The sequence below is a fragment of the Netta rufina genome (genome assembly GCF_964035555.1).
Source record: "Netta rufina genome assembly, chromosome: 2".
Lineage (NCBI taxonomy): Eukaryota > Metazoa > Chordata > Aves > Anseriformes > Anatidae > Netta > Netta rufina.
In genome coordinates, this window is record NC_140124.1 from 135958822 (window position 1) to 136022693 (window position 63872).

At 39.2% G+C, this 63872-nt stretch overlaps 1 protein-coding gene across 1 annotated transcript; it reads left to right on the forward strand.

Moving 5' to 3' along the window:
* The first annotated feature begins 20513 nt into the window (after positions 1–20513).
* On the forward strand, positions 20514–51706 carry MTDH (metadherin). The gene is made up of 13 exons (XM_084282122.1): positions 20514–21204; positions 27041–27145; positions 31658–31739; positions 32185–32364; positions 33902–33970; positions 36430–36681; positions 39002–39088; positions 41054–41152; positions 43503–43630; positions 44161–44280; positions 46105–46224; positions 49356–49512; positions 50439–51706. Exons 1-13 carry the CDS (start codon positions 20794–20796, stop codon positions 50507–50509), a joined length of 1881 nt encoding a protein of 626 aa, XP_084138248.1. The 5' UTR covers positions 20514–20793; the 3' UTR covers positions 50510–51706.
* The last annotated feature ends 12166 nt before the right edge of the window (positions 51707–63872 follow it).

Genomic DNA, 63872 nt, shown 5'->3' on the forward strand with positions numbered 1-63872 from the left:
TGGAGAACTATGAAAAGTGTAAGTGCTTGCAGATCGAATAAGTGAATTTAGAAATGAGATGAAAGATAAAAAGCTAGGGATTACAAAATGGAAATACAAAGATGAGTTGCTTTGGAGCATGACGCGTTTTTGTGCTCATCCTGCTGGTGTTGGCTTCTCGTTGTTTACATTACAAACTCTGTGTACCAGAACACAGTTCCACCCCCGTACATGTATCCCAAATGAAGGTGGATTCAATGTTAGGCACTGAAACATTTTAAAATGTTTAGCAGTTTACGGTACTAAAGATCTTCTTGCACTAAAGCAATGAGTATTATCTTTTAAAATAAAGTTTGGATAAAGGCAAATACTTTCATTTCATTGCTTTGTTCTTCATTGCATACAGAGAAGATGGAGAACTGGAATCAGGAAAGTGAAGGGGACACAGCAGTTGTTGCAGGAAGATCTTGGAAATGAATGAAAGAATGAGTACCATCAGTAGGTTAGGATCAGTAGTGGTATGGTTGTATGGATGGTGGTCTTTTAGGCAACTTAGTTAACCATGTCAGGGCACCAGCACCAGCTCCAGAGAGCTGAGAGGTTGAAAGCTCCTCCAGATGCTGGTGGCACAGAAGTGGAGATGATCCTTGTACTCTGAGTGGCTCTGTATCCATTGGAAGAAGTCCAAGCTGGGGACCAGCAAATGTGTTTTCAGTGGACTTTGGGTTCATTCTGTTTTCTCTGTGTTGTGATACTTCAGGCACAATTTTATTTCTCTCTTTTCAGCTCACTTCAGGGAGCCTGGACTTGCCACTGTGGATTTCTGGAACTGTCTGTTTCCATCATGTTTATTGTTCAAAGGTTAAAGATGTAGCCACAATTACTACTGTTTCAGCCACAAAAGATAGTCGTAACTTCAAGTATTAGCCACCACCACCCACCAGCTACAGGAATGATCTCACATTTTTTTCCTTCTAGGAAGAGTGTTCAGATGCCAGTTTTATCTGACTCCAACCCTGTGACAAGCATAAATAACAAGAGTTGTTGATTCTTAGATCCACGTACAGCAGAGGCAAAGGAATGCAGTTTGTGTCTATTCGTGTCAAGATGTGTTGCATCAGAGGTAAAAGCTACGTGCTGTCTGTACAGCACAGACTGGACAAGAGTTCCTGCTGTCCAGTTTGAGGGGAAGGCTGGGGAGGACAGGGAGTTAAAATCAAGACAAACAGGGTCCACTGCAGGTTGCTTTAGCTGCTGCACAGGCTCAGTATCTGTGCAGCACATCTGGCCAGCTGCTGCTGAAGAGGGCAAGAAAAACTTCTCGTCTCCCCCAAATTTCTGGAGCTGCTTTTTTTCATACCTTCTCTTGCACTGATTCTCTCTGTTACCCTGTTATAATGAACCATGCCAGGGAGCTAAACCAGCAGCCAACTATTTGTGTTTCTGCTAAGTTGGGATCCAGCTGATCCAGCTCCCTGTGAGAGGTCAAGGGATGTCCCACTGCAGTGGTGGTGAGCCTCTGCACATCCTGGGGAGACCCTGGGCCACCAAGCTATGCAGAACCCTAAAGAGCTTTCCAACTGGTTTTCCAACCTCTCAATCTGCAAACAGAGACTGGTTTTCATAAGCACATCTCAGACCAGAAGCTGCTCCTGCCCAGGAAGCCCTTGAAGGATCCCCAGTCCGCACCAGAAATCCCCATCAGCATGCTACAGAGTCACAGATTTTGGTCATATGCAAATGCCAAGTCCTTCTGCAGGATTTTCATGAAGTTCAGGATTTTCATCTCAGTTCTCAACATGGATATGGATATGGATATGGAAGTAGGAAGAGGCTGTAGCTTTCTCCTAGGTTATCTGGCAGGGTCAGGAAGGATTTCCCAGCAGTAGTGTCAGTACCGATTTTCTGCTGTGACAGGAATGCAGAGCCTTGGTGGGTCAAGTGAAGATGAAAGCCACCTCTCTGAAGGCCCAGAACCTTCTGACTGACCCATCTGACTGGCTCACTACACAAGCATTTCCATACGATGATAAACTGTCACATCATCAGCTAAGCAGTGTTGCTGTTGTGCTTCTGACTCAGGGCTCTTCTGAAGGACTTCTCTCGTCACTGTGCAGGGTGCTGAGATGACTCTTCATTATAAGGTCTTTCAGAGAAAAAGTGTGATGGCAGCAACCGGCCCACACACCAAGATACTTAAGAGGTCTTGAGTCATGTACACACAGCTATAGAAACCTATCAATCTGCTAGTAACAGGCCCTGCAGAAACACAGGGCTGGATGCTGCCCCTGCCCTAAGAGACTTGCAATCTAATTTGGGAGAAGACCAAATGGAAAAGGAGAAGGAAAAACATTAAATAATAAGAGCAAATGTTTATATAGCTGCTTGCACAACATAGTAACTACAAGCAGCTAAAGTCTTAGAGATTCAAACAAGATTAAACACTAAGAAGAAACACTTTACAACTGCACAGAGAATCTGGGGAAGGTTGCTTGGAGAGATTGCTTGGGCAGAAAGATTGTTTCTTGCAATTCCATGATTCTGCTGATTTGTATCGTGCTCAGTTGTCCCACAGGTTTCATATCTGAGATCTTCCTTCAAAGAGAAGAGTCATCCTCAGAAATCCAGTTAGAAAAGATATCCCAGCCCTAAGGTGCAGATGGTAAACAGGCAACCACGACAGACTGGATGGCTTAAGGAAGAGTAGTGTTACGCTCACAAGAGACTCAGAATTATGAAATGTCTTCATGGGAAATTTGCATGCAATGAAATTCAACAAGAACAAGTTTTACAAATCTGCTTTCATGCTCTGCATTTACATTTAGGGCAGATTTAAGCATGTATTTCAATTATAGCAGTTGCAGTACAAATTCATTCACACAGCTTGGTTCCAACTGCTTTATTTTGATTTATAAAAACAACATCGTAAAGAATTAGGACTATCTTTCTAGGTCCTTTAAATAGCTTTCTGTATTGTAAACTGAGTGCCTCAGAGTTATCCTCACAGTCTTATTAATTAAGAAAATGCTGTTACCCTCAGAACCGTGAGAAACCAAGGTGATGATACAGAAGACACAGACCTTTAAAGTTTTCAGGTACCCATCTCCTATGGGAGCTCCCAATGAAAGGGAATGTGAGTGTTTGATGATCAAAGTGCTTTGCAGCATGGCCAAGAAAATCAAGCCTGCCTCTTTGCAAACTCAGGGACCCTAACAAGAGTGTCATCTTTCCTGCACACAGCATTGTTCACACTATATGCTTGGTCATAAGAGGGTTTAGACTTCCCTTTCCCCACCCTTCCTTGCTTTTATGTACATCTACCTGAGAAATATTGTACATAAAGTGCCAACAATGCAGGGATAGAGGAACCTTGTGCTTAGGAGATCCTATGTTTAAATAAAGAGTCCAGGACACAACCAAATTCCAAATCACTTTTATAAATCAGATAGTGTAAGCAAATTTATGTAAAGTAATGCTGATTGTAATCCCACAGAGTGGAACTGCCACAGCAGTGCTAAATCATAGTTAAACCTCAATAGTTTCTCTTTCTTACTGCTATTTTTCTGCTGTATTCTTTCATGCCATGGTCTGTATAGATGAATAGAGGTGAAATGATACATGTGCTACATACAGTTTTATTTATGTCATACCAGGCTTATGCATTTTGATTCTAGAATAAAGAAAAATTACTTCTCCTAAGGTCGAGATTCTAAGGAGAGGATTGTTATTTCACTTGATGCATGAAAACATTTATGTTTCAGACTGCCAATACCTACAGCAATGAAGAGGGAAAAAGGTAAGATAAGAAGTGTTTAGTCAGGCTTTATCTTTTCCCCACTTTTGTCTTTCTCTCCTTCCAGATACATGAAAGGGGAGCACACAATTAGCTCTTAACAAACCAGACTAAAACCCAAACAAGTCTCCCAATTCTTATCAGAGCAGTGACACAGCAACAGTGTTGAGAAGAATGAATGAAAATATTTTGCAAATAAGTATACTTTCTCGTGGGACACCTGCTTATGACCAATTGTCATTTGCTTCCAATTCTTGACAGAAATTTTATCGTACAAGAAATTGTATCATACAAGAAATTATATCATGCAAGAAGACCAACACTGCATTCACTGCCACTTGAGTCACCCATCTGACTGCACAGATAATTTGGAAATACTGTTTGTCTTCTTATCCATCTCTGAAGTCTAGCAGTCCAATGTTACATTCTGATGTAAGTGCTACTAAACACTTCATGCCATATTTCGCATTGGCCTGGAAGCTAACCTTTGCAAAGTGTTAGATTTTCTCCTGGATATACTTATCCCTTCTAGTTACAAAAGAGGAGACAACAGGACTTGCTAAGGGACAATTTCAACACCTAGCCCTTGGCATACACCTTGTAGGAAATACCTTTAAACCAGAAACAAATTCTGAAAGTTTCATTTAGATTAAATTGCCTTCAATGTGAATAGCTGGTGTGTCACCAAGGGTTATGCTGGATAACCAATGGAAAAAATGGTCTTATATTTGCTTTATGGTGTATGGAATGGCTTCACAATTAATTGTGGGTAGAACTTCTATCCACTTGGTACTAACATCAATAATAGTAATAGTAAAAATACAAATAAAACATCATCTATTATTATCTAGTTTTGCCAAGAGACTAGTTATGAGAATTAAGAACTTCCAGATCTCTTTATTTCCAGGTGTTCATTGAGCACTTGAATATATAGTCACAGAACCACGTCAAACAGCAATGCAACATTTCTGATTAGGAGTGAAGATGCTGCCTAAGAATGATCCCCGCCCTGTCAGAAGCTGATCATTCTCTGAGGAGTGTTTCTTGGAAGAGAAGATCAGAAACAGTAATGAATAAATTTTAAAATGAAATACTGGAAAGAAATGACCTCCTCAATCACCATGCAATCAAGAGAACCCAGCCAGTAAAGAAAAAAGAAATCCAACTCCCTATCAATAAAGCCACAAAATGTATATAGTTTCCTTAGCATAACATCTTTAGGGTACCAAACAAGAATAGTTTTAGTCTTCTCAGCTGAACAGCTCTTCAGTGAAAGCCTAGGTGCTGCAGCATCTCCCACATGGGAGTTTAGCAGTTTTGAGTTAGAAAATGCCAAGAAAAAATTAGTATGAAAAGATAATTTGATATAATTCCTACAGAAGATGGTCTTTGATACTACTGCTCAGATATGGAGAATAATTTGGAGTCTGCAAGAAAAGCCACAGGCTTTTGACTGCAGATACCTATCTGTCTCCTGCTATTTCTTTTGTTTTTTCTTTCCCTGGTTGGAACTTTTTTTTTTTTTCCTTAAGAAATAGGCAAGTAATAATAGAATGAAGCACATGGCACTGAAATTAGAGCTCTCTATCAGCTTCTTATATCATGAGGTGAACTTTACTGTAACTCCTCTGACTATCTGGACTTACAAAAAGGAGAGAGGGAACTAATGAGTACAGTAGGAAGAATGGCAGTAAAAATAGACTCGATTTCAACATTTACTGTGAAGCAAGTCAGGATTTGAAATTCGCTGTATGTTGGCCAGACTCGTATGAAGTGCTTCTGTTACAAAATGCCCAGCTGAATTCTGGTCTGAAAGAATTCAGACACAGATTTGCATTATAGGTAGCAATTCACGTGATTCAGTAACAGGAAATGTTAGTATTCAGATGCCATAAACACATGCCAAATGAGAAAAGTTGGTTTTGAACAGCTAAATCACTTATAGTTGTTTCAGTTAATATTGTTTTATTATTATTATTTTTATTTTTTTTCCTGAAAAGGCTTTAGGAAAGTAATCATAAAGAAAGAGAAGTATACATCTAGGAATTGACCTAACACATAAGAAATATGGGAACCTTTAATCAAGCTACTTAATATATTTTTGAAACACATGTATCTTGAGGATGTGTAATTCAGGCTTTAGCTCCTGCTTTTATCGATGTTCCAGATCCCATAGCTGACATCCTGAACTGGATGTCAGGGTTACATTGGATAAGCAATATCTGCCATCTGCTGGAAGGACGTTTTCTAGCAGTGATGAGGCTGACACGATTTGGTCAGGTGGCCAAACACAAGAAAACTGAACGAATAAGATTCTGGAAGAATCTGTAAAATTAAAACTTAATCTGTGGCACAACAGAGACCTTTAGATGTTATTTACCAGAGCGTAAATGAGCCACAGAAAAGAAGAAACAATTTACAGTGCAATCCGTGAAAGAGGACTGGAGACTCAGTCTAAGCCCTGGCCCATTGCTCTGTGCAGGATCCCACACTGCACTCGTTTTAGCTCATAAACCCCACTAAAAACATGTTTGTATTCATAGTATTTTGACGAAACAATCCTCCTCTATCCATTCTGCAAGTATTTGCCAGAAATAATGTTAACAGCATACACCAATACTGTACATTCAAAGAGAAAAGGGCCTCAGTCTTCTCTCTCTCTTTTTTTTTTTTTTAGAAAAAAAAAAAAAAAAAAAAAAAAAAAAAACATGAGAAGCAAGGTATTTAATTTAACCTTGGTGATAAAACATTTTAAAAAGGGAATCATGTTATTAATAATACAGATGGCTGCTGTTACATCTATATTGCACATAGATAGACTTTTGCATTAAATTTCTCGGGGCTTTTGACAGAACACCATTGTTTGGCTGTGCTTCGTAGTGCATTTGAAACTGTTCCAGTTAGACCTCGAATTCATATTTCCATGATGTGAATGGATGGAGAGAAAGGGCATAACCACCTCTGAGCTAAAAGAAATAGCACGTTGCCTTTGCTGCTCTTTGGTGAGCAGTGGTATACTACCTGGTTAATACACGAGTGGGTTTTATTGAACTGGTAGCACTGACTGCTAGGACAATTACCCAAAATTTCCCAACCCACAGGCTTGTTATCAGTTGCACACACTTTTGCTACGCATTAATTGCTCAGTCTGGAATTTTCCATGCTGGATGGTTGCCTCGGGACAATCTTCTGGAAAACTTCAGTGAAAAGCTTTCAGCTGTTTCTGAAAACACAACTGAGAAAAAAAAAAATACATTGTTTTGACCATGTTAAAAAATTCTGGCAGACTTTTCTCTGAATAGCTGCAGTGCAGTGATCCTTTGGTACAGGGACTTCCTGTTTGCAAGCTGGGTGGCCTATTTATTGGAGATTAACTTCCTGCTATCCTCACGAAATTTTACCAAAATTTGGCCACATTATAGAACTTGGAGCCTGTGCATAGCAGATGTTTTCAGTAGAGACCCCAGTTTTGAATTAAACTCTCCAAGACCCCATCCACCACAGCAGGCTCCAGTCTCCAGCTGCACACCGGACTTTCCCTGTGTTTCTGTTTCTGAGCTGTTGTTGTTGCTGGATGAAGTCTGGGCATGTGATCTGAGAGCTAGGATGTACTCTTGTAGTCCCTCAGTCAGTCCTGTAGTCTCTCAGCAGTCAGTACTGGGTCTTGATGGTGATGGGAAAGATAAAGGGGAGCTGCTGAGGCCGTGGTATAGGTGGCATGACATGGCATGGCAGTTGCAGCATGAGAAAGGAAAGCTGGAAAAGCTGCCAAGGTGCCATATTCATGGAAGATAAAAGCCTGAAGTGGGCAATTTAAGATCTAGTTTGAGAGAGGATTCAGATAAAAGTCTGGAGGAGTCTGAGATTGAACAATATGTTGTCAGGAAGGAGGTATGAAAAATAGGTGGTTTTTATTAATGGTCAGATACGGTGGAAATAGTGAAAAATATCTAGGAAAAGAGGCACGAACCAGAAGCTAAGATTGCATGAAGAATCTAAAGAAAGAGATTGGAAATCGTTGTGAATGGGGAAGCCGAGGAAGAAAAACTAGATGAGGAGCTAGAAGAGAAGAAACAGAGATTAATGCTGGCTTGAGAAATCTGTCAGACTGAATGTTCTCAGCCATCACTTATTTCAAGACTCCTTGAGCAATATGGAATGGCCTTCTCAGTGGACTATGTATGAGGCATGGGCAGAAGGCTAGATATCTCCACATTACTTGAACACATTTTATCTTTTCTTCCCGTTTCATTCACTGATCTGCTCTTTGATGCATTTACTTCTAGTGTAGTAAAGGAAACTTTGTTGTTTGCTGGACAAGGTGTGCTGTGAAGTGGTGGCTGTGGCATTTCATTTCATTTCATTTCATGTCATTGCATGTTTTGCCCACTTCCCTCAGGAAGGCTGTGCATTCTCTCTTTTCTTCACAGACTAGGAGGGGAGGTGTGATGGGGAAGACACAGTGCTTGTTTCATTCTTACAGGCTGCCTTAAAAATAAATCTCAAGTCTTTTCATGCTTCTTCTGGTAAGAAGAGAGCTGAAAAGCACAAGCACATGCCCAGAGTGTCAGCGCATGGGGAACCACCAGCTGGAAAGGCCAAGATGTGCAGGCAGAGCTGCGAGCAGCTGGCAGCGAACACCAACAGGACTTGAAGTTGCTGCAATTCTTATACTGGGTCTTGAGAATATCCCGCAACATCCTTGGCTGTGTGCTAATTTTTCTGAGACATCTAGTCACAGGAATTCCCCACCCGTTTGCTCATAATTTTGACGAACACCACATCGGTCTCAGGAGCACTCCACTGATAGGCAGTTTGCAATCTATTATTTTTGGATTTTCACAGTCATGGTTAGAATACGAATTATTTTGTGACTTCAGCAATAAACAGGGTGTCATCTTTTAATGCAGCTGAAGGGGGAGAAGTACCACAGAGACAAACAGAAGCTGTGTCCCTACCCACTGAAGACTATAGTGGAAAAGCCAATTTCCATGAGAGCAAGTAAAAATATAAAATACATGTCAGAATAGGAAAAACTTAGTCATGTGTATAACACTATGGATGAGTGGATTTAGAATATTTACTGACTCACTGGTCCCTGAAAAACTGCACATAAAATCTGTAACATCCTGTAAAAATGTGTGTTTTGCTAGCTAGCTAAAAAGGATTCAAGTATTTAAAATATTTCATGTATATCTGGGTTACAGTTTTTTGAGAGCCTGACTAAGGCTACCACAACTGATCTTCAGTCTCTTTAGACTGGATTTAGAACAAATATGAAAGAACAGCCCATGTTATTCAGTGATAGACAAGGAAGTCTTTTAAACTAAGTGGGTGATGTGTGTACTTAAAGGCTTCCATTGCTCTCTGGTGGCAAAGGTTCCCAGGCACCAAACCTTTCCTGAGTGGTCAAAAACAGAGGTTTTTTTTTCAGCCTCCTCTAAATTCTAAGCTGTTTTCTTTCATCTTTTTTTCAATCCACCCTTGCTTGTTCCCGTCTTGGGTTCATGCGAGTGCAAAGACAGTTCTGTGGTATTGCTGCCTGGTGCCCAGAAAAAGTAGAGCTGTGCAATAGCTGCTCTGTCTTACGTGCTGCAGCTAATTAGTGTCAGGAGGAACAAAATCAGAAAGAAAACAAAAAATGCATATTAAAATATACCTTTTTTTTTTTTTTTTTTTTTTTTTTTTTAAGGATCAGAAATTGATTTTACTGCCCTGGACTGGTGTCAGGAAGACATAACCCAAACCATGCAAATATACTTCAAATGTGGGGTGATGTTTTTATTCCTCGTGTACAACATTGATCCCTCCCCCTCTCAGCTGGCAACTCAGAGGCAGAACTAAAAAAAAATCTTTTGAGACTCACTTGGAACTTGCTCCTGCCTCTCTGTAGCCCAGTTTCTGGATGTCTGAGCTTCAATTCACAGGCACATGCCAATACAAAGCCCCATATTGAGCTCAATGGGATCATTTGTGACACTTTTCTTCGTGACATGATTTCATGGTTTTGGCAAGTCCTTAAGCTTCTCCGCTAAAGGAGCATTTCAATCCCCTGGTCTCTGGGTAGTTTGTCTTTGTTTAAAATTCCTTCCACTTGCTATCACATAGCCAAGTTTCCAAAGCTGCAGAGGTGCCGAAGTTGGGAGAGAGGCACAAAAGGGCCAAGGGCATGGCAAACATTTCTGAAAGAAAGCACTGAGCACCTGGGGGAGAGGACTGACTGTGTGTGCAAAGGGTCCCAGCTCTCTGCACATTGTGCCTACAAACCCAGAACCCTTGGATACTGACCAAGAATTACATGGTCAATAAACACTTTCAAACCCTGTAGGTGGGATAGGAGATATCTAACAAGACTTATCATAAAGTAAGTTTTCAGTGGCAGGAACTGTCTTGTTGTACACTATTTATCTGAGTGGGTTCCCATGATGGAAACTCACTGCACAATGCAATTAATAAGCAGGTGAAGAACTTGGACTATCCGAGGATTCTCTAAGCAGTCGAATTCTAGACCAGTTAAATTCCCCTTGCAGTTCTGCACCTTCAGAAAGCAGAAAAGTAGTCTGAAGTCCTATTCTTTTGGTGGCTTCTGGCTGAGAATATTAGTGCACAGCATGGAGAGCTATGCTTGTCCAGCCTCAGCGTATTTCTCCAGGTGCTGCTCGCCTGTTTTTTCTACTTGGCACTATGGTGAAGAGCTTTCTGGCTGATCTGCATCATTCATCAGTGCTAGATAAAGCTGTTGACATTCTTACAGCAGACAAAATGAAAGGGATGCAAGCTTGGGAATCCTGTTTTCTAACACTTTACTGCGGTGTCTTAACAACCACATGCAGTGCTCCTAGTCAGTGGCTTTTCGTTAAAATGTCACATAACTAATCAGAATTACAGATAAAACAAGGAAATCAGCCATTTTTAGTGTCATCATTACTATCAATGTAGCTCTCACTTTTCCCTTGTGCCCTAGTGGATTGCAAGTAGTTGCTATCATGGTTGAGGATAATGAAGGGAGCACAGGGACCAAATGAAGGTGTTTGTTTGTTTGTTTGTTTGTTTGTTTGTTTAAGTAATCCCAGACAATTTCCTGACACTGTAAGTCCCTGACTATCCTTTTCTCTCCATATCTGCCCTTCTCCAGCACCACAGCATCTTTTCCTCTTTTCTGAGCATTACATACTCCAGTTCTCACCTTCTTCAGGAGAAGACGGTTCCAGAAGATCATTCAACTTCTGCTGTAATGTCTTTGATGCTTGGAGAGTTATCAGCTTACACAGACATTTCAACCAGGTTGGAAATGGGCCAGGTGCTTCTTAGCAGCCAAGACAGATACAAGATCTCTAAGGAAGAGCCAAAACCAGAGTACATTAAGTCAAATGTTCCTTCTTTATCACAGGATGCTGTTCTTCGCTAACAAGTGGAGCAGATGGAGCTTCTTTCATGCTTTTCCCAGACTGATCCATTCAGGTATTTGGGTCGTTACAGCAGTAACTAAAAGCAACAACGTGCCCCATAGCACATCATCAACAGGACTCCAGCGTACCAGACCCCACAAACAAATAATAATGATACAGTAAAAAAGTAAAAAACATGCATATTTTGCCCTGAAGAGTTTGCACTGCAACACAGTCGAGATAAAGCAGATGCAACACATATATACAGTATCTGTAGTAAAGGACAGCAAACCTTTTAACTGTATTAAATGTTAGTTTTTGTTTCATGTTCAGTTATCTAATGTACTGGGATATGTTTAATGAAAAATAATTAGTGAGTGATTTATATGGAGTATGGAATTAGTAAAGGGCAAGAGTTCAGGCATAACTTGGGAATGAAAAACAGGGCAGGATGCAGGGAAACAGGATGGGATAGAGGGCAGATAGATGAGGTCATGGAAAAGACAGTAGAAGGAACAGGTCCATAAAGTTGGGGGAAAAAAAAACTAGTGTCCTGTGTAGAGCGCACAGTATATTATGTGTGCCCTGTCGAATAAATGTACCATCTACTGGCCTATTAAAAAATCCCTTCTCTTCATTGCTCTGAGTGTTACTGCAAGAAATGCAGTGTTTCAGAAGGATCTGTCCCACAGAACTTTGAGAAAAAAAATACTCCCCATAAACAGAAATACTTTAAAAGATTATCCAGACATCAGCATTAGGAATTGCATGTAACTATTAGAGGCACTTTGGCATCCACGTAATTGTATCACCTTGGATTTTAATAGGGATCCATTGTCTTGTAAAGATTTTTAAGCATCTGTTAGTTCTTCCCTAATGCACTCAGACTGCTGATATCCTGAGAATATGTTCTTATTATTGTTCAGTATAATTCCCCAAAGAATACCCCACACTTCATGAGAGGATTTGAGTCTGATTTTAATACAGGAAATAGAGTATCTATTTTAGACACAGTAAAAATGGGGCAGCAATTGTTGAACAGTCTCCATAAATGACATGTAATAAAACTAAGTATCATAAAAGCTAGCCTTTAGGCTAGGCGATTGAATATTTTGTATAATTTCAAAGGGACTTTTAAAATAAAACAGAAGAAAAGAAGACACGAGGACATGCAGAAGTTTGTTAAAGTCAGAGGCCAGAGGCTGCCAAGACGTGGTGATAGCACAAAGTCAGCACAGCTGCAGGTAGAAAGCTAGGATGGTGCTCGCAAATTTGGTGTGCATCCTGCAGCAGCTCTATCATAGCAGTTCATGATCATGGGGAAGCTAAACACCTGTGACTTCTTAGGTTTTCCTTTTTTTTTTTTTTTTTAAATGAAACACTGAGGCCAGTTCACCTTTTTGAAGCTATAAAATGCTTCTTAAAGTTTTCAATATATAGAAGAATGAATTAATAGTGAATTTGGTAAAAATAGAACTAAAGGAAAGTGTTCATGAATTTGAATCAAAGTGCTGACTAGCAGTTTTAGCTAGCAGACAGGGTGGAAAATCCATACAGGTTGAAACAGTTCAACTTCTCTGCAATAAAATGTTTTTGTTCAGGAATGCCAAAAACTTTAAAATATGAATTTTTGTTTCAAAAGAATATTTTCTCACATTTTAAAAATAGCCTAAGCTAAATTGAGAAGAAGACTAAGCAAAAGTCGAAGACTAAGCAAAAAAACAAAAGTGCTGATCTCTGCTCTCTGGGGACGGTGACAGGACCTGAGGGGACAGCATGGAGCTGGGACAGGGGAGGGTCAGGCTGGGGGTTAGGGAAAGGGTCTGCACCCAGAGGGTGGTTGTGCACTGGGACAGGCTCCCCAGGGAAGTGGTCATGGCACCGAGCCTGCTGGAGTTCCAAAAGCTTTTGGACAACACTCTCAGACATATGGTCTGTTTTTTTTTGGTGGTCCTTTGGAGACCCAGAAGTTGGACCTGATGTTCTTTGTGGGTCCCTTCCAACTTGGGATATTCTATGGTTCTATGAAAAGAGGTAACTCTAAATGGAACAGGAAAAAAGTCACCTTTCACATTTTGGCCAGTATTGTTTCTACCTTTTCTGAACAGAATTTTTGCCATTGTCTCCATTGTTCTGGTTTAGCTTTCATCCCCAAATACCTATCTAATTACCAGCTTTTGTTTTATTTACAACACTGATTATTTACTGATTTTCAGGCTCTATAAGTCTATTTTCTCAGTGTAAAATTCACAATTTTCTCAGTACTTAAAAGACTGGAGTGTACGACATGGAAGGAGAGTTGGTTTTGGTAGGCTTAGTCTGTAGAAGAGATGACTAAGGGGGAATTAAATGATGCCTTCAGCTAACTAAAGAAGAGTTATAAAGAAAACAGAGCCAGACGCTTATCAAATGTGTGCAGCAGAAGGACAGGAGGTAATGGTTGCAAGCTGCATCACAGGAAATTCCAGTGCAATATAAAGATCACATCCACAATGAGTGCGGCCAAGCACTGAAATCCAAAACCAGGGATCCCAAAAAATCTCCATTCTTGGAGATTTTCAAAGCCTGATAGGGCAAGGCTGAGGAACCTGGTCAAACTTCATAATTAGACCTGCTTTGAGCAGGGAATGGGAATAGATGGGCTCAGCCAATCTAACTCACTCTGTAACACTAAATGTGAAGGTTCTGCATAGTACCGCTCTGGTTTAGATCCAAACCACACATGGAATGATTAAGTAACAACCACATGGTTCCCAAAAAGTCCCAGTAAGGCTAGAAATCACACTGGGAATCAGGTCTGCATGAAACTTCATAGAAATCTAGATGGCCTCTTTCATGCCCTTCTTCAGACTTCCAGGTTGAGCTTGCCTAATGTCTAAGAGGAAATTTTCAAAAGCAAACACTTCTTCTCATTGTCTATGTAAGACATATGAATAGGTTGAGTCCAATAAAAAGAGTAAACATGAATAATTTACTCTGAGTATTCACAGTCCTTAACTATTAGTTTGTGTTGGACTACCGGGTTTGTGTTGGACCACTCCAATCAAATTTCCAATGACAAAAAATTGCTGTAGGTTGCAGCCAGCTCCAGGTTGCCCCACTTCAGCAGTCGAGTTGGACCAGATGACCTCCACAAGTTTCCTTTCCTCTGCCCTACAGTCTTCATGATCTAAATGTCTTCACAGAACCTTATGGTGCACAGCAACACACCTCTCAACTTCATTCTATAAAAAATCAGTCTGGAAAGCTGCAACACAGCCTTTGCATTGTTTTTAGAGTTTGACCTTAAAAAAAAAACATAATAAAAAAATTTAGTAGTTATGTCTTAACATCACATTGTTCCCAAATGAAACAGAAGCATGCCCTAGTCAGTATGGCCACAGCCCACCAGCTATAGGAGAGTAGTGAGCAGTGTGGGTACAAGTCAACTCATGCCACCCTAAGGCCAGGAGCTGAATCTATCCCTGGGATTATTTTATTGAGCACTGTAGATATAACCTTTAGAGTGATCTTTCAGGAAGCCAAGCTCCAGGGAATTTTAAATGAGGCTGAGTTTTTTAGTAAGGCCCCTCCATAAGAATATATTCAATCTGAAGTAGATTTTAGGATCAGTTAGATATTTTTTTTCCTATTTGATTTTCTAAAAAGTCTAATTGGTATGTAAATTCTCACATTAAGAACAACTAAGAATGCCAAATCAAGTACCCAAAAGTTAGGAAATGCCAGACTTAGCATTGACAGTGCAGATTGAATCCACATATGCTCCATGTATTATTCATAGTTTTATGGCTGCTTTTTCTCCTCCCAAGGGCCTATGCAGCTTTCACCTACGAGAAAAGGGACTGAAAACCCATGATATCCTAGCGCAAGGAAAGGTTTTCAAGAGTACAGCTCCCCAGAACAGGTCTCCTCTGTGGCAGTCCTTCCTCACAGCCAAGGGTGTTCAGGATTCACAGCACCCTGACCCGGACCTGGCTTCCTATGGGAGCCCCAGGTGTGCTACATCAAAAGCTCCCTGAAACGGAAACATTTCCCTTAGTGACTGTCATTTCCTTGAACAGGAGCTTTCTGATAACATATTTTGGAATATTCCCAATGACCTCTAGGTCAGAACTGCAGAAACTAGCCCGTGCCTATAACATAGTTATTTGGGGTAGAACCCAGAGGAACAACTAAAAGAGCTTGAAGAGGTCTACAACACACTGATGTCCCTGCCTCCTGTTCCTAGCTGCCTCAGGTACTGACAGCATAGGAGACTCCACTTTGCGGACTGTAGTGCGAAAGGTTAAATGCATAAATGAGCCTGCACACTTTGCTTCTGTAATTGCATTGCTAAAAAAATGAACCAGGCAGTTTCAAGCCAACTTGGTTCCATCTGTGTAAACAGCAACCACCTCTTGATTGAAAGGCTGTATTAGGAAAACTGTCTTGCCTATGAAATGAAGCTGTGAAAACTCTCCAAAGATAAATGTTAGAAGACCTATTACGTGGGATATTTAATGTACACTTCACAAAATACAGAAAACAATTTTGTATTACCACAGATATGAGTTAATAGGCCTATAATTCTGTGTTTGCATTTTGTTAATTCAAACTTTTTTGTTCCCAGCTGGGTAGCAAGTCTTTGCATATTTATTTTTCTCAGCGCTTAAGGCTGATAGAAATTTGAATGCGAACAGGCTGCCAAAGTGTTCTTCACCTCCCAAGACACTCATGAGCTCCATCAGTCATAACGACAATTTAGCTTTGATGGCTAAGCACTATTTATGTCAAAAGTTTAATGAGAACAGACTTGCCCTTCATACAGGGAATTAAGATCATGATTTTTATGAGAATGTTTCTACATTTGCATGATATGGTTATACACAAGAATGTGAGCAATAATAAAAAAAAAATAATGTAAAATGAATAAATACTTTGAAGACAGTATTCCTTAGCAGTGAATTTTGATTTAGGATTCTGTGTCAGCTCAAGAAGATGAACATATCAATGGGAAAAATAAATAAGGTGAACTTACAAAGTAAAAGCAAAGCATGGATTACTCATCTTTTAACTGAAATGTCCTCTTCCTCTCCCCTTAAGTGGGAGAGAAATCTTTCCTGAGGCTTTGCAGTAGAAAAACTTAAATTGTCCCAAGACTTGCTGAAATCATTCACTACTGTGAGAAGAGGAGGTCACTGAGTTAGCCAAGGACAGCCAACCACAGCCCAAATGAACAAGTCCTCAGGGCACTATTCTCTTTTTTTTTCACCCTATACCTTCCTTCAACAGACCCTCTCTCCAAACGAAATCCTGTGCTTGGTCTCTCTCCCAACCCTAAACCTATATGCTGATTGAGACATAGCCTAAAATACCCCAGCTATGGCCCAGATCAATACATCCTCAGGGGAGAATTCTGTTTGTATGTCCCTCTTCCCTCTAACAGCCCTTTTCCTCTACCAGTCCCTGCCTCCTTCCTTTACAAGTAACTCTCTTACCCTAAAACTGTGCCACAGCTGACTACAGCTGAAGCTTAGCACACCACCCCTAGGCTTTGCCTGTTGGAGCACAGTCTCAGGCATTATATTTTATGCCACCCAATCCTTACCTTCACAGCCCTTTTTGAAGTGTATTCCAGCAGGAGCTCAGGCTTTGTCTCTCTACCGATCCTAACCCTAACCTAAACCTTAACCTCATTTAGTTGAGTGAGATCTAGCCCAAAATATCCTAGCTTTAGCCCAGATAAATATGTCTGCATGCCAACTGAGGCTCAGCATAAGATCTCAGCCACAGCCCAGGTAAAAAAGATCTCAGAGGAGAATCCTTTTGACAACCCACTCTTCCCCTTGGCAGCCCCTTTGCCAGACAACTACAGCTGGAAATCCCACTCCTTGTATTTCTTCTAATCCCACTCCTTGTATTTCTTGTCAGCCGAGCCCTAGCCCAACAGACCCAGACAGAGCCCAGATGAACATGTCTTCAGCAAACAATTCTTTCGACCCCTGTTGTCCTTCAACAGTCTCTTTTCAAACCCTAAACAAACAGATCTTTAGACTTTCTTCCTTCTCTGAAACCAAAACATAACCAAGTCCCTAAGCACAGTTGTGGACTGAGATTTAGCCCAAGGCCCCTAACCACCACCACATGAGAAACTTCTCAGAAAGTAATTCTTTCTGCAGCCCCTTTCCTTCCCTAGTCCAAAAAGAGATACAAACTTTGTCTGTTCCCTGTCCCTAAACCTAATTTTAGCCTGAACTCTAAAACCCATGACCAAGTTCTCAGAAGAGGAATTCTTCAGCAATCCTTTTTCAAGTTGACTCCAGGTGGAGCTCTAGACTCTGCCCCATTAAAACTCCATCTTAGTCTGAATGCAAAGCACGGGTTGAGCCTTAGCTCCAAATTGTGTTAATGGCATACTGTGATCACCTTAAAGTAATTTGGGGTCATGATGTATGTGAGATAATATAGCAGCCAAATCTTGTCCAAGATTTGTCAGTTTCCTGACATGAAAAAAACCTTACATTTGTCTTGTTGGGATTCTTTCTATCTTCTCTCTTTAAATGCTGAGAGGCTTAATTTGCTTCTGCTATATCCACCTGGCTTCTAGTCTAAAGAATATCCAGAACTGCAAGGACATATGGCTTCCATGCTCATTTATGATAATCATAAAATTTCATTGAATTAATATTTTTGAAGCATTCGTTTTTCTTTTTCTACATATCATATCAAAGAATAGGTGCTGAGATTTAAATATTTTTGTGCAGCTTCTGTATATTCCTTCATAAAACTCTTCTGGCAGCTCAAATTTTGTTGAAATAATTTTCCTTTTAGGCTTAGAGCCTAAAAGGAAAGGTATTATACAGGGTATGCTTAATAATGGTTGTAAAACAAGGAAGGAAGAAGAAAATGAGGAAGAGAGATTAAAAAATAAATAAATAAATAAATAAATAAATAAATAAAGTTTTATCTTTATTCTTTCTGGCTCTGTAATTGTATTCTCTTTTATAATGAGAATAATCAACCTTCTGCTCTGATTCTTTGGAGAATGATGTAAGAAACATTTTATATTCCGCACTGCCAGAAAGTGTCCTTAGGATACCTTTGGTCAGATCCATTAAAAGACATGAAGATTAACATTAAACTGCTGTTTGTATCGAAATTAGTATGAAATAGATTGCTTGCTTTATGTGATGTTTATAGTCTCAGTAGTATGTTCCTGCCATTTTTAATGTTACCAAAACACAATCTTCCTGCTAAATATTTCAGTGGCAAATTTTATGTCTCCTTATTGCTATATCATATTAGCTCAGAATAAAAAAGATAAATTTCAGATTCATTTGTTTCACCATCCCAAGCAAACTGAAAGAGGCTATGTTCAAGGCAGATCTGCTACCTTTTTTACACAAATCTGTTTCCTACGACTGCGCTGCTATTCACGGTGGTGCCACTCGGTGGTGCCACGGGGCCACAAAAACTCAGCTGATCTTAAATTCAACCGCTTATATTTTGCAACAGAGACTCATCAGGTTCTTGCAGTGTTTTCTTGCCTATGCAAATTTAGAATTAACAAAATCTATGTTTTGTTTATTTGTTTTTTAAATAAATAAAATAAATAAATCGTAGCCAAACAATGCTTTCAAATTTGCATGTGCTTTTCAGATAACATATTTTGTACTAAAACTACATGATCACTGTTCTGCCACCCCTATCTATATAAGGCAGTATCTAAAGTAAGCAACTACTTACAGAATAAGAATTTATTTGGCATGTTAGGGGGGCTCAGTTGTGCAACTGCCTGCGCCATGATAGCTAACACTTCCCAATACATGTGTATAGTCTATGCTAAAGCATAAAAGCACAGAAAACAAAGTATTAGGGCTTTTAATTAAGTTTACCTTCTAAAAATATACAACCATCTATTAGTAAAGTGTTCTGCCATAGAAAGTTGCTACAACTACTTTCAGCAATACCTTTCATTCCAACTTAATTAGACAAGTAGCACTTGACTGCCTGTTTAAAGGTGGCATAATAATAATAAAAAAATCTCAAGGGCTCTTTTGAAATACTTTACAAAGAACTCTATGAACTTTTAAAACATAAATACTTGTGCATGAAAAATATACTGACATTACAAAATATGGCAAAGTTACCAGTATACAAAAACAGTGTAAGCTATCACTGTGCTGTTTAAACAAATGTTATTTTACTACATTTCAGATTTCAAGAATCCCATGCAGGCTTCTTTCTGCCAGACAATGAGAGATGAACACCCTTTGTAAGTACTGTTGCAAACTGAAAGAGTGGGACATGCCGTTAGCTTCCAGCAACATCCCACTGCAGAAGACTAAAGCTGCAGTCACTGTAAAGCTTCTCGACCGTGTCAGCTCTGGGGGTCCAACATCTAAAATTCAGCAGGAACCCTGGATGCTGTGAGACCAGGTTTCTGAAAAATAAAAATAAAATCAGGACATGCATTCGGGATCAAATTTTTGAGAGCTCATTTTTCAAGTGCATGGGTAAATTAAGTTTTGGAGTTCCAGCAGTATTTTACATAAAGCTCACTAATTCATTCCACATATTAAGCCAGCTGTGGGAGTTGAGATCTTAGGAAATAAGGCACTTGGAAAGCATCTACGTTGTTACGCTACCTTGGCTAGTATATTTCGAAATTGCACTGAATTTTCACTGACATGTTTTAAAAACTTTCTCTGTGAAAGAGAAGGCCTCTGGAGGTCCACGATGTGGGCCTCTGAAGCGGGACGGGAGGCAGCATCTCCCTGCCCGCCCCAGGAACCCGTAGGTTGCCTCATGGCCAGCTTTGGCTGCTCCTTGTACCTGTCACGCAGGTACGTGCCGGTTCGCATGTTCTGCGTGGGGTGTGCGAGGCTCAGGACCAGAGGTGCTCGCGCTGGGGCGGCGTTGCACAAGCACCAAGGCCCTGGGGCTTTACGTGGTTTGGGGAGGCTTCTTCAGGAAGGCTTCTCCCTAAAAAAAGCACAAAACCCCCACTGACATCTGCAGGCCGAGAAGAAGCGGGGACGGCTGTGGTGTTGCTAAGAGTGGAGACAACCCATTAATTACCACACACACTCATCATCAGGGGGACTAAAGCAGCGTGAAGGTGCTTTAACACCGGTGGCAAGGCTGCTGACGGAGGGCTCGCTGCCTTTCTCCCTGCCTCCCTCCCTCAGCACCACGACCCCCGAGCCCCTCGCAGCCCCCTCGGAGCCCCCCGGGCGCCTCCCCCCCGCCGCCACCGGGCGGCGCCCGGCCCCGCTCGGCGGCTGCCACGTCGAGGCCGCCTCCCCGTGCTGAGGAGGAGGAGGAGGAAGGAGAAAGAAGAGAAGAGGAGGAGGAGGAGGAGGGGGCGGAGATGGCGGCGGGGCGCTGACGTTGCGGGGAGGAGGAGGAGGAAGGAGGAGGAAGAGGAGGAGACCCGGCTGCCTCCGGGGCAGAGGCTGCCGCGTCCCGCGGAGGCTCCGCGTCCCCCTTTTCCTCCTTCTTTCCTTCCTTCCCTCCCCACTCCTCGCCCCCAGCGGGCAGGCGGCGGCTGCGATGCGCTCGGCGTGAGCGCCCGCCTCGGCTCCGTGTCACCCCCCCCCCTCCCTCCTTCCCCTCCCTCCCTCCTCGTCTCCGTGCCCGTGAGGGGCGGCGATGGCCGCGGGCAGCTGGCAGCAGGCGGCGGCCCAGCAGGCCGAGGAGACGGCGGCCCGGGTGCGGGAGGCGCTGGCGGGAGGCCTGGGCTTGCTGCGAGCCGAGCTGGGCCTGGAGCTGGGCCTGGACCCGCACGGCCTCCCCACCTGGCTGGCCCTGGGGCTGCCGGCCGCGCTGGGGCTGGGGCTGCTGCTGGCCCTGGCGTGCGGCAGCGGCCTCCGCAGGAAGGCAGCGGGCGGCCGGGCTGAGAGGAAAGGCGACGAGGCGGCGGCCCTGACAGGCGGCGGTGGTGGCGGTGGCGGCGGTGGTGGCGGTGTTGGGGGGCCGGGCAAAGCGGCGGGGCAGCTGGGGCTGAAAGGAGACGAGCAGAAGAAGAGGAGCAAGAAGAAGCTGCCCGAGAAAGCGGCGAGGGTGAGAGGGGGAGCCGGGGAGTTTTGGGAGGGTGAGGGCTGAGGTGGGGGGATGCAGCCGGGGGGTGTCTGCTGGGATCCCTCCCGGCTGCCGGGGGGGTTGGAAAGCCAAAGAAACAACATTTAGGTGAAAATGAGGCTTTTTTTCCTCCTGGGGAAGGAGGAGAGGTCTCCCTGCTTTCTCCCTGCTTCTTTTCATGAAGCTGTGGGTTACGAATGCACGCCGTACTGTTGCATTTTTACTCTCAATATTGTCTTTTTACTGCCAGTCAAAACCTTACCAGACCAGGAGCTGGTAGCAGAGACCTTACCGTGGTTCAGCTTCTCAAGGCAGGAGTCTCAGCCCAGGCAGGTACAGGCGGTTCGAAGCCTCGTAAAGGCTGCGATGATTCAAACTTGAGTAAGGCTTTCTGCTGCGCCTTTTCGGCAGGACACGTTAACACCAGGCGTGTGGTGAATTTGCCTCCCTAGGAACACGCCTGGGTCGTTACAGTAAGGATCATCTCCTTTAATAAGGAAATCTGTCTCTCAGCAGCCCCTTCAAAACAGATCGTGGCTGTCTTTTGTTTTAATCCTCGGTCTGTGATGTAGGAATCGTGTGTCTTTGACAGCGTTTTCATGAGAAAATCAATTGAATGCAGAAATTATCAGCTGTCCTTTTCAAGCTTCCATTATCATAGTTTTGGGACTTGAAGGGATTGCTTCAATAGCTTTTATGTTGTTGGTATGTTTGTAATCCTATTTACGTCCAAATGGATTATAGGAATGAAAGTGCAGCAGATGTCCCCTGCCTTTTACAACTATGTCTTTTAATTATATAGTGTGAAATTTAATGTGAATTGTTTGCCTAATGACCAGAAAAAGGAGGTACAGAAAGGGGTTGTACCTTCGTTTGGTTCTGTGGCAATACTGAGACTTGCGAAGTTTTGTTTAAGATATTTTAGCCTTCTCTCCATTAAAAAATACAAAAGTCTGTATATAGCACCAACCTGTCTTTGAGCAGTGAACTCCTGAAACTCACTGGAGCTGATTCTGCAAGTTGCAGTAGGCTAATAACTAGGCACCAAGAAGAGGAAGCACTGTGATTCAGAATTTTTCAAATGTTGCTAGGTCTCCATTTTGAAGAAGACACGTTAAAGATGCAGTGTTTTGTTGCTGTCCAGAAAGGGACATCCTCCAAGGCCTAATAGATCTGTTATGCTTTCTAGAAAACAGGCTAATCCCAGAAATAATCCAGATTTTTTCATATTTTATTTAAACTACAGGATAAAAACAAAACATAAACTCTTGCAAGTCATCTTTGGAGACACTGAAAAATGCCTGAACAGAAGAGAGAGTGAAGAAATAGATACAGTATTGACAACGTTCTGCAGTGTAGGGCTTTATAAAAGCAAGCTTTGTATTGTGTATAAACTTAACTAGCTGACATTTTCTGTGAATATAAATACTTGTATTGTTTCCAGCTTGGTTTACTCAGGCACAAAATAGCAAAAGTGAAGGCTATGGAAGAGCAAATAGTTTCACAGTCAAAAAAGAGTAAAACAGTTTTTCAGCTGTTAAGGTATCGTTCTGTATTCTTAAGATTTGGAAAGTTATTTTCGTATTACTTTGTATCCATTATTTCAATGCAGAGATAAGATTAAAAAAAAAAAAAACTTTACAGGAAAGAAAATGAAAAAACTGAATCATTAACTACAGTGCAAATAAGTTTGTATCAGCAGTGAACTTAAATAGGCCTGCCTCGTGCTCGTTATCCAACATTAGTTCATGGGGACCTGTATTAGCACGTTCCAAGATTTTCTGACTTGTTTCACCATGAAAAACATTTAAAATCACATTGGAAATTGAGAGAAGCAGCAAAAAGTCCTACCGAAGGCTGTAGTGGTTTCATCTTGTATTTTTGTACACTCGTGCTAATAATGAGGTCTGTGAAGGAAAAAGAGTAAGCCTATTATCAGTAGATTTACCAGAGGGTTTGCTATGCCAGGGTCTAGATTTCCATTACAGGCATTACAGAAAGCTTAGAGCAACTGGTCTGGAGCATTAAAAAGCACACTGCAGATGTCTAATTAAAAGCCGTAGGGTTACTTTAATGTAGGGTTACTGAGCTCATTGTGGGGCGGGTGATGTACGCTGTCATCAGTCAGGATCAGAAACGTTCTCCGCTGTTCCCTTTCCGAGGAAGAGTATTATTGCTTTGTTTCTTGTCTTTGGGTTTATTTGGTTCCTTCGTAAGTACGGTACAATTTAACTGAGGTTTTTAGTACGATGTGGAGTTGAGTAGCAGGGAGTTGCCTGGATGCTGGAGTAGCTGTGGCGTTCTGTTTATTGACTTGCTGTGGGTAGACTGAGATCAAATGAATGATTTAGCGTTCACGAGCACTAAGTTCAGAGAGCCAGTCCTGGCTTCCTCCAGCAGCTTGGAGCAAGGTAGCGTCATGGTAGCCTCACTTTAGATTCTCTCTGTAGATGTGCAGTAAACCTCAAGCCCTCTTTCCTTAGCTCCTGGCAGGGGAGAGAGCGCTTTGTCTTCCATCTCAGAGCTCTTTAGCCCCTATTAAGACTTCTTTTCCTTTCCAAAAATCTCTTGATCTTTGATTTTAGTTCTTTTCCCTTGTGAATAATTCCTGTGCCTCTCTTCTGCTTTTTAAATCTTCAGAAGAAAAAGGTGAAACTGATCTTAACATGGTTTCTGTACAATCTGGAAAACATCATTGAAACTTAAGAGTAAAATTCTTCTGTATTCAGCTACAGCTTATAGAAAGCCATTCATCCCTCTATTTATAGATGCAGAAAATACCAAGCTGACAATATATTTCCTATTGTTTGAAGTACACCCGAACAGTAAAGGCCGCACACTGAAGTTTAATTTTGGTACAAGCTTTGGCATTCATTTGAGAACGCGTCTTACTTGGCCTCCTTCAAAGAACTTTTCAGGCTATGCTTATTACGCTTAGAAATAGACTGCATAAAGACTTTTTCATACTTCTAACTGATACTCGCGTGTTGTACCTGTCAAACTGCAGCAGTAAGAAGGCTGTAGGCTTGTCCAGGGCTTGCAGAGAAAATTGCTTAGTTTCTGTCTTAAGAAAAGCTTGCAGAAAATAGTAGTAAATGGATTCTTTCATTGGCCAAAAAAAAAAATGAAAGTAGGTGTAGCTTTGTAATGTGTAACCAAGGACTTTGGCTAATATGGCCTTGTAAAACTATTTGATAGCAATTTCATTACTGCTTTTTGCAGTGTGAAACTGAGGTATCCGTAGCATTGTACTGTATTTAAAGAACAATAAGTTTCATTTCAGCACTTAATGTCAGCACAACCTCTATTCTGCTTCTGGATTACCTTAACTCCCTCAAAGAGGAATGTGTGTGGAAAAAGGGTTGTTTAAACATTGGAGTTTTAAGATCAGGCAAGTCCAGGAGTGTGTTCAGAAATGGATATTGTTATTGACAGCAGTATTTCTGCTGTCACATCTTCCCTATTTCTGTTAGGACAAAGAAAAGAAAAAAAAAAAGATGGCATATAGTAACTTGCCCAATCTGAGTGATTTAATACCATTGGTGGAAGTTTAGTATATTACTGCAAAGTTTTAAACTTTGTCTTTTTAGCTGTAGTTGTCTTTTAAAAGAAACACTTCTCAGTACTCTGGAAAAGCTTTTTTCTTTCCCGCTTCTGTTGCTATCTTTGTTATACCCAAAAATGGTCACATGAATTTTGGTTAAAGTCTGTGATTCATCTGCGGGTAGAAATCAAATGTGGAAAGCTTCCACCAAAGAGGCAAATATTGCAAATATTCAGGGAGAAATGTATGACGGTTCAGGCTTTTAACCTGATTTCTAATGGTCATGGTCTACACGATCAGATGATCAGACAGTGTTTTAAGCAGTCATGTGGATGAATTTTTCCAGAGGGTTCTTAACAGATATGAATTAGTTTATTACTTAAGAGAAATGGCTGAAGTTTTTACAAATTCCATGTGTTAAATGTTTTGTGTTGAAATATTGAGAGGGATAAAGACTGGTGTTCAAACTCATAAGTTTATATGTTTTATATCAAAGAAGCAAAGCAATGTATAGAATTAAAAGAAGTTAGCTGGCTGTGAACATTTCTGACACAAGTCCGATAGCAATACTAGAATACTGCAGCAAATCCGTTATTTAGACATACCAGTAAATAACGTAGAGATTCTTTTTCTACCTTACAATCTTAAAGATCATGGGTTTTAAAACGACGTTGCACCACTAACAATGTAGCTGTCTGTATGGCATCTGGAAAAATAGGTTTGAGAACTGATTTTTGGCAGCGGGTTATTGTCAAGATTGAACATGAGATCTTTGGTATCCCTGTGGAGTCTTGCACTGTGAGCTCTGTTGAGAGGAACTTCTGGACAGGGTTTGGCGAGACAGATCTATAAAACGATTTTTCAGAAAGCCAAGGGACGGAGTGTAGCATGCTAGATATAAAAGGTCTAGTTCAAAGCCAGCTGTTGCAGGAGGAGAGGGGTTAGGTGATCTGATCTTTCAATTTCTATTAATAGCTACAAATAACAAGTTGGCATGCTAGCTAACTACAGTAAGCAATACTATGCTACGCACTGGTGCCAGGGGTGCTCTGTAAGCATAATATAAAATGGCAAGAAAAAATTCCCTTCACAGTTAAGCAGAGGAGCTGGTATTCATTACTTAGGTCACCCTAAGTTTGTAATGTAGCCTTTTGCTTCAGAGCAATCAGGTTGGTTTAATGTGAACTTAAGGTAGCTCATGTTTTTTAATAAACAGAATAACTGAGAACAATGTATGTGGTGGTTTAAACTTTATTTAACTAGATGTCTTGCACAGGAAATACATTTGACCCAGACATAAAAGCAAATATGAGGTAGAGTGGTTACTTATGCTTAACACCCTAAATTAGAGTGAAAATTAAATACCTGAATCATTATGAATAACAAGAAACTTGTTGTGTGGACCTAGTATCAATTAATACCTGTGGCAGTTGCATTTCTCTCGGTGAGAGTAATTGCTAACAGCAGTATAAAACTTCAGGTAGTTTAATCCTGTTCAACACAACAACTTCACTCTTCATTTTTTTGGGAACATTAAAGAAATTATTGTATATTTGCATTGGGAATATGCAAGCTGAGACATATGCCTCTGCTGTCAAAGTGACGATAAGACTTAGGACTGTCCAGATTTTTTAACTTCATTATCATAGAAACTTTTGGAAAGTAATACATGCTAATTTCCTTCCTTTAATTACTCTGGAAGGGAAAATAGTTGGCTGATGCGATGACTACCCTCGAGTCTGACCATCTGAAAAGAACAACAGGATGTTCTTTGTTCATGCTGCATGTTTAACTTGTAATTTCTGTTCTACTATGGAAGTTTAACTTGTCGAGCAAGTGAGCTGTGAGGGTTACGCACGGGTACTTGGGGAATAAAGTGAAGAAATTTATTCCAGATCGAAATGATTTGAAAAATTCAAGCTGCCACAAAGTGCTAAATGTGTTCATTTAATTAGATAACTTATGGCATGTACAGATGTAGCTGGTCTCAAGGCTGGTAACTTACAGAAATTTATTTCAATAAGTAATTCCTATATTGAATAAGATTCAGATGAAATGAGGGGAATTCTATTTTCTTTCCATTCTCATTCATACATGTAGTAAATAGAGAACTGCAGTTGATATTTCGAGTGCTTATCCAAAATTCTGTGGGTTTTACTCAATCTTGCAGGCATTTTTAAGTCAAGTAGTTGCATTTCAGTCATTGTGTAGGCTAAGCTTTGCTTCATCTGCTTTCTCCAGTTTTTTTATTATTTATACTTACTGTTTACACAGCCTAATGGACGGTCTTTCCTTGATGTATCTGAGGATGAAATAATACAGCCTGTCTGTAAAGAAAATACAAAGCAACCTTTGGATGCAGAAAAGAAGAATGAAAAGGTCAGTTATGTACTTGAAAATGGCGAAGTTTAATGCATGTTGCTTCAATATCTAATAACTCTATTTGTGGTAGGAAATCCAGTTATTTATCTGAGTTGGGGGGGGGGGGCGTGTTTTTAATATGAAGAGTATTAATCTAATGCTCTGTTGGAAAGAGCTAATGAATTTTCTCAGCTTCTGAGATCATGCCTTATCGTGGAGTGTTTGCATCAAGCAAAACAAACCCCCCTGCTAAACACTGATGGCATTGTTTGCAGTTTGAAGATGTTAAACCTACAGAAATCAAGTTTGTGTTTAATCTTTGTGGGCTTCTGTGGAGATGCGGCATAATGATAGTATTGTTAAGTGGCTTGTAAATGGCCCAACAATCGAGGGACTACCATTGAAAGGATTAAGAGCATGTGCATACTTATTTCTTTTGTCAGATGTATCCATTAGTGATTAGAGATCTTAATTTCTGATGACAAACACAGGCTTTGAAGTCTAGTGTGAGCTTTCTTGTTGTGCAAATTGAACAGCTGCATTAGAACATCTTTTTAAAGCTTGATCTGAAACTGTATGTACTAGGTAGCCATACTAAAGACAATGTTATTTTTTTTCCTCTGTGAGGACTGATCTCTTCTAGCTTTGCCATAAATGCTCTCTCTTCTAGGCAACATAGGTATATTTATGATAGGCCCCTGAGCAAAACTTTATTTTGGTTCTTTTGCTAACATTGTGCATGAAACTTTCTGACTGGCATGAATTTCTGAAAATACTTAATATATTTCCTGGCTTATGCTACAGTGAAGACTAGCTACCAGTTTTGTTCTGGTCTGGTAAACATTGCATTTTTTATTTTAATTTTTTTACTATTAGGAATGATAAAAATTCACTCTTAAAAACCTTTAAATATGTACATACATATATTTTGACAAAGTAAATTGACTCAAATCATTTGATATATTTGAGGATTAACTAATAAAATTTCCTTCACAAAGTGCTTTTGCTCTAACTGCTGAGGAGTTCACGAGAAAGAAAACACTACTTCATAACTGGAATTTGTTTAGCTCAGTCAAGCTCTAATTAACTTACTTGACTACCCTTTTTTTTAGTTAGTTTGTTGGTGAAAAGAAAACTATCAGAAAGTTAATTGTATCGTGTCAGTTGGCTATAGTACTCTGCAAGCTTTCATCATTGACAAATAGACTTAAAAGGTGAAGCCATTTTACAGAAAATTTCATGCTGCACGCTTCTTTCTCTTCTCCATGAGTCACATATCAGACTGTTCTTTTCAAGAACGGAACAAAATGTGATCCTGAAGGAACAACCACATTTTTATTCTTAACTTTCACTTTACCTTAAGCATGTTTCCAGGCAGGTAAGGTGTTTCAATACTCAACCTGAGCTTTACCTTAAAACTGAATGTTGAAATGTTAAATGAAAGCTGCAGGAGACTGGTACCACCACATGGATTTCTGATGCTCGTTCAACAGATTGTTTTCATATCACTTTGGGGAAGCGCGTTTGCCTCTGGAGTTGATTGTTACCCTTCAATTAAAAACAGCCCCAAGTACTTGCTTTAAGCTGTGGGTAACTTTGCAGGCATCTAATTATTTGGTTAAGCCTCTCGGGGCAGCTGTTGTGTTTGTAACGTTATAAGCCTGCTAAGAAGAACGTTAGGGGTCCTGTGTAGGTGTTCGTTCTTTGTATGGCTTGAGGTGGGCGGTAGGAGGTGATGGGTAGGATTTAAGTAGTGCATGCATGTATACAGATATATAAATACATATAATCTGTGACCTGAAGGGTATGATTTTTTTTGTTGTGCTTAAATATTTGCTTTTGATGAAAAACAGAGTTCCATTCGTGTTTCTGTATTTCTTAGCTCCTTCAGCCTTGTGAGTTTCATGCCTGTTTTTTTTTCAGGGTAGTCATTTAGGTTTTGTCCTCTTGTTCTGCTTTGTGTGGAAGGGAAGCTTTGGGCAATGTCTAGGTTGTGGCTGATTCATATAGTTCATCATTCTCTTGACACAGAACAGTTCCTTCCCTTTTTTCAATTTCAGTGACTTGCGCAGTACAGGGTTTTTAGTCGCTTAGTATATGGGACTCTATTTAAAAAAAAAAACTTCTCTGGATGAGACTGTAGAATCTTAAAATTTTATTGCCAGTTCTTTTTTTAAAAAATACACAAAACTGCCTTGTCCTGGATACTAGAAATAAACAGACCATTAAGAATGCAGAAGAAAGGCTTATTTCTCTATAGCTTGTTCTTGCATGGGGGACCATGTATCTTACAGACATAAATTTTGGCAAGCCTGCCAAGTTCCTCATGTGCTCCTTGGCTGGTGACAGACCCAACACTGGCAGCTTTCTGTGTTGCAGAAGCTGACACTTTGAATGAATAGGGCTTCTGCAAAATGGTTGGCTAGGTTGCTTGAGACACTTTAACATCTTTAACCTTTAGCAGTCAGTTTGTTACCAGGATAATGATGGGTACAGAACTTGGTTTGGCAGGTGTTGAATAAGCTAGATACCTAATTATAGTTCCAGCTTCTTAGATTAAGTTCTAGTAACTCAGATTAGGAAAGCAAATGTATTTTCAGTATTTGTATTCCCAGTTGTTGTTGCTAACAAGGACTGTTTTTAAAATCTTAACTTTCAAAACTATTAAGCTTTGATGTTTTTATCAGAAATGTAATGCTTGATGTCAGTTTCTCTGTAAAAGTGAATTTCTTAAGAAACTGCAGTTACAACCTGGAGAAGCAGTCATCTTAAACTGCTATCTGAAAGACCTGTGAAGTCTTCTGACATGTTCTCTTCATGTCAAAGACCAGATGAGTGGTGATGTCTTTGTGGATGTGAGATTCTAAGACCTCAGTTTCCGTTCTCAGTGTAGCTGAGACTGGAGGATGAAGGTGCACGATCACTAACCTTGCCTTTGCTTAACTGGCAAGAAGCAAATCATAATCGTCTTTCATGCTGTCTGCTGTCATGCTTAATCCTTTAATTGGAAGGTGCTCTGAGAAATGATCTGGCTTGTTCATGTTCTTAGAACCAATTCTTCTCATGTAGCTTTTGAAACAGGCCCTTTTCTTTTAGAGACTGTTCTGAAGTTACCCAGCCAGTATGTGGGTAAAGGTAGTTTCCTGAGCAAGTTTGTGAAATAACTCTGTTTGGATGCTTGCATATTGTGGGTCCCCTAGTACAGCAAGTGGTGAATTAACTGCTCTAGTCAGTTCTGTGTTACAGGTGTGCTGGCACAGCACTGCATACAAGCGGTGGCATTTTTATTAGCTGCACTAACAAGCTATGCTGCTTTCAGGACCTATGTGGAAGCTACAAGATGCTTTGGGGGCATGCTAACTCAAAGGCACGTACACTGCATACCGTGGTGGACCCATAGGGTTTCTGCTACAACTGTGGTGATAACTTATTTGTTACCAGTCCTAGAGAGATTAGTGTATGGTACTTAGCCATCTAAGACTTGCAAATCATAGTCTGAACTCAGGTAAAAAGCTGGTAATTAACTATTACCCAGTTGCTAGTCTTGCTCTAGACATCCAGAAAGACATTCGGTATACTTGAAATACCCCTGTTAGAGTTGTCACGTACAGAAACACTGAATCAGTGGAAGTTGTGATGTAAAGTGAGTAGATAGCCTTCTTGCTTTAAAAACTTAAATATTTTTTTCATTTAGGTTTATCTAGTAGTTCTTAGACACCTCTTCACTAGATCAAAAAGCTTTTTAGTACTGTATTTTCTTTGTAAAAAGGCAGGCAAGTCATTTTGCCATCGCTTTAGCTTATCAAAAGGCTAAACTCAAAGGTTTTTCTGCAATGTACTCCCTCCAAATATCTAGGGTCATTTTTCTTTTTTTTTCTTTTTTGATAGTATCTTTTTAACATTTTATATTATTACCTATTGCACCAAAATTGCTTGCAGGGGTAGTTATCTCTGTTCCTATTCATTTATCTTTGCCTGTATAGCGAAGGAACAGTGACAGGTGGAATCGTTTAAAATAAATAAAAATGCATATTGCTCTAAGCCCAGTTCCTGCTTTGAAGTAATTTTCCGTGCTGGAATTCTTACCAACTTGTTTTTTGTTTGTTTTGTTCCTGTTTGCTTGTAATTTAAGGTATCACTGTCATTCTTTGTTGCTCCATGTACATGTATAACTATACAGATTTTACCAGTGGGATCTGTCTGTCAACCAGTTCATATTCCTCTGTGGTTGTGACGCTATCAGCATTGCTTCTTCCACAAGAATTTGTGTTCTGTAGCATAAATACTTCTTCCCTCCATCTGCCATTTGTGTCCTGCACAAGGTTTTAATGCCCTTTAACAGTCTTAATTTATGCTTAGGTATAAGTATTGGTTAGTAGTCCTTTAATTTTCAAGGGACATACAGAGGGTTGTTAAGAAAAAATCTGTTTTAAGTTTGCTCCTGTTCCTTTGGTTTTGTTTTTTAAATTCTAAGTACATAATGAGTAATCACCAAATAATTAATAAGATAATGTTTTATTTTTATTCTAGTCAAAGAAAAAAAAGAAATCAAAGGGAGATGCTAAAACGGTTCAAGATGCATCACGTCTAGATGGAAAGGAAGTTGATGAAGGTACTGAACACAAACAAAAAAAATCGATTAGATGTACTTTGATTTAAATGCTATTACTTGTTTGTGACTCATAAACAGAAAACTCATTTTGTCCTAACTCAAGTTGTATATTAGATCTGGAAATCTGATCTGTGAAATAACGTTTAATGATTTTAACTGTATTTCTTACAGTTAAACTTACAGAAACTGAGAATAGTCATGTATAATACAGTAACTTGTGTTATTCATGTTTGCTTTGGGAAGCAAAGTGCTATTGTATTGCATCCAGGAAAAAACTTACCTTCTGCCAGTTGTTCATTTTCTCCAGCTAACGTTGAAGTTGCCTGCTGGGTCTGATTTTTAAACTGAAGCTTTTTTCAGACTTCAGCTTGATATGAGACAAGGTAAAGCTCTTTCCTGTTTGCACTCTAACTTAATCATGTTTTCATTTGGGGGAACATATTAGGAACCTGGGAAACTAAAATCAGTAACAGAGAAAAGCGACAGCAGCGGAAGCGAGACAAGGTGTTGACTGATGGTGGCTCGGGAGAATCAAATCCCCAAGGGTCAGAAAACACAGCTACTGTATCCATCGAACAGCTGATGCCTACACCATCACTTCCCGTTGGTCTCAGAAAAAATAAAGGTATGATAGTCAAGAGGTCTGTGAAAGAATTCTAGAAAGATGATGTCTTCTGAATGCTTCCAAAACAGTCACTGTTTAGGCATAGCGGATATATTTGGAGTTGTAACTCTTGAGGAAATTATTTCAAACCACAAAGACAATTTTCCTTGTGCAAAACTCCCCCTCTGTTTGAGCCACGGTTTTGGGAGAGCTCAGGAGATGACATCATGGAGCAAATGGCTGAGGCAATGTTCTCCACGCCAGAGCTGTGTCAGCACCAGTATGGTATATCAGTTGCTGCACAGTTGCGTGGCCGTCTGTCTCCATTCCTGCCTTCATGCTCTGCTGATTCTGCCCATTATGTTCCCTGGAAAGTTCAAACTCACCCCACAGCACTCTTGCAGGCAGTACCAACTCAATTTTTTGAGTGCTTCCTTGTAGGAAGGTTACACCTACAAGTTCTCTACGCTGATTATGTTCATTGCTTAACATGCAGACTTTTTCATTGTCTGGTTTATTAGTACATGCGTTAGCACAGTTCATGATGGTGGGACACATCTGGCTGAAGTTTGGTAATCAATTGTAGCAGCTGAGGTTTCAATAAGGAAATAGGCTTTAGCTCCAACGGCTGCTGCTGTTTCAGGTAGTCTCAGGTTTAAGCAGCATGTAGGCATAGGAATTCATATTTGCTTGTAGATGAGAAGTGGCTTAAGAAGCTAAAAGAATCTAAAGACACAGTTTAGCTTTCTGGAGTATTTCTAACCTGTTGATATACTCAGCTCTTTAATGAAATGATATTCTAGCTAAACAGCAATAAGACTGAGCCTAGCTACTATCTGGTACCTTATAACAACATACTGAAACTTGCAGAACTTAAGTTCGTTGTGTTTTTTTTTTTTTTTTTTTTTTAATTGACTCTTGTTTGCATCTTGACTGAGTGCTTTGAAATTGGATAAATTGTTTCCCGTTTTCTTTTTTTCCTACTGTTTGCATACAAACAGCTTCAAGGAACAGTAATTCCAGCTGTCTGTATATTCTGTGGCTATCCATGACTATTGTAAACTCTCTAGGCAAATTTCATTACGCAGCATATGTTTTGATGTATTACCTAATATAAGATTAAATTGAAAAAGAATCAGCTGTTTCTAATGTTTTCATGGGAAGGTAAAAGTCAGAAATATCTCTAATCATTACAGAAATGTATAGCTACCCTTAGCTGGAAAAGGACAGCCTCTGTTTTAGATGTCTGCTTGCCATTCTTGGGAAACTAGCTAGAATTCTTTGGAATCTGCAGCTACTCAGTTTGTAGGCTGTAAATCATCTTTGAGTTCAATTTGTCTATAAGAATCACCACAATGAAAGATAGAGTATTAATTTTGCTCTTAAGTTTACTGGAGATGGCTTAATTTACTTTGAGGTACTGATTAACGTTAGTGTGTGTGTGTGGTTTTTGTTCTTGTTTTTAAGTACCAGTAGTGAATATTCTTAAAGGAATTCTACAGGTGTTGCTGTCTGCAGAAATTTACTCTAGCTCTGTCTCCTCCTACCTCTTCACCAGGTGATACGCTTCTGAATGTGCAAGTTAGCAGCTCCAAACCTTCCAAAGGGGAGTCATCAATTCCACAAGGTAAAAGGCTTTCATGAATAGGAATCCTAATTAACTGGAAAAGTGTTCTACAGAAGCGAAAGCACATTGTCAGTGCAGGGTGTTATGTGGTTACTAATCTGGAACTCTATTATGCAGCTGGCTCTTTTTGCTATGCAAATGTTATACTTCTAAGTTGCAGTTACTACTCAACAGGTTGAAAACAGTCTCTATTACATCTGTTGGGATGTATAAAATACAAAAAAAAGGATCTAGTGTCTAAAATTTTCAGCCAGATTGCTTGCTGTACAGATCATTACTTGCAGAATGCTAAAGCTTATTCTCAAGCTCCAGTTAAAAATCCCTCAGGCTAGCTTTTCAAATTTACTTTTTTTTGTTAATAAGTTTATTTGCTCAAAGAAAAACAAATATAGATAATTGATTTCAAAGATAGTTGATTATTGTGAAGTTTGCACTCGTTGCAGGTTGTGTACCTGTGGGTTATTCAGTTCTTTCAATGCTCCTCTGAGGGGTTTACTGTAAAGGCATTAATTTTGAGGACATTATTTGTCATATAATTGTTAAACTATTTGGCTATTTTTAGACTATGGTTGACTGATGAATTGTAATGGCTTTTTGGTAAGAGATGGTGATAGAGCAGTGCTTGAAGTGAATTAGTTTGGCATAGTGATATGCAGGTGGTAGTTTCTTATAGCCAGCATTAGTGGCATTTCTTTAAACAAGAGTAGTCATTTAAACAAGTCAACAAATGAGTTATTAAGAGCACCCAGGTCCAGAAAATGCATCACTGCCACTTTTTGAGAGCTTTGATTCACACGCTAACTTTCTGGACCATAGCATAGAGAGAAGGGAGCCGTGTACTTCAGAGATGCATAACGATAGGATAGGAGGCAGTGATTAAGTTGCACTAAGGGAAATTCTGTTTGGGCGTCACCAAGGAAGCTCTTCACACGGTTGCCCAGAGAGGCTTTGAACTCTCAAGTTCTGGTAATCATAAAGACTGAGTAATGTGACACAATTTTTAAGTAAGCTGTGTGGAAGTTAGCAGAAGGTAGAAGTAGGTTGCTTCCAGAGATCCATTCCAACCTTAAGTTTTCAGTGATTTCTATGAAAAGTTTCTGGAAGAGTGGTTTATTAAACAGAATAATCAAGCTTTGCTCCAGGACTTCAGCTGTCTTCTTGCAAGATTTCCAAAGAGTTGTTCTACCAGCTACACTAACAGTTCCTGTGTTTGCTGGTTTTGTTGTTGCCGTCCCCTAAGAGGACATGTTACCCACAGAGGACATAAATTGACGCAGTGTAGCATCTCTAGAGTTGTGAGAGAAAGGATGGTGTTTTTAGGTACAGGGGTTGTTACATTACAGCTGGCTGTGTTTGGAAATAGGATTAATCTAGGAACATGTAGGCGTATCTCAGCAAATCATTTCTCTGCCAGTGAGGCTGCCTTGAATTTGGTATGTTCATGCTGCCTGAGTGGAATTCATTTATGAAATAACAACATTTCATCTGTAGTTTTTGTGGACATATGATTCTGACTTAATTATGTGTCACTTTTTAGCTGAGTATTTATTTAAGTGTAACACTCATGATACGTAGATACTTAATCATTTGTCAAATGCAGCTTTTCTGTTGTTTACAATGTATTAAAAGAAAAAAACGATTTGATATGCAGGGCCCTTTGAGAAAGGTGTGTCATATATAGGTCACGTTGGGTGTGCCAGGGGATCGTTAGCCTTTGTTTTATGGGGACGTTAAAAGAAAAGAAAATTTATAATGGTCTTTGTCTTGGTGTAGTACTGAGTCCTTTGAAAGTGTATATTAAACTTGCTCTGACTAGTAGTTCCTCAGCAACGTAGACTGCAGATAAAGATTTGTGGTCTCTTACCGTAGTATAATGTAAAATACATTGCTTATGAATTATTTTGAGAGCTTGCCATGGGGTTTTTTGTTTGTTCCCCCCCCTTCCCAAGTTTGGTCTCTGTAGTTAATGATAGCTATGTGCCTAGTAAATTCCATGTAGCACTTGGGAAGCATTTTCTACATGTCATTTCTTCTACTTAGTGCTTAGAGGACTATTGTATGCCACCATAGTTACAAAACAGAAATTGTTCTCCATTCAATACATAGGGCTCTCCACAAGCCATTGCATCACCATAGACTGACAGAGAAATTGCCTTGTTTTTTAATCTAGAGGCACCGATGAAACAAGTTATAAGTCTTATAAAGAAAGGGACACAGGAAGAAGGGTGCAGTTTGGTGCTGTTTTTTCCCCTCACTCTTCAAGTTAGTTGACAGATGGTGTGTATCATCTGAACTGGAAAATCAGCTGAGACAGAGCAGCAGCTCTTCTATATCACCCTGGTGTAGCAAAGCTGTTGTTCATTTGTTCTTTTTTTATTGCTAAGTGTATGTGCGTGTAAGATTTTAATTCTTCATCCAATTAGTATTTTATGTAACGTTTCATTATTCTTATGTTCAAGTTTCTACAGGATTGAGTGAAAGCCATACGGTAAACGGTGGAAGCTGGAATGAGAAGTCTGTAAAAATCTCCTCACAGATTGGTGTAGGGGAGGAGAAATGGACGTCTGTTTCCTCAGCTACAGCTGGGAAGAGGAAGACTGAGACATCGGCTTGGGGCCAAGACGCTGGAGATGCTAATGGGAATGGAAAGGACTGGGGCGTAACCCTGGTGGGCAGGCCCTGGAAAGAGCGTTCTTTGTTCACTCCTATTGGTAAGCTATTTTGAGAAAAATTTGCTTCACTTAAGCATTTCTACATAATTTTTGGTACTGAATCTCTGGAATAGTTTTGTTTATGTGTTCAAAAAAAAATCTTGGAATGGTCTAGTGAAATGTGAACTAAGCATTTTCTGTTTATTGCAAGTTCTGATGGCTTATCGTCTATGTTTCTCATTAGTTTAATGGGGTTTTCAGTTTTCATCTGAAATAAAATGATTTCTGTAAGGAAACCAATTTTTTTTTATCACTTTTCTAAAATTCTGAAGGTGTATATTAAGTCACTGAAGTATATATATTTTTTTTTTATTTTTTGAAATTTGTCTTAGAACCCAGGTTATAAGTCTGTTCTGTTGACACATGATCAAATCAGTTGTGTTGTATTGACAGACATCTGTTTAGGCTTCAGGAACGAAGATTGCTCAGCTCTTGTGACAGTCTCTTTTTACTGCTTTTACTGTTTGTTTTTTTTTCCCCATTAGATTTTTTTTTTTAGTTTTTGCCAGTACAATTTTTAGCTTTTTTTGCTTATATTGTCCAGATAAATGATGCAATTTTTGTTTGTCTGTGCAACAATCTTATTAGTAGATACTGTAATATTGCCCTTTCCATTGTTCAGTCTAAATGATCATGGTCTTTTCTGGAAAGCAATGTTCTGCTATAGTCAGAAATGCTGCTTTTGTCTAGACTGGTTTAATTTGTCCCACTTTTCTTGGATTGTGGTGCCAGAGACTGGACCTGGTATTCCATTGAAAGCTTTTTATTACTGAGAAGAAGCAAGTGTTTTTGTTGTTGTTTCTATTTTTTTTTATTTTTCCATATTCTCTGCTTCATATTCTGATGTGGTATTTCTTAGCAACTAAACAGCTTGCTCTTGTTTTGTTGCTGAGAACAAGTCACGCATGACCAGACTGATCAGCTTCTGGTTAAGTGACCAGATTGTGGATGAACAGAGGGTATATTTTTACCATCCATAACTTTAGTAATGTTTTCAGTGCTGTCTCTCTCAGCATTTTTCTATCAAAATTAGGGTGGTTTGTATCAAAGTTAGGCTGGCTGGAGAGGAGCTCTGTGGGAAGGGCATCCTGCTGGACACTGAGGTGGACATGAGCTAGCCAAAGGCCCTGGCAGCAGAGGATGCCAACAATGTTCTGGGCTGCATTAACAGGAGTCAGTGGATTGTGGCAGTGATTGTGCACTCTACTAAGCACTTCTTGGACTGTATCTGGAGTACTATGCCCAGTTTTGGGGCACCCTATACAGAAAGGATGTTGATCAGCTGGAGCAAATTCAGCAAAGAGCCTCAGAAATGGTCAGTTGTTGGAGCCCTGGAAGGAGAGGCTAAGGGAATGGGGTCTGTCAAGCTTGGGGAACAGAAGACTTCAGGAGAACCTGACAGGAGCCTGCCAGAACCTGTGAGGTGTTGCTGGGAAGGCAGAGACAGGCTCTTCACAGTGGTGTGTGGTAGGAAGACAACAGACATAAATTGAAACAAGAGGTTCAGAATGGGTATAAACAGAAACTTTTTCTTCACAAGGACAGTCAGGCATCACAAACGTACAACCTTTGTGGGTAACCAGTCCTCATCCTTGGAGACTTTAAAGATTCAGATGGCTAAAAAACACTGTGCAGCCTTATCCGACCTTAAGAGCTGTCTGTGAGTTGAGGAGAGGAGGATGTACTAGGGACCTCCTGAGGTTTTCTTTGTAGCTCATTATAACTCCTAGTAGTTTCTCCTTATAATCATATAATCGCATTCTAACCAGCTGCTTCTTTTTGACACATTTATGCCACTGGTTATTTTGTCTTGTTTTCTACTTTCCACTTCACAGAGTTAAGTATGTTGTAATTTTTAATCAGCATCTCCTATTTGTCAAAAATTGTTCTGAACTCAGTTCTGTTCTTAACATAAAAGCAATTTGCTTGAAGCTAGGTGTCATCTACAGAGCTAACAAATAGGCTTTTTCATAACTCCAGTCTTGGTAATAGGGGGGAAAATACAGCAATATGGGTGTCAAAACTCAATCTACTCACAAAAGAAAAGTTTATATATAGAAGAAAATCTAATATTCTGTATAGAAATAGCGGTAGAGGGAGAAAATGATTTCAAGCTAAATGTTCAGACATTCACACCTTTGTCAGTGCTGATTGTCTCATGTAATAAGGCAAACACTGCTCTCAGCTGTATGGAATGTTAACATGGCTGGAACTTCCTCTGTTTTACTGACCCTATTCGTCATTAAATAGCTAACTTTTTCAACATTGCCAGCAGTCTGAAGCTTTGCTTTCTCTTTCTTTTTTTTCCCTCCCCCCACAGCTGCTTGGAATGTGGATGCACGGATTAATACCTCTGAACCAAATTCTACTTCTTTCTCTTCTTTTGGATTAACTCCTGGAGTTTCTGGTATGTATGCCCTTCCAAAGATTTTTGGCTCTCTTCTCCTATAACAGGTAGAAACAGACTTGCCAGGTGTTATTTCCATCGATTGTCCTTTGAAAATAGTAGTGGTAACTGTAAACAAGTAGAAGAGCTGTTTTGTGAAAGTCTGCCAAGCTTTTTGCTGTTATGCTGAAATAATGCAATAAGGTAACTTTGAAACTGATAATCAAAAGCTAAATCAATGAGGTATTTCTGATTGATTCTGTGTTGAATCTAAACGATTGGCATAGGAAAACAGTTTTTACCCTGAACTTTCAGGGGTTTTGTTGTTTGTTGATTGGAGTTCTTTTTTCCCTTCAAGGATCTGAAGCACTACTTTCAAAATGTGTTATGTAGGCAGGAGTTAAGTCCTGAGGTTTTCTAGGATGGGTAGGAAAGCTGAACTCCAGGGTCGTCTTGTTTTGAAGGGTGAAATTGCTGTAGAATGCAAACCTGGCTTCCTAACAGATCTTGTATGTTATACTACTGACATAAGTGCTACAGTGATTTATTATTTAATAAAGGGGTCAGGTTTTCTTCTCTTGCTTATTTGCTCCCAATCTAAAGAGCTTGGCATGTCTATTTTCTTCTAGCAAGTAGCTAGCCAAGTGCTTATGCATTAAGCTATGTTTACTGGGATTGCAGTTTGTGGTCTTCCAAGTGTGAAACTAGCGTTCATTGTCCTATAGCTCACAAGCGCTTCATTCTCTGTGTGCATCTGTGCCAGTATAACAAAGAAGTTATAAATGCCAAGGTCTAATTCACCAGGCTCTCCAAAGAATAGCTCACTTAATGAAAACTTATCTTAAGGAAAAAAAAAATAGTAATTGTACAAAAAATGTTAATGAAATTGGATTTCCCGGAGGGATCCACTTGAATTTAAGTTCAGTTGCCAGACTGAAACTTAAGAAAACTTAGTTAATAAAATGGGAAAGATTGATCTGAGATTCAATGTGCAATACCATCATTCCAACTTGAATTCAGAGAGAAGCATGAAGACAGTGAAGTATATTTATAGTCTTTGATGCACATAAGCCACATTAGTAAATATTTACTGCTTACTGTAATGGCTAGTTAGTAAAAGATTGAGAATGTGTTAATATTCCTGTCATTTGAGAGATGTTTTTTGCAGAGGCATTTATAAATAAGGGAGAACCAGTTAGCTATCTATGGTCCTAGTTAAACTTCTTTTCAGAAACGTCTCATAAAGCAGTATGTTGATTTCTTTCAGTCCCACAAATGAGCCTTTTGAAGTTTTTTGTGAAATTTTCTCTTTGCTGATGCCTTATTTTTCTTAAAATAATGATGTTAGATGTCTAACACTTTTTACTATCATAGCTGGAATTAGGCTTTACTGTTCATCATGCTGCTTTTATGTTCCTGGAACTTTTTACTTGAACTGGTTGTTGTTGTTGTTATGCTCAAATAATGCAACAAAGTAACTTTTAAAATGATAATCAAAAGCTAAATCAATAAGATTTCTGCTTGATTGTGTGCTGAGTCTAAATGACGAGCATAAAATTCACTTAGTAGTAAATAAATTGTTATATCTGTGATATAATCAAGTTTCTTTCTAGTAGTCTTCTAAGCTGATAAGTGTAAGAGTTTTTACTTGCACATGGTGAATAATTTTATCACCCATAAATTTTCATTGTTTTCCAATTAGAGGAGACTGCTGTAAGTCTTGTGGAATGTTGTTAATCTGCATTACCTTTATTTTTTCATATTCTACTGTTAACTTTGTCTTCCTTTTTCAGTTCCCTTATTTTCTGAATAAACCTCACTTTGAAGAGGTTGGTAGTTTTCCTGTACTGTGCAGTCTTTAGAACCAGATATTTATTTTTTTTTTTTTTTTCCTTGGGCCATTGCTATTTTGTTTTGAATTTCTTTACCTAAGAAAACTGAGGAAGCTTGTAACTTACAAATACAATTTCATTTATTCCCTTTCAGGATCCAATAGTGAGCCAGTTTCTCAGGCTGGTACTTCCGATTTTCAGTGGGATTTAAGTCACGCTCAACCCCCTGTTGATGACGAATGGTCTGGGTTAAGTATGTTCCTCTAAAATGTTCATTAACAAAAATTGCAATTACCATCACTTTAAAGCATAATTATTTGAGCTATTTGCATTAACCAGTTGTGAGCATATGAAGACAAAAACTGAAATGTTTCGCTTCTGTAAAGATAAGTATCAGTTTGAGGAAAGCAGGAAAAAATATTTTTGGTGAATGATGATAACTGTTTCTTAGGCAAAACACTTGGTATTGAAACACAGAAGTGAAAGCTCATGCATTTTAGTGTAGTTCTGACTTTTGCTAAAAAAAAAAAAAAGATAATTAAAACAGTCTTAATTTACTACAAATGATAAAAAATCTACTGCAAGTCTGCAGAAGTTATGTTGGTATTAGTAGATTGTATCTGAGTAACTGAGTTTGCCTTTACATGTTTGTATCTTACTGAAAACATGACATTAAGACTCCTATATTCAGTCTTACTTCCTTGTTTAGCAAGCACTAGGGAATTTTGTGTGTATATGAAAAGCATATGCAGGCTAGAGATCAGTGAAGTTACTTGGGAGTTGTAGTAAGCTTGGTGTTTATTTTCCCCTTTCCCCTCCTTGCTGGTTTCAGAATATACTTGTAGTTCTTACCACAGTCAAAAACCTAAATAAGGGCTGTAGTATAGTTAGTAGTAGTGTAGTGACTTACCTAAATACCTACCAGTGAAACTGTACCTGTGAAGAAAGCTTACAGCCTTAAGTCCACTTTTTGAATTGCCTTGTAGTTGATATTCTTACATTTGACTGAATAAAGATGTTTTTTTCTGAAATAAACAATGTAGTTTCATTAGCTCATTGGCTTAAAAACTTGGTCAACAAAGTGACCAGCAAGGCTGTTGTACATATTACCTTTTAAGAACAATGTCGTATTTAATGACTGCAGGATTAGAATGGACTGATACAGTCATTGACTCCATCATTTTTTGTCATGATCATTCTAATACCAGTTTATATAAAAATTATTTTGTCTTTTATCTGGCTTAAGAATAAGGGAAGCACATTTTCGGTTAATGGTTTGGAATTGATCAGTTTTCCATTATAAGAGCATAATTTATTCACATTTCTGAGCATAAAATGTCTGTATCTACAGCTTCTGTTAATCGAGTCATTTTTTTCATTACTGTACCTCCATTACTTGGTATCTATGAGAAGGGGGAAATAGGCTTGAACTTCCCTTAAGTGATATGCAGATACACCTTACTGATATAACAGGTTCAGTGCATGGGAATTAACTGTATGTGCAAATGCTATGAATTTCCTATTTAGAAGGATGGAATTTTTTTTAAAGGAACTAGTGACAGGGCAGTAGATAATAAGCTTATTGAGTGTTACACAGTAGTCTTTTTTTTTTTTCAAATCAGTTAATTCTAGTGTATAATGTTTAAAGTATGTAATATATATGTAATATACCATGTAAGTTGAGGTAATATTTTTACAAGAAGGCAAGAGATGAAAAAGTTTTCTAGGTAATCTTAAAATTCTTGTGTACTAGTAAAACACAGTGTTTGCTAGTAAATATAATTGGCTTTATCATTGCTTTTCCTTTGGGCATAAGTTTTTAAATGTTTAAATTGAATTCTGCCATGGTTGGCAGAGCAAGTTTGCACAATAATTGATTTGGCATAGGCAAAGGGTAAAAAAAAAAATATATATTTTTGGTAGTCTTTCACTTTGTGTTTATATCATCTTTTAAAATTGAACACCTTGTGAAATCGACTTGCTGTAAGTTTCTGCTAAACTGTAGGGCTTCCCTTCTAGCATTTTTAACTTTTATGTAATTGACACTGTCATTCCCTATCACAGCATAAACACATGCCATTGCAAAAGGACAATACTAGCAAAATAGAGTAGGGACTTGAAAGCTTGGGAAAAACACAGTATTAAAGAATGTCTGTGTTACAGGATGACTTCTGGCTCAATGAGATTTACATTTCTCAGATATGGCACTTGTAAAGGATCCTTAGTAAGCATCAGTATTATTCACAGTTCATCCTAATGTCTTCACAAACCAGGAAAAAGACTTGAGATGAAGAACAACCCTTAACTTTGTTGCTCTTTACATAGTTCATAAAAGTATCCCAAAGCAATTGCATGTGGCTAGCTGCTGCTGTGACTAGTTTGTAATCCTATTGCTTTGTAAAATAATTAAAACTGACTCATTACTTACCAAAGTCTTCATCTTATCATTAAGGTATTTACATTTTTCAGAAATACAGGAAACACCTGTTTGTATCTTGGTATCAAAGGTGGCTTTCTGCATAGTAATTATTTTCATTTTTCAACTGTTAAAGAGTACCTGTAAAGTCAGGTGACATTCCTGAAAATCTCTTCGATTTTTGTAGATGGACTTTCTTCTGCTGATCCTAGCTCTGATTGGAATGCCCCTGCAGAAGAATGGGGAAACTGGGTAGATGAAGAAAAAGTTGTTTCCGTTCCACAACCTGAAGAGGCGTTATCTGATGTTCAGAAGGTAAAAGGTGATATTTTCCCCTTTAGCTCCAAGACTTTGCCCTTACCGCTGCCATTTCTTAAAGTAACTTAAGGGTGATGATTAAGGTAATCTCTCATTTCCTTTATGCTGATAAGAGCAGCAGCATTTTGTTAACATGTGGTGCTGGATGTTGTTATAGGGGAAAACAGAAGCCTGTTAGCTCCATGTCAGATCTTGTTTCACCATACTTTAAGGTATTATCTTTTATTGTGTACTAACAGAGGATTTGGATCTCTCCTCATAAACACTACTCAACAATATTTGTGTGTGCAAAAAGCAACGTTTCTGTGTACATTGTCTGTGTTTTTCATTTCCCAACTCCTGTACTTTGTTTCCAGAGTGTGTGTAAAGAACATAGCCTTTCCAAAGTGAACTGAACAGATAAGATTGTGTTCACTTCCTTTTATATGCCATTAAATCCCTGATAGTTAGTATTTTATGTTTAGTTTAGAGGAAGCGTGTTTCATTGCCATCTTAAATGTTTAATATCTTATATTTCCATATTTAAGGCTTCAGATAATGAAAGAGAAAAAGCAGAGCCAATTCTTCAGAGTTCAACAAGTGGGAAGTCCAAGAAAAAGAAGAAGAAAAAGAAGAAGCAGGGTGAAGAAGCTAACTCTCCTTCACAGGTAAATGGAGCAAGATCTGGATTGTCTGAAAATAAATTTATGAGGAATTCACAGAATCGACTTACTTTTGTGACTTAAGCAAAATTATTTTGGGGACAGGTAAAATTCATTTCTTTATTGTAAGGTCCACTACTGTTTTTACAAGTTGAGGTAAATGTATGAAGGATTCCCTTATTAATATTTCCTTTATTTTAAATGATTCTCTGATTGAATATAGAGTGGTTCTGCTGGATTTCTGGAAAGCATGAAATATATAGAAAATACTTAACTTTGAAATATTTTCTTTCAAAGCAAGATTCTGTACCATAGGGATGCTTCTACAGGGACTTTCCTCTGCGTGGGAAGCTCTCTGTTCCTGTTTCGAAAGACAGCTGCCTTGTGTGCATAGCTACCTAGGAGAACAAGAGAAATTGAAAGTCCCTTTCTAGGTGTTCTAGAAGTGCAGTTCTACTAGGATATAGTGGTTTTCTAAAGTTCTTCTGTAGTTTATGTGAAATATTAAGTATCTACGACTTTAACTCCACAAGTACAGCTATCCTATGTGAGTCAGATTTGAATGAGATGGATACTGTTTGCAAACTGAGGATGGCTGGAGTTGCATGTGATATTTTTAAATTCTTTTTGAAAAATTACATTGAAACACATTTGTTGTAAAAAGGAAAAAAAAAGGCAAAATCAGATTCCACTTGGCAATTGGAACATATTTGAATAGATGAAAACAAGTACTTTCTAAATAGGAAAAAAATCTTTTGACAGCTCATACTCAGAATACATCCTGCTTCTGCCTGTGGTGACAGACATTCATAAAGGAGGAGGAGGAAAGCATTACTTCAGTCATAATTACTTTGGATTTGCTGCTTTTTTTAATTGTAAAAGATAAAATTACTGTCAAGTAGAGTTGCTTTAATATTGTGTAAGTAGAGATGGTTGATTTGTGTCAATTTGCAACATTTCTTTTGAGGTTAAAAATAAAAAGGATAGTAGGAAGCTTTCCTATGAGTTGAAATCAGTGATGTTCTGGTATCTGCAATAACTCTAGACATAAGTCATGATTAGTATGAAATGGTTAACAGCATTTTCATTGTTTTGCATGGATCTTCAAGATAGAATAGTAAGTTTAGTGATTTAACTTGCTAGTTCTTCTTCAAAGTCATTTAAAATTTATATATTTAAACTCTGAAAGTTGAATGTGTTCATTGATGAGAAGTATAATTTAAACAGTATAATCTAAGTGTTCACGTCGTGTTTGTTGACTTCAGGCAGCAGAAGCTACCATCAGAGCTAAATGTAAGACAGGATATATTCTTACCTGTTAGGAGTCAACAGGCTTTGACTACATTTTTCACAAGGTTTCAGGGGAAATAAGGAAGGAAGGAATGTTTTGAGAAGGTACTTCCAGCTTAAAACTGGAGATTTGTGTTCTAGTTACTGTTCACCTTAGTGCTTTAAATAAATTTGAATACTGTAATTTCTCATGTAAAAGAAAAAGTGTTCAACATCAGTGCTTAAGGAGTAAAGGTTGAGACTCTTGGAAACTTAGGAAATGTTTTCAGTTTGTACATAGATATGTTTATTTTATGGATATCACTGCAAACTACACTGAGTTGCAAAATATTGTTAAAGCATAATACATGAAAGAAAGCTATACAAGTTAATACCTGAAACTTCCACGTATTAAGCAAATATTAGCCAACCACTTTAATCTTTTTTTTTAGGTTTTCTTAGTTATAGGAGATAATCATGGCAACTAAACTGATGCGCAGGGAGAAACAGTTGGAACTTTACTGCACATACAGGCTCCTAATTGTTTCCTCAATTTTGTAGGACACTGAAGAACTGGATAGAGAAGCTGGAGAGGAATTTCAAGAGGATACCTCAAAAGCTCAACCACAGCAGGAAATAGCTTTTTCTCTGAAGACCATAAGTACTAGTGAACCAGCTAAGGTAGGGTTATAAAACTGTGTTTAAGTAATAATTGTCATTTTTAAATGCTCAAGATGTACTGAAACATTACTTGTGTATGGTAGTGTTACAGTAGGGATATACTTCAGGTTATGTTTAATTTGAAGGTGATCAAGAGGTTGAATTTTAGATACAGGCCGGTTATGAGTTTTTAAAAAGGGCATCCACTCTTTTAAAAAAAAAAAAAAAAAAAAAAAATTAAAAAAAAGCAGCATTTGCTAAATTGTTAATCATCTTTATCATGACCAAGTTTGTGGATTTTTTTGTTGTTTGAATATATAAATTCTAAAACTTTGAGATCTGGAAACCTAAGAATAAATAGGTAAGAGTGCAAGACTAATATCTTAGCATATCTTACTGTTTCATTGCAACTGAATGAAGAGTTACTGACTTACTATATTTTGATGTTATTGAACCAATTCACAAACTGACCATTCATTTCAGTTCTCAGTTGAAACAAGTACTATAGAAAATACAGGTTCTATTTGGTCTTTCTCCAAAATAGGTTCTTTAGATAATGTCCTACAAGCATCACACTTTGAGAAGTAAAATATTTAATATTTCTAATGGTGTTGATTTTGTTCCATAAAGTATGAACAATATCAGTGAGACAGTACCTTAGAATTGAAGAATTTACTTCAATAACTAAACATTTGTTACATAAAGATAGCAAGGTTATAACAAGGTTGCATAAAGAAAAAAATTCAATGAAAATAATAGAATGGAATCTTCCACAAGAAGCTACAGGTCACCAAAGTACAGAAACTGTATATTGAGAACATGCTGTGAAAAACAGATTCAGGCATGTTTTAGAATATTATAAATATTCTGCATCAAAGTATAGCTTTTACTATGATTATTCAGTTTAGATTTACTTCAACTTTTATTCGAGGTTGGTATCAACTATTCTGCTTGATTCACCAGCTCAGATGTTGACCTATACTATGCGTTATTATTTTTTAGACTGGAGCAATCCTGTTGCTGTGAGTTTTAAGTTCGTTGTGTTTGTATAGGTTGTGCCTATACATAGCTGCGTTGCAGCCAGTGGCAGTTTTGTGAAACAAGATCAAATATTGTATTAAACTTGTTGTGGAGGCAAAAGAAAAGAAAAGGAGAAAAAAAAAAAAACTGTTATTGACATTCCCTGAAAGTTAGTTGAACTTGGTGAACATAAAGGGAAATTTGTGAATAGTTACATCTGACAATGCAGATAGCTTATCAGTTGTTTTTCCAAGCCTCTTTGCTATCGGGTTTGGCTTTACTGTAATTTCACGTGTACAAAATATTTTCTGATACTGAATTGGCTGTCCCAAAACATTTTAGAAATGGTCTGCAACTGATGCCTGAAAGGGATGACCTAAGTTTCCAAGCTAGGTAATTGAGTCTTAAGCAAATGTTCTGAAACATGAAAACAAATATGAGGAAAAAATTAAATTTGAGTGCCTCACCACCCTCTGAGTGAAGACTTTCTTCTGAATCACTAATCTAAATCTGCCCTTTATTTTAGTTTAAAGCCATTCTCCCTTGTCCTATCGCTACAGTGCTGGAGAGAGTCCCTCCCCAGCTTTTTTTGTAGCCCACCTTTAGGTACAGGAATTGTATTTTACAATTGTACTAGAATGTATGTTTAAATCTTCATCAAGTTTTTACATGTGGATGGAGAGTGACCCTGTCCTAAAAAAAACTGTGAGTGATGCCAGCAAACTGAATTGGTTACCTTGCACAACTAAGAACTCTCCTGAGTCCTCTTTCTGTTTGAGGCAACGTTGATTTTTGTTGAGGTTAATGTTCTTGTGTAGCTAGTTGTTGCCAACAATTAGACAACATTAGAATTGGCAAAGCCTGGAAGCCCTGCAATATGGGAGTTCATTTTATCAGCATAGACAGTATTAAAAAAAATTGTCATACTTGCAGTGTGATGTTAATTATAATGCCAGTAGTTCTCTTATTAAACTTATTTCAGTTGTGTAAGAACACAGGAAAGTTCTCTACCCATAATAGAGAACTTCTACTTTAATTTATGTTTTTTCTAATTAAAACTGTTTATTTTCTTGCTCAGTATTATATGGCTTTAAAATGTATATTGCCTTATTGTATGTTTTGACTAAATTTTTGTGAGATGCTTACATTAGTGATGGCAACAGTACAAGCTGGTAACTTATAACCTAGGACCTGTGTACATCTGCATCACGGGATGGATGTAGACATCACTGTTAGGTTCTGTTAGTTTCACATCCTTGCCACTGTAGGACAACTACAGCCATGAATTCTAAATAACATCCTAAAGTTTTGGGTTTGTTTCTTGACTGATGCCCTGTTTTTCCAGTGTACTCTTACCTAAAGCCTTTTGTCAGTAGGTTGCCTGCTATGGGATCATACAGTTCTTTTTTTGTTCTGACTTTCCTACTAAATTTTTTTTACTTGCATTACAACTTGTGTTTTACTGTACTTTCATTCTAGTAAGTGCTACATAGTAGGCTACAGTTACAGTTCATCTCTGTAGTGGGAATCTTCAAAATATAGCAGATAATTGGAAGACACTAAAACTATCTTTCACCTGGTTGTTCATCCTACAGTAGTTTCCACTGAAATAGTTTTGACTACTCTCACAAATACCTGTTCTAATGTAAGCACAGAATGTGAGCAACTACTAAGTCGAGCACATGGTAGGAACAACTGCAAATGCTTTCTGAACCATATAAAAGCTTTTTTGAGTTGTAGATTTTGACCAAATCAGTTTGCCATTTTACCTTGAAACAAAATGCGTATGTGTCATTGTCTTCCACCTATTCTGAATGCATATTCTAAAATCGTTTTCAGATTTTAGTGACTTTCAGATTGTATTCTCTTTCTCTGCATGTTATGTGTTTGTTAAGATGAATTAGTTTACGTGGCTACTTTGATTGTATGCAACTAAAAAGTTTTGGCACTAGATGGCAGTCACAGTCTTGTGGCTTTGAATACAATTTTAGCAGGTTTTTTTGGCTTAATTTTTCAGTGCCATCTTCCCAGCACCTGCTAAGTATGGTTCCAAAATAACTGTATAAGAATGTCTTACTGTTATATGATTTAGTGAACTCTTGGAATTTTTTTTTCCTATTTTTTTCAAATAGCCTGAGGAGGCTCCTTCACTTGCTGTTTCTACTGAGCCATCTGTAATTGTATCAGAGAGCGATTCTGACAAGATCGCTTCCCAAGTGCCACAGATGCTGCAAGAGACAGATGTTTCTAGTCCCAATATTAAGCAAAACAGTGTGCCTCCTCCACAGAGTAAGTATTTTGGTACGATTTTATCTGAATTCAGTGTGGTGTTTTTTTTTCCATAGAGCATGTACAGTCAGAATGCTTTGCCATGTGGTTTGGATGCAGAGTAGCACATCAGATGCTTCTGTATTTCATTGAGGGATCTTATTTAAATGAAAGCTAAATGATAGTATTTTGGCAACTGTCCTTTCACTGTGAGGAATAACAAGCTTCATGTGCTTGAATGACTGAAAACATTTGTCCTTGTCAAGACCTTAACAGACATTTGAATGTACTCTTCCCCATCAGGATGGGAGTCCCATGCCGTAACTATGTAGTTAATATATCAATTAACTTTTTTTTGTTCTGGTTCTAAAATAAAAAGGCTTTGGTGACTAATTCCCACCTTGGAAAATGGGAGAATATCTCATAAAATATTTTACCTGACTTACTGCCTTTGGCAGCCAGCACGTTTTAAGGCCAATTCTATTTATTCAAATAGCATAGCGATTCTTTATTCAATTCTGGATGCCATGTAACTACATCTTTATGTAGTTCATTATTTTAAAAATTAATCTTTTGATGTGTAAGTGTAACTCAGTGGTTAAAAATGGTGTAATCTGATACAAGTGAACAAAAAATGTAACCTATGTACAAGTATATTATTTCCAGTTATCTGCAATGAGGTCATTATCAGCTGTTGGCTGTTATATTAACAAAAATGAATGACTTTATTTATGGTGTAAGAAAAATAGGTTGAAATTATCAAACTTTGTTTTAGAGGCACTTCAGATTAGTCTATTCGTTACAAACAGGTAAACGGGAGGTCTGCAAAAATTGTGCTGGCTGAAGAACAGCTTCATGGTGTTATGGAATGTACTCTTTAGGATTTTAAGAGTCAGTTCTGTGTAAACTTCCTCAGTTGTAACTCTGTAGTTATGCTTTGTTTTTAGCAAAGTCTGAAGAAAGCTGGGAATCCCCCAAACAAGTTAAAAAGAAGAAAAAAGCAAGAAGGGAAACGTGAACTTCCTGAGATGGACATGTGTTGCTGAATACTGTCATGAAGATTATGCTGTTTATGCAATAATTTGTGAACATGTACAGAATTTTATATAAGTTTCAAACAATTTTTAAAAACAGAACTGCTGTGAACACAAACATCTTTAAAAAAGGAATCAAAGGAAAGTAACTTTATGATATAGAAAACAGAACATGCTATATTTGAAAGACATTCTGAAGAGTCTGTTTTTCCAACTTTTGGAGAGAGATCTTAAAATAAAAAAACAAAACTGGTTTTACAACACAGTGCCCTGTTTACAACAGATTATACTCTCATCTACAGCTGCGGATAAAAGGTTGATTTCAAGGAAGGGTTTTCTGTAAAATATTTGTCTGTATAATAATGGGTGTTTCTTGCCTCTCTTTTAAGTGATGCAGTAGAAGCACAGAATGTCAACCATTTGAATTTGTTTCATGCCTAAATCAAAGTGCTTTGATAAAACACGTAATCTGCCATATCTTTACAGTACGTTGGTTAGCAAGTCTGCTAGCTATTACAGGAATCAAGTGCAAATCATTAACCATTTGTACAGTCAGACCTTCATGGTTTATTATATGAAGTTAACACAATAAAACTGCTTTGGGTTAAAAGTTTGAGAATGTGATTTGAAACTTAAGTATGGTTCATGAAGTTATTTTTGATAATGTCTATTACCTTACTTGAATTGCTGAAGATAACAATATATTTTTAAGAATGCAGTAATGTGCATAAAATTGGTTTTTCTGCTTCATTCCCTACAGTTCTTGGTTGATTCAGACTCCCATCTAAAATTGCACCCCTTTAACTTCTAAGCTCATACAGTGAATTGAAATCAAATGTTCCCTTCCCTTAACACTCTCTAATTTGCCATACCCAATTCTGTTTTGTTCTCTGTCACTAAAACTCCGAAGAAAACAAGGTGAACTTTTTTCACCCAACAAATTATATGGGATTTCAGTGATTTGTTGGAGAACTGGAGTGGCTTCAGACAGCTTTAATTGACATTGTCAAGACCAGTTATCAGGAACACATTTTTTTTACTGCCTTAACCTGTAGTATGTAGAATGTGTCTAGACTTCTGGACAGGAGTTAGTGTTTTTATAAAAAATAAAATAAACATTCATGCAAGTATAGCAGTTGTAAAAAAAATAAAATAAAATAAAAATAAAAAATTAAAGAACATTTCCCGCTTGAAACTGTTAATTAAAATGGTGTTTAAGATGTGTTGTCATTTTCAGGCACTGTGTAATTATGTGGTATCAAACTGACAGATGTGTTTGTCTGTAAGGTGCATGCTCAGCCATGTACACTGTAAATAGTCTTTACAAAAAAAATTGTTTGATAAGGATGGTAATTACCATCACCTGGTAAAACTGTTAAAGAGCCAACATGTTTTGTAAATGATTTGGTTTTGTGGCACAAATGGAATTGTTAACAGCTGCGGCACATGGTACTGATCAACAATCTTTCACTGTTCTACTGTACGTAAGTGCAGTTCAACAGGATTACAGGGCAAGAACAGTTAACGCAGCAAGCTGGCTTTAATTGTACTGAAGATGCACCTTGCTAATGGACAACTTTCCTAATAAATGGATACTAATTTGCACAGGTATTAATCCCTGTATATCAGGAACATGTGACGCTCTAAAATGATGTCAAAATAAATTGAGCATATTGACAGTACTGATTTATTTACGGGGAGCGAATGATGCCTGGGACCGATGCCTGTCAGGCAGGATTCATGTGAGCTAAATTTAGAACCGAAGTACAGTTTTCAAGGAGTATGTTAAGGCAGACACTCAAATGGGATGTTACAAAACAGAGTTATATGCATGTAAATAATATTTTAATTTTACTTATCCTTTTCTTGGCAAAAGTAAAAGAATTTTACTTTCAATTCAGGTTTGTAATGTATGTCCAAAATGTGTTTCTAACTTGTATGTTGAGCTATGGGCCTTTCTTGTAGGGGGGGGGGGGGGGGAAATGAAGCATTTATGCAATGAGGGTGACTGCCCCCAAGAGTTTTCACTGCATAAATTTATTCTTTTCATCTCTTTGGGATAAAATTGGTGGTATTTTGGGGTTATTAAGCTGTAGCTATTGGAAAGTTTGTCATTCTGGAAAAAAGAAACTAGCTACCAACACAGGAACCCTGCTGATTAACTGCTATTCCGAAGCAGGAGCGTATAAATACATAGCCTTCCTTTCAAAATGTTACCCATTTTAGCAGCACCTCTTACTGTTTTCTTAATGTGCAGTTTCAATGTCTTAGAAAGCAAACCTTGCTTTATTTGACATTTCATTAAAGAGGTAGTATGGCGTGTTGTCTATAAATAGAAACGTGGTTATCTATGTATTGTCATGTTTCTATGAGTCAAGCAATGGTTATTTTTAATGATACACTGAATCCAGACTTTGGTACTTGGGTAGAGAAAAATGCTATTTAAAGAAATTTAACAATTTTTTTTTTCTTTTATTTGTTGTTGAATGCATGGAATGGTTTCATAAATCCGATATGTTGTTTTTTTAAAAATACTCTGGAATTATTTGTATGCGTAATTTAAACTTGTGATGATGTGTAATTGGGTAGTCATGGCATAGTTTTCTTTTGTGGGGAGGGAAAGATGTACAGAATTCGTATGTGCGTGTTACAAAGGTAACAACCTGTGCATTGGTTCGGAGGGGGATGAAAACTGTATTTCTGCTGCCCTTTTAGAAGTCTAAAGAAAAAAAGTGCAAGAGAAGAGCACTACTTTAATATTTACTAAGAATGTACATATTAAAAACATTTCAAACTTTATAGAAATACTTCTAGTACTGTTGTGTTGTAACCGAACTGTATCTCGCTGGAAACTGCCTTATTAATGGTTATTAGCCGTGGGATTGGCCTGTGAAATAAGGCTCTTATAACTGCAGGTGACATCAGAATACATCATTTGAGCAGACTTTGATCTATTATTAACCATAGTGGTTTTGCTTTTACATGTCTCAAGTTGGTCTCCGGCTAAGATTTGAGTTGTTAAGATGCAAGTCTTTGCAGTGACCGTAACGATAACCACTTCTCCTTGTGAATTTATTTGTAGTGAATGCTGCAAACCAGTGAAGGACAGGTTGAGTTTTCCAGGCCGACTCTAAAAGCTTTCAGCATAGTTCTGCTGTAGGAAGGAAGAAAACAAAATGCAAACTGGAACTACCTTTATAAAGATACCGCTAAAATATTTCACTGTTAAAAATTGATTAGCTTGTGGGTTTGGGGCAGAGGCATGAGGACCAGAAGAGGTTCCATGGCTGATAAGCCATATGTTGTCTTCCCTGTAGGGTTAAGAGAGCCGCCGCTAGTTGAGGTCTCAGGAACCAAGTAGAAAAACTTGTGCGTCATCAGATGGGTGGGGGGCACTTGGTGTTTTCTGTACTAGCATCTTGCTAGTAAAGTTTCAGAGGTTGTTCTTATTGAAGAAAAACAGTTGAATTCCTAAAAATTATCTAGTATCTTTATAAGGTCCCTTCCTCTGTTAATGAAACTTGACCTTCCGTTTCTTAGATACCAAGTTAGTTGTACCAAACTGAAGATTTCCAGTTCGTTGAAGATCAGTTTCTTATTGAAACCATGTTTTCTAATTTTGGTGTGTTCTGTGAAGGAACATTTCGCAGAAAATTGCATTTGAAACTCTTAATATGAAACTAATGGTTTCAGGATTTCATACGGTGCTGTTAATAGAGCAAGCTGGCAAACACCTGCAGTTTAAGCAAGTAGATTTTCTATCCTTCATTCAGTGACCTCTGAAAGTGGCTCAGTATTTTTAAGACAGTTCTGTTTCCTTAGGAATATCACCTCTTCTGCACACGCAGTTTTCATGTAGCTGTTCGATAGGTGGCCTTTGAGCTAAGTGAGTTACTTCAAATGTCTGATGAAGCATAAGCCAAGGACTTTGTCACTGAGAGCTTTGTTTTTTCGAGGCCACTGACTGAAGCTGCCACCAGACCAGTTCACAAACACCTTTTCCTTCCTAATTTTCCTGTTTCCTTGACCATCTTTATCTATGTAGCTGACCAGTGAAGTCATGCCTTGATCTATACCCACAATTGAAGCTGCATGTGGGAGATCCCTTTTGATGTTTTTACTTATTTGCAATTCACAGGTTCCAGAGATTAGTTCAGAGCAGACAGCTTAGAGCCCATGTGATGATTTAAAAATAATAATTTAAAAAAAAAAAAAAAAAAACTTGGGAGAAGGAAGCTGACTTATTAAAAAGCAAAACTAATGTTATTTGACCTAGAGATCGATGGTGAATTAGTGTTCAAAATTGTTCGTTTTAGAGTTAAACTGCATTTTTTAATAACTCGGGAAAATGAGTAGCTACAGAGGGGTGTGCAAATTTTGACCAAGTATTGCATTATTACGGTTACCTAATTAAACGTTGCATTACTGATCATGTGTTTAAAGGGAAGGAAAAAAAAAAAAAAGATCTTGAGATTGCTGCCGTTCACATATAGAAAGGGATGTCCAGACAATGAGTCTGGGCAGTTGTGTTACTCCAGCAATGAAGCCACAGAAAACAGCTGAGAAAGGCCTCTAGGTTCTTCTGAAAAAGCTGGTAGTAGCAGGTTGTCAGCCAGGGGTCAGCAGCTTGTATGGGCACTCTGTCCCACTGCTTATATGGGAATTTGGGGGGAGAGGAGCCGTGCATGTTCTGTGTTTGCTGATGCTGGTGTCTTCAGATTCCTCATCTCAGATTTTCTCTAAGCTATGAAAGGGGCAAGGTTATGGATCTCATACCTTGGCTTCACCTAACCTATTTGCATGACTAAGAATGTTTTTAAGTGTTCTTCTGGAGTGGGTTCAGGATGCTCGGCGCTGGTAGAATGGAGCTGGAAAATCAATACCCTGCTATTTTATGTCCATATATTATAGAGGTGGTGTTCAAAGTCATCCAACTCATGCAGCCTGCTAACATAGCAACTTCTTTATAGTATTCTTAAAACATTTTAGGGTGTCCTGCACTGAATATAAAAATATTTGGTAGGCTGTGACAGAGATACATGATTGAAGGCTTCAGAGTCTGGCATGTCTGTGACTGAGAGGGGCAGATTTTTGTGTATCTGGTGATTGCCATTTTGGATTTCCATAGTAACATCACCTGGGTACTAGATAGGGAAAACCGAGGTCAGAAGCAGTGCACATCACATCAGAAAATAGCTTTTTGCTTGTTCATTTCTAGGTAAAATATCTGTCATACAGCACGTGATTAAGACACAGAAGCACTACAGCGAGTGCTTTGCTCTATTAATAATTCCCTTGCTAATGACCTTGGCTTTGTGCTAGTATGCTGCTGGTGTCATCCTTCTGTGCTGCCTCAGAGCATCTTACGGGAGCAGGATTTCTTATGTAAGGACTTAACGTAGTGCTAACAGCTCTGGAAACCACTGTGCCTTTTCTCTCATGCAAAATGTTTTGCTTCTGCTTCGTGTTGCTGCTGCATCGAGAACATGATATACTGCAAGGCTTTCAACACCTTAGATTTTACGGTTCCAAGTATTTTTTTTGGCCAGCCCACCTCAAAAACAGTGTTTTGCCAGCTAAACTGGGGGGATAATTGCTACCTGCAGATGATGTTCATTATTTATGGTGCATTGGTGGCTCAAAGGGAGCTGTCAGCAGGTCGTTCCCCCAGCACACTGGGGACATCTTGCTAGGCATGGCCAAAAGTCAGCACCCCGTACTGAGAGGGTATTGAGGTGTCACCCGTGGTAGTTAAGCAGTGTAAGTGTTCACGTAGACTAAAAATCAAAGGAAAAGGGGAAAAAACCTGCAGATTTACATTTTCAAAGTACGCTTGGTTTTGAAGGCAGTCCTGCTGGTGATCAGTTACTTTTATGTTAGAGTGGAAAAGAAAGTCAGGCTCTGAGCAAATGCCAGGTATTTTGGTACTAGAGTGTGAAACAAGGAAGCTGCAGGATGTGTAGTAACAACATTATACAGGTACATACCTACTGACCTGCCCCAACAAGACTGACTTAATTTCAGAGCACTTTCAGCTTCAGAATTAGTTTAAACATTGTCCAAATGTTCATCAGCTTGCAAAGTGGGAGTATGCTGATGAACACCCCTAATAAAGCTCAAGCTGAGTGCAGCATTTAAAATCCCAAGTCCATGCACGTCATCTGGGCTCAGGCTGGAAAACAGCATAAATCATGATTAAGCGAGGTGCTGAAATGGTGTAAAATCAGAGGGGCTACTCTGTAAAGTGTCACTAACCTGCAGAGATGGGGTTTCCACATGCCATGCCTGAGCCACTGCTGTTCCAAAAGTTTGCATGTAGATGCTTGATTCTAAAGATGCAATGAGCTGTAATTGTGTGTTATTGCAATTAAACTTTCCAAAGTCAATGGGGAGATCTTCGCAGCATTAGCCCAGTCAGGATTTCCCAAAGTTGCCTCAGACTATAATCAAACATGTTCAGATGTGTACGCCTATAAAATGTTATATAGCGGTAGTACAGTAATAAACTTTGTATTGATAATCTATGAATGTACCTTTACAAAAATATAATGATGAGAATGAGTGTGAGATGTGCTTTTGAAGTGGTGTTTATGCTACTCTTGGGGATGAGTTGCCAAATAATGCAATTTCAGTAGGATTATATTGGTATTTATGAGGTCGTTTGGTATACAAAGTGGAGAATGAAATATCAGGCACATTATTTAAAACATCAATCTTACTTCTGGCATGAGGGATCCTAAGAACTTTGATCATTTGGAGGAGCTTGTTATACAGAGAAGCCAGGAATATCTTTGGTTTCTGTAATTGGAAGAACATTAGCAGCCTTGACCTGTCTCCCTTTAGGAGAGACAACATAAAATATACAGCACTAGAGAGCTTCAGTCTCACACCCCACACACATTGCTGTACTGGTGGCTGTGCTTTATGTTTTACTCTTTTTCCTAGCAGTATTTTCTGATACAAACAAAAGTTTAATTAGAAGTTTAATCCATTTTATAAAACTTTCTGTACCACCAATACTAAAAAAGAAGTGTTTTCCTCTCTTTTGAATTAACAAATCCATATGTGCTGTGTTTCAGGAAGGATATACCATGACCTGTAATACATATGGTGTATATGAAAGGTATTACACTGCATGTATAGTACTTGCAGCTTGCCTCTGCATGGGCTGTAAGAAAAGGTGAGTATTAGCTTAACTGCATCCAAATCACCATCAGGTACTCAGCAAGTCAACCATGAAGGGGGCTTTTCCTGGGGATCCAGAGCAGATTGCTGAAGGGGGCAAACCTCATTGGCATTTTCACTGTAAGAAGCCAACAGCTGCTGTGACACATTCTCCAGGTTTGGCTGGTAAAGGAATCAATCTCCATTGGTGACTCCTTATTAAGCAGTAGATGGGTAAATTCTCAGAGGATGATGCTAAAAGAAAGTCAAACACTCCTCTTAGCAGAGGGGGAAAATATATATACATCAGTGAGACTGGAAGCTTCTGTAAAGCTCTGTGGCAAACCTCTTACTGCAATGAACACCGGTGAAAATTGTACAGTGTGTCCTGGAGTTTGCTCAAGAGGTCAGCAAACTTCAAAGAGAGCATGAGAAGAGGAATAACTTCACAGATACTCAAAATAATGAGGGAGGTGGTATTTAGTTGGTTTAAAACTGGTGACAATTCAGAGCTCAGGTTTCTGTTGTGTGTGGCTTAATATATGGACTAACAACATGCATCTGGGGAAAAATCTAGGCAGGCTCCAAGAGGTAATGTGTGTAACACAAAAAGACAGAACTGGAAGTGTTTGCTGTGTAAGTTACAGAAAGTAATGAGATACGGTTATGGAAGGTGTGGTGTTTTAGTTTCTCCTGATGTAAAATTAAGTCCTGGTTCTCGATAGGGTGGAAGAAGACACTTTATCACTACACTGAGATCAGTATGAAAAGACCAAATTGTCATGATTTCTGATAGTTCTTAGGTCTTTTATTTTCTTATAACTATGTAAACATAAGACTGATGAGTAAAACTGGGAGGAACATCTATTCTTTTGCATTAATAATAATTAAAAATTGAGTCTTTAAAAGAAGGGGAGAAACCTGCTATCACATAAAGAAAAAGGGAATAAAATTTGGCAAAATTCCCAGTGTTGAGCCATATTTGAAGTCATAAATTAAAAATTAACTAATCTAACTAATGGAACTAAGAGGAAGTAAATACTCTTTATGTACATTAGCTTTTCTTAGAAGGTCTGCCTCTCCCATCAATAAAAGGCTTGTGACCTCTTTGACCGCAAACTCACCATGATATTAAAAACTGTCACTTAAATTTCCTTTGTTTAAGCAATCTGGCAAGCAGCAAGGCACCGTTGGCAATGTAACAACCTATTTATCCAACAGCTAGAATCTCATCCTAATATGCTGTATGTCATCCTTCAGAATTGGTTGTTTGCAGTCTATGGATAAAATGTAGCCACCTATACCAGCTGGCTTAATACTGTGTCCAGCATAACTGCTCAGGCTGAAAGGAGAAGAAAAAAAAAAAAAGCCCTAAGTGTGACTGTCCACTGGGTCATCATAGTAAAAGGTCAAGTGTAAACCCTGAGATGTTTGAATTTAAACAGTGAAGAAGAATGAGGGCACAATACCAACGCTGTGTCCATTTGGTAAATAATGTCGTGCCTGATGCCTGCAATTTGTAAGGCTCTTACAACACTGTCTAGATGCAGACTTGAGAGAAGCAATAAATACATGTATGTACTTAAAGGACTGGAAGCAGTGTTTGGTTGGTAGAAATTTAATTCGACAAAAAAGATTTGGAAAAAACTTTGTTGTAGAGTAGAAGTTACTAGACATTAGGTGCTAAAGGGCTTACTTGCCCTGATAGAGAAAGAGGTGATGAGTTTGAGTGGGATAGAAGACATCTGGGCTTATCAAGGGGGTTGATAATGGGTTGGAAACAACCTTCCAAGATCAGTGGGGGTGTCTCCATTTCTTTCTGTCTTTGGATGAAGACTGGTTCCTTCTGTTATAAATTCCAAGTCAATTTAGCTTTATAAGATTTATTTATGAGGTCAATAAAAGGCACGTGAACAGTGCTGGGTGCATGGGGAGTCTGGGCACACACACACGTTATATCAGGCGGCTGTTTTTTATGCTCCTAGGCTGATACATACATGTATTCATTACTACTTCTAGAAAAGGCAGGGTTATTATAATTAGTTCCCGGAATCCAAACCCTCCCTCTGGCGCGTGCATATCAGTTTCCAGTGGTCCAGCTGGGGCTCTCTTGTGCTGAAGACTCGTAGTCTTCCTCCCAGGCTTTTTCCTTGTCCTTCTCCTTTATCCATCTTGGCTGGATGTCAGAGACTTGTGCAGCGTCCCCTACAAGCTTTGTCTTTTAGTCATCCTTCAACTTTCCCATTCTCCTTAATCTCTTGGCTAGATATCAGAGACATGTGTAGTGTCCCACGCAGTAGTCACAATAGTTAGCGGTTATTCTGAAACCCCCCAGATATCAGAGACTCAAGGTTTACCCTTCAAGCCCTCTATTGACACAAATTGCTGAAACATTCCTTACACTTCTCAGCGAGCTCTCAGGAGGTGTGGGTACAAGTTACTGGTTTAAATACAGGGGCAGCTAGATGAGGCTTGAAGGCTTGTGCAAGAGGAGCCAGCACACACTTCTGGCCATATGTTCTGCAAATGGGAGTAGTCCACATGTGACAAGCGTACCCACAGAGGTGACTGAAGTACCCATTGAACTGGGTTGGGACAGCCAAGCATTCTGAGCCAGTGAAGGGGAAAAGTCAAAGCTGTTCTTCTCCACTGGGCATGAGATGGGGCACAAGGTTCACTAGCTCTATTCAGCCAAGAGAAATAAAAATATTAGAGAAGTTCACAGACTTCCCCAAGGTAAAAGGAGAGAAAAAATGATGTTCTTTATTGCTAAAGTACTGACTAACAGCATAAAACCACTGCAGCATGGCAAGGTACAATGTGTAAACATTTCTTTTACATATTATTGTGCTCCATCTTTAGATGTACTTTTCAGACTTTTTTATTTATATTCTTAACTTCTATGTTGTGGTGATTTAACACCGATGGGCAGCTCAGCATCTCCATGCCACACTCTCGCTCCTCCTCCTCAACAGATCAGGGAGAAAACAGGATGAAAAAGAGGTTCATGGGTTGAGATAAGGGCAGGATGATTGCTCACCAACCACAGAGGCAACACAGACTCAGCAAAGAGAGATTAATGTAATTTATTGCCTACTCCCAACTGACTGTAGCAGTGAGAAACTGAAAACAAACTAAAACACTTTCCCCCCATTCACCCTCCTCCCCCTGAGCAGCACACAGGAATGGGGAATGGGGGCTGTGGTCAGTCCCTGATGCTTCATCTCTGCTGCTCCCTCACGGTCCCTCTCTGCCCCTGCTCCATGCAGGGTCCCTCCCACGGGATGCCGTCCTTCCCCAGCTGAGCCTGTGGGGGCTGCCCAGAGGCAGCAGCTCTCCAAGCACTGCTCCCACACTGCTCTGTCCCACGGGGTCCATCCATCCCCCAGGAGCAAACTGCTCCAGCACGGGTCCCCCACGGGTGGGTGGAAGTTCCCCCCAGCCCCCCTGCTCCTGCGTGGGCTCCTCTCCACAGGCTGCAGCTCCGGCCCGGGGTCTGCTCCTGCGGGGGCTCTCCATGGGCCGCAGCCTCCTCCAGGCCACATCCACCTGCTCCACCAGGGGCTCCTCCACCCATGGGGGGGCTGCAGCGCGGAGATCTGCTCCATGTGGGACCCATGGGCTGCAGGGGGACAGCCTGCTCCACCAGGAGCCTCTCCACAGGCTGCAGGGGAACTGCTACTGCCTGCCTGGAGCACCTCCTGCCCTCCTGCAGTGACCTTGGGGGCTGCAGGGCTGCTTCTCACTGCTCTCTCCTTGCTGTTGATGCCCAGCAGGTTTTCTTTTTTTCCCTTTCTTCAATCTGTTCTCACAGAAACACAACCAATGTTGCTCACTAGCTTGGCCCTGGCCAGCAGTGGGTGCCTTTTGGAGCCACATGGAGGTGGCTCTGGTCTGAGCTTGGGAGACTGCTGGGCTGTGCTCACAGAGCTCAAACCACACCGGGTTGAACCACTTCTTCCTTGGTAGCTGGCATCAGGGGTCTCCCTGCTGGTGAGTGGGTTCTTGTCCACAAGCCAGCTGATGGAGAGTCTGAGTCCACACAGGGAGTAGGTGATTACTTCTTTTATACCTTTTCTCATGCCCTACCTTCAGCCCTTTCGAAACAGTTGAATGTGAATCTGGTGCTGGTGATCAGCTGGTGCTCAGCTCATGCTCCAGGCGATGTCTAGCACCTCCTTATCCTCAAGATTATTTAACTCTTGCATTCCTTTGTTCCCTTTATCCCCTTTATCTCTGTTTGTGTGAGCCTGCAGTGTCACTGGAGATTTATGGGGGTGGGGGAGACCACCAGGCCTCTGTCTGTCACCGTAGGACTTTGGTCAGCCTACACTGTGCAGTGACATAGCCAGGAATCCTACCCTCTGAGAGCACCCCAAAGCTATCTCCTTCTTTATGGCCATGCCACCCCTAGTCCTGCCCTTGCCTATGCAGTGCACTGTTAGTGTGGCATCCTGTTGGTCAAGGTGGGATCCATGTATCTTATACTGGGGGAGCATGCTGAAGGAACAATGCACAGTAAGCTAAATATGGTGTCAAAATGGGCTGAAAATTATCTGTGCTCCCATCCTACATACTAAGACTTACAGGTCTTCCAGAAGAAGAAATGGAGAAGCAGAGTGGGATGGAAGGTCCTTTACAGATCTGTCACTGTGAGCCAAAGATTTGTGCAGAAAAATGCCAGAGCTCAACTAATGCTGTTGAGGAACTGGAGCAAGCTATAAGAGATCAATTCTATCTGATGCGTAATTTAACTCCACAAACAAGGAAATGCCCACACTATATACTGCTCTTTTCAGGTCTGGATAAAGCCCTATACCTTTAGGATTTATGAACCTATTTGTACCTGCAGCAGTAATTTTCATCTTGCTCATACCGTCTGAATCATTTGCTTGCATTCTAAAATGTAGTAAATGACTTAAACAGCCATTATGCTCTTGTTTTTGTGTTTTGTGGGGACAAGAGATGTAAGTAGGTGCATGTTCTGTTGGTTATGGTGTTAACCCCTGTAGCCTTGTCAAAAGGTATGTGCATATTCAGTGTGTAATAGGGCTGACCCTTTTCTTGGAGAATTTTTGGGCTCTGGGTTTTCCTGATTTACAATGGCAACATATCAAAATATTTTAATGATGCATATTTTTTGTGATTCTGTAATTCTGTGATTTTAAAACCAGTGACAGAGAGAGAGAGAGAGAAACAATAAAAACAGGTTAATAAGCTTATTAGCCTATTATTCATTTTTTGGTACTGGAAAGGTGAAATTTGGCTAGCTATGTGTAAGTGGTTGTACATCAAGCTGTGTTAGTGTGATGTCTCTCTTACATGTCTCTAAAATGTATAGTGAGTTGCAAGGTGTTGGAGACAAATACTGTTCTCACCTTGAATTGTTTTACTCAAATCAGGAGAATGAATGACCTTTTGAACTCATTTTGAATTGCAGCAGCAGTCCTATTTTATTGCCTGTTGTCTTTTTGTCTTTCTCTGTGAAACAGAGATGGTGTCTGGTATTTATTGGAAGGTGACTTTTTTTTTTTTTTAAGTGGTGTTTTGTTTTTTTGTTGTTGATTTTTTAAATGTTATTGCATTATTTCTGTAGCCCTGGGTACTTGAATCATTTGCAGCCATCCTGAAACACAGGCTCTGGACCTGGCCAAACAAGAACTTGAGCAAAACTGCTCTTTAATACAATCATCCAATTTCCCAATGTTGTCACTGCCCTGTGCTCAAGGACAATACCTAGACCTTGGTTTCTGGACAATATTTAACCTTTTTTTTATCTTGTCTTAAACTGCCAAATACAAAACAATTAACAACCTCTTTGCTCACAGGAGCACAGGGCTAATCCTACTGAGCATCATCAGTGCTCCCGAGAGCACTCCCTTCAACCACCCCTCTGTGTATGTGCTGCAGGCAACACCGGGTGCAGTGTGATTGAATTATTCAAGGCCAATTGAACCATGCTCCACCATCTCTGTGGACTGCGAGCACAGACAGAAGGTCTGCAGCTTCCACGCCACCTGTCCAGAAGCAGATTTGCTCATGAAAGTATTTAAAAAGTTGGGAGGAGGAGTACCAGCAACTAGTCCTAATGAGTGAAAGAAAAGTGGATTGTTGTGTGTTGGAGCACAGTAAACCTCATGTTGTAACCTGTGTTGCCATGACCCACACTTTTCCTTCTTTGCA

Excerpts from the sequence above, each read along its gene's own strand:
- MTDH (XM_084282122.1), top strand. The coding sequence starts at position 20,794 with ATGGCCGCGGGCAGCTGGCAGCAGGCGGCGGCCCAGCAGGCCGAGGAG. Across the intron at positions 33,971-36,429 it reads GGAGTCATCAATTCCACAAG|TTTCTACAGGATTGAGTGAA; the intron begins GTAAAAGGCTTT and ends CTTATGTTCAAG. Across the intron at positions 49,513-50,438 it reads CAGTGTGCCTCCTCCACAGA|CAAAGTCTGAAGAAAGCTGG; the intron begins GTAAGTATTTTG and ends CTTTGTTTTTAG.